Below are 60,948 nucleotides of genomic sequence, written 5' to 3' on the forward strand. Positions count from 1 at the left end.
GGGCGTCAACTCATGGACGGAATCGATCCGCACTCTCACCACACAGGCATCGAGCTGCACATGTGGACATCTTTTATTTGCAATTGTACACAAACGATATTCCGCTAGCGGTGCAAAGACAACGAGCGACAAAACTAGAGTAAAACGTTTGACTCTTTATGTTGTATCTAGCATCGAATCGCGACCCCCTTGAAAGCGTGAGAATTCATGAAAGGGCGAGCGGGGTCTGGTCGAACTCTTACAATGCCGAATACGCACAGTACTCAAATCCCATGACACTCGGTGTGCATGTTAACCGTGTCTGCCAGGTCTCCGCTTGACAAGGGGAAGGCCCATTGAGACGACGTTTCTTGTACGGGGGAAAAACGAAGGAAAACAATATTTAGCAAAAAAATGTGTGGTCTACCAATATGAAGATTCAAACACCAAGTGTGTGTACATATATATAACCACAAAGCAATTTGGACATATGTTGAACCTCTTTCGCATAGTACGGAGCCAACCGTGGCTAATCGGAGGTGCGGGGAAGGACACCATATTAAATACAAAAAGCAGTTCTAAAGAAATTAGTTTTCAACATCACATTGGATGTCGCGTCATCATCGTGATCATCATCGTCCATGGTTAATCCACTGCTGGATGAAGGCCGCTGCCACCTCTCACAACCCTGCCATGTCTTTATGTATGCAGTATAAATTCAACACACGCATGACACTAGTGCAACCAATATTCAGTAACGCATATATACAGTACACAATGCAGAGAGTGTGTATGTGTGTATATATACGTTTGGAAAACATCCAACACACTTGTTTACTATAATAATAATAAAAAAAATCCTGTATTTAACTGTGGCACATGCACGCATGTACAGGGTAAGCACACCCATGTGAAATCCAAGTGTGTATGCATGAATACTCGTCTGTCATGGCAATCATAATTGACTTTATAACAATATATTTGAATAATTCACCGATGTTAAGGCATGAGCCATGTGTTGAAGCATGATCTATGAAATCTCATTTCGGTCCGTGGATGGGAGCAAGGTTGGGGGTGGGGAGGGAGGGAAAAAAACAGACGGCAGCGAAAGATTGACCTTTCAAGAAAGGGCCTATAAATTGTGAGGCCAGCCAATCCAGCCGGCAGGAGTGAATTGCTGTGGGCCACTGCCGCATCACGCACACAATCACGGCGCGCGCGGACAGCAGCAGCAGCCAGGAAAATAAGGGGAAAAGAGGAGCGGTTCGCGGAAGGGAAAGGGAAAAAAAATATCTAAAGCAGCCATTCTTGACAAGACGCCTCTACCCTTGATTTGCTGTGGCCCTAAAACTGTTTAATAATGTTGACTTTTTAGATCGGCTCGTCACGAGAAAATATCAACGGTGTCGTTTTTGACGCCTAAAAAAAGTTTTCAAGGAAAGGCACGTGGTTAAAATTGCGACCGCAGATTATTTGAGTGGGATTTTTTTTTTATTCAGAGGTGGCTGCATGGGAAGCAGCAGAGCCATTCACCAACACCGTTGTTTGTGTCGCGCCGTTCGTGACAAGTCGTCGCGAGGTGTCTTACAATCCACGCGACCACAGAAACCAAATTTATAAAATCTAAAATATTAAAATGACAAGGTTTCATAAATGATGAAAGCCAATTTAATTCGCACAGGATCCCCTATGCAATTACGGGAGGGAGTTATAAAATTGAGGATCAGAGAAACACAGAGTTCTTCATCGGAGCAAGAGTTCAGATAAATTCACGGGAAAAAAATTACGACGAGGGACAAAATAATCAGCTCTCATTAAGGCGTTAAAAGCTCAAATAAAAAAAATATTTAAATTGACGGCGTGTTTATCGGAGCACTTTCGCAGCACTGTTGAGTGCCCGGTTTAATACAGATACATTAAAGTCCTTCTTTTACCCGTAAAAGCTTCCATAAGTCTCAAGAGGGTCCTCCTATGGAATGTTTGGCCCAGTCTCGCCAAACTGGAATAGTTAGAGAAGAAACTGCAATAGTTAGAGAAGAAATTTAATTATTCAGAGAAAACCACCAGAAACAAGGGTGCAACAGTTAAATCTGTCCACAGACATATCTAAAGATCCATTTATTATACCATCAAGGCTTAACCACCTCACAGCCAATGTCTATAACATGTTGTATTTTCAGAGAGTCATCCAAACGAGTAATGACCAGGCTCAACGCTGCTTAGCTTCTAAGATCTGAATGAGTGCAGCAGATTCGGGGTGATTTATCCACAGGTGATGAATTAGAGTCGGCATTTATCTTAAGTCAACAATGACGAGTCATCAATGAGTCCAATCAGCAGACTTGCAGACCACACTAAACCCTCGTCATATATAACTAAAACTTAATGGACTGCATTGGCAGCAGCGTATACAACACGGATCGAAAATACTGACGCCTGCATAGAAGGTACAAAAAGATAGAGGCGCAGGCCTGCAATCGCTCACGCACGCCACAAAGGATCTCCACTACAGGGGGCTTTCGAGGGCCCCTCTAGAAGGTGTTTGGCTTGTTCTACCACACTCGCCATCTTGGAACAGGCGAGAGTACCCACACTTTACTCCATCACACACGACGTGCCAATTGAATAAATGTGGTCTACCCACAGCATTGCAAATACGGTTGTGCTGGCCATTACACTAACGGTAGGAGCATCGTCACATAGAAGGGGATGAGTTTTTGTTTATCTTCATTCTGATCTGAGTGAGAACCCAATTTTTCCAAGCCCGGCCCCGTGAGCTGAATGTATTTGATGCAGCTAATGAAGCAGAAGTGCTGTGGTGGCGAGATGTTAAGTACCTCACCTGGTATAGAGGAGGTCTTGGGTTCGATCCCGACCCTGACTCCTGCTGCTGTATATTTAGAGTTTGTATGTTCTCTCTCCCTGCAGTCGCGTGGTTTTTCTCTGGGTCCTCTGATTTTTCCCTCCACATTTATAAACATGCGTTTACATTTTATTTTATTTTATACCTACGTGACTTTACCGAAAGAACCAAAGAATATGCATTTACAGTTTAACGCGTAGGCTTTCACGACCAATATCATCCATAATAGATTTTTTTTGGGTTAGATCGCGTTCTAACTAAAATATCTATTATGGATGCGTTTAGAGTGTTTGGCTGCTCTAAATTTCCACACGATCGGCTTTCATTTGTGAAAGCCAGGTCGTTTCCGGCCTTACCTGGCTGATGGGAAGCCAAGGGGCTGGGGATTGTTGTGTAACGCCAAACTCTGAAGGATACGGGGCGAAGGGCCGTGAGGTGGCTTCTGGATCACCCACCAGTGTAACATGTGTGTGCCTCTGCTATCCTGTCGAGTCTTTGAAAAAAAGAAAGGGGGTGGGCAAGTAATAAAGTAAAAGTGTGTCACTCTCGATGTGTTTAAATTGGTAAAAAGGTAATGCAAGGGAAATTACTTTGTACTCGTGCAGTGCGCTAACCACAGCGCAGCAGTGGCTCCGTGTCTCGCGTACCGAAAACACTGCGAGTTTAATACCCAGCCACTGTTAGCATCAGTGGTGAGTGACATCTCAACCATCAGTGGTGAGTGACATCTCAACCATCAGTGGTGAGTGACATCTCAACCATCAGTGGTGAATGACATCTCAACCATCAGTAGTGAGTGGCATCTCAACCATCAGTGGTGAGTGGCATCCCAACTATCAGTGGTAAGTGACATCTCAACCATCAGTGGTAAGTGGCATCTCAAACATCAGTGGTGAGTGACATCTCAAACATCAGTGGTGAGTGACATCTCAAACATCAGTGGTGAGTGACATCTCAAACATCAGTGGGTAGTGGCATCTCAACCATCAGTGGTGAGTGGCATCTCAACCATCAGTGGTGAGTGGCATCTCAACCATCAGTGGTGAGTGACATCTCGACCGTCAGTGGTGAGTGATATCTCAACCATCAGTGGTGAGTGGCATCTCAACCATCAGTGGTGAGTGACATCTCAACCATCAGTGGTGAGTGACATCTCAACCATCAGTGGTGAGTGGCATCTCAACCATCAGTGGTGAGTGACATCCCAACCATCAGTGGTGAGTGGCATCTCAACCATCAGTGGTGAGTGGCATCTCAACCATCAGTGGTGAGTGGCATCTCAACCATCAGTGGTGAGTGGCATCTCAACCATCAGTGGTGAGTGGCATCTCAACCATCAGTGGTGAGTGGAATCTCAACCATCAGTGGTGAGTGGCATCTCAACCATCAGTAGTGAGTGACATCTCAACCATCAGTAGTGAGTGACATCTCAACCATCAGTGATGAGTGACATCTCAACCATCAGTGGTGAGTGGCATCTCAAACATCAGTGGTGAGTGGCATCTCAAACATCAGTGGTGAGTGACATCTCAACCATCAGTGGTGAGTGGCATCTCACCCATCAGTGGTGATTGACATCTCAGCCATCAGTGGTGAGTGGCATCTCAACCATCAGTAGTGAGTGACATCTCAATCATCAGTGGTTAGTGGCATCTCAACCATCAGTGGTGAGTGGCATCTCAACCATCAGTGGTGAGTGACATCCCAACCATCAGTGGTGAGTGGCATCCCAACTATCAGTGGTAAGTGACATCTCAACCATCAGTGGTGAGTGGCATCTCAACCATCAGTGGTGAGTGGCATCTCAACCATCAGTGGTGAGTGGCATCTCAACCATCAGTGGTGAGTGGCATCTCAACCATCAGTAGTGAGTGGCATCTCAACCATCAGTGGTGAGTGGCATCCCAACTATCAGTGGTAAATGACATCTCAACCATCAGTGGTAAGTGGCATCTCAAACATCAGTGGTGAGTGACATCTCAAACATCAGTGGTGAGTGACATCTCAAACATCAGTGGTGAGTGACATCTAAAACATCAGTGGTGAGTGGCATCTCAAACATCAGTGGTGAGTGGCATCTCAACCATCAGTGGTGAGTGGCATCTCAACCATCAGTGGTGAGTGACATCTCGACCGTCAGTGGTGAGTGATATCTCAACCATCAGTGGTGAGTGGCATCTCAACCATCAGTGGTGAGTGACATCTCAACCATCAGTGGTGAGTGACATCTCAAACATCAGTGGTGAGTGGCATCTCAAACATCAGTGGTGAGTGGCATCTCAACCATCAGTGGTGAGTGGCATCTCAACCATCAGTGGTGAGTGGCATCTCAACCATCAGTGGTGAGTGACATCTCGACCGTCAGTGGTGAGTGATATCTCAACCATCAGTGGTGAGTGGCATCTCAACCATCAGTGGTGAGTGACATCTCAACCATCAGTGGTGAGTGACATCTCAACTATCAGTGGTGAGTGGCATCCCAACCATCAGTAGTGAGTGGCATCTCAACCATCAGTGGTGAGTGGCATCTCAACCATCAGTGGTGAGTGGCATCTCAACCATCAGTGGTGAGTGGCATCTCAACCATCAGTGGTGAGTGGCATCTCAACCATCAGTGGTGAGTGGCATCTCAACCATCAGTGGTGAGTGGCATCTCAACCATCAGTGGTGAGTGGCATCTCAACCATCAGTAGTGAGTGGCATCTCAACCATCAGTGGTGAGTGGCATCCCAACTATCAGTGGTAAATGACATCTCAACCATCAGTGGTAAATGGCATCTCAAACATCAGTGGTGAGTGACATCTCAAACATCAGTGGTGAGTGACATCTCAAACATCAGTGGTGAGTGACATCTCAAACATCAGTGGTGAGTGGCATCTCAAACATCAGTGGTGAGTGGCATCTCAACCATCAGTGGTGAGTGGCATCTCAACCATCAGTGGTGAGTGGCATCTCAACCATCAGTGGTGAGTGACATCTCGACCGTCAGTGGTGAGTGATATCTCAACCATCAGTAGTGAGTGGCATCTCAACCATCAGTGGTGAGTGACATCTCAACCATCAGTGGTGAATGACATCTCAACCATCAGTAGTGAGTGGCATCTCAACCATCAGTGGTGAGTGGCATCCCAACTATCAGTGGTAAGTGACATCTCAACCATCAGTGGTAAGTGGCATCTCAAACATCAGTGGTGAGTGACATCTCAAACATCAGTGGTGAGTGACATCTCAAACATCAGTGGTGAGTGACATCTCAACCATCAGTGGTGAGTGGCATCCCAACCATCAGTAGTGAGTGGCATCTCAACCATCAGTGGTGAGTGGCATCTCAACCATCAGTGGTGAGTGGCATCTCAACCATCAGTGGTGAGTGGCATCTCAACCATCAGTGGTGAGTGGCATCTCAACCATCAGTGGTGAGTGGCATCTCAACCATCAGTGGTGAGTGGCATCTCAACCATCAGTGGTGAGTGGCATCTCAACCATCAGTAGTGAGTGGCATCTCAACCATCAGTGGTGAGTGGCATCCCAACTATCAGTGGTAAATGACATCTCAACCATCAGTGGTAAATGGCATCTCAAACATCAGTGGTGAGTGACATCTCAAACATCAGTGGTGAGTGACATCTCAAACATCAGTGGTGAGTGACATCTCAAACATCAGTGGTGAGTGGCATCTCAAACATCAGTGGTGAGTGGCATCTCAACCATCAGTGGTGAGTGGCATCTCAACCATCAGTGGTGAGTGGCATCTCAACCATCAGTGGTGAGTGACATCTCGACCGTCAGTGGTGAGTGATATCTCAACCATCAGTAGTGAGTGGCATCTCAACCATCAGTGGTGAGTGACATCTCAACCATCAGTGGTGAATGACATCTCAACCATCAGTAGTGAGTGGCATCTCAACCATCAGTGGTGAGTGGCATCCCAACTATCAGTGGTAAGTGACATCTCAACCATCAGTGGTAAGTGGCATCTCAAACATCAGTGGTGAGTGACATCTCAAACATCAGTGGTGAGTGACATCTCAAACATCAGTGGTGAGTGACATCTCAAACATCAGTGGGTAGTGGCATCTCAACCATCAGTGGTGAGTGGCATCTCAACCATCAGTGGTGAGTGGTATCTCAACCATCAGTGGTGAGTGACATCTCGACCGTCAGTGGTGAGTGATATCTCAACCATCAGTGGTGAGTGGCATCTCAACCATCAGTGGTGAGTGACATCTCAACCATCAGTGGTGAGTGACATCTCAACCATCAGTGGTGAGTGGCATCTCAACCATCAGTGGTGAGTGGCATCTCAACCATCAGTGGTGAGTGGCATCTCAACCATCAGTGGTGAGTGGCATCTCAACCATCAGTGGTGAGTGGCATCTCAACCATCAGTAGTGAGTGGCATCTCAACCATCAGTGGTGAGTGGCATCCCAACTATCAGTGGTAAATGACATCTCAACCATCAGTGGTAAATGGCATCTCAAACATCAGTGGTGAGTGACATCTCAAACATCAGTGGTGAGTGACATCTCAAACATCAGTGGTGAGTGACATCTCAAACATCAGTGGTGAGTGGCATCTCAAACATCAGTGGTGAGTGGCATCTCAACCATCAGTGGTGAGTGGCATCTCAACCATCAGTGGTGAGTGGCATCTCAACCATCAGTGGTGAGTGACATCTCGACCGTCAGTGGTGAGTGATATCTCAACCATCAGTATTGAGTGGCATCTCAACCATCAGTGGTGAGTGACATCTCAACCATCAGTGGTGAATGACATCTCAACCATCAGTAGTGAGTGGCATCTCAACCATCAGTGGTGAGTGGCATCCCAACTATCAGTGGTAAGTGACATCTCAACCATCAGTGGTAAGTGGCATCTCAAACATCAGTGGTGAGTGACATCTCAAACATCAGTGGTGAGTGACATCTCAAACATCAGTGGTGAGTGACATCTCAACCATCAGTGGTGAGTGGCATCCCAACCATCAGTAGTGAGTGGCATCTCAACCATCAGTGGTGAGTGGCATCTCAACCATCAGTGGTGAGTGGCATCTCAACCATCAGTGGTGAGTGGCATCTCAACCATCAGTGGTGAGTGGCATCTCAACCATCAGTGGTGAGTGGCATCTCAACCATCAGTGGTGAGTGGCATCTCAACCATCAGTGGTGAGTGGCATCTCAACCATCAGTAGTGAGTGGCATCTCAACCATCAGTGGTGAGTGGCATCCCAACTATCAGTGGTAAATGACATCTCAACCATCAGTGGTAAATGGCATCTCAAACATCAGTGGTGAGTGACATCTCAAACATCAGTGGTGAGTGACATCTCAAACATCAGTGGTGAGTGACATCTCAAACATCAGTGGTGAGTGGCATCTCAAACATCAGTGGTGAGTGGCATCTCAACCATCAGTGGTGAGTGGCATCTCAACCATCAGTGGTGAGTGGCATCTCAACCATCAGTGGTGAGTGACATCTCGACCGTCAGTGGTGAGTGATATCTCAACCATCAGTAGTGAGTGGCATCTCAACCATCAGTGGTGAGTGACATCTCAACCATCAGTGGTGAATGACATCTCAACCATCAGTAGTGAGTGGCATCTCAACCATCAGTGGTGAGTGGCATCCCAACTATCAGTGGTAAGTGACATCTCAACCATCAGTGGTAAGTGGCATCTCAAACATCAGTGGTGAGTGACATCTCAAACATCAGTGGTGAGTGACATCTCAAACATCAGTGGTGAGTGACATCTCAAACATCAGTGGGTAGTGGCATCTCAACCATCAGTGGTGAGTGGCATCTCAACCATCAGTGGTGAGTGGTATCTCAACCATCAGTGGTGAGTGACATCTCGACCGTCAGTGGTGAGTGATATCTCAACCATCAGTGGTGAGTGGCATCTCAACCATCAGTGGTGAGTGACATCTCAACCATCAGTGGTGAGTGACATCTCAACCATCAGTGGTGAGTGGCATCTCAACCATCAGTGGTGAGTGGCATCTCAACCATCAGTGGTGAGTGGCATCTCAACCATCATTGGTGAGTGGCATCTCATCCATCAGTGGTGAGTGGCATCTCAACCATCAGTGGTGAGTTGCATCTCAACCATCAGTGGTGAGTGGAATCTCAACCATCAGTGGTGAGTGGCATCTCAACCATCAGTAGTGAGTGACATCTCAACCATCAGTAGTGAGTGACATCTCAACCATCAGTGGTGAGTGACATCTCAACCATCAGTGGTGAGTGGCATCTCAAACATCAGTGGTGAGTGGCATCTCAAACATCAGTGGTGAGTGACATCTCAACCATCAGTGGTGAGTGGCATCTCACCCATCAGTGGTGATTGACATCTCAGCCATCAGTGGTGAGTGGCATCTCAACCATCAGTAGTGAGTGACATCTCAATCATCAGTGGTTAGTGGCATCTCAACCATCAGTGGTGAGTGGCATCTCAACCATCAGTGGTGAGTGACATCCCAACCATCAGTGGTGAGTGGCATCCCAACTATCAGTGGTAAGTGACATCTCAACCATCAGTGGTGAGTGGCATCTCAACCATCAGTGGTGAGTGGCATCTCAACCATCAGTGGTGAGTGGCATCTCAACCATCAGTGGTGAGTGGCATCTCAACCATCAGTAGTGAGTGGCATCTCAACCATCAGTGGTGAGTGGCATCCCAACTATCAGTGGTAAATGACATCTCAACCATCAGTGGTAAGTGGCATCTCAAACATCAGTGGTGAGTGACATCTCAAACATCAGTGGTGAGTGACATCTCAAACATCAGTGGTGAGTGACATCTCAAACATCAGTGGTGAGTGGCATCTCAAACATCAGTGGTGAGTGGAATCTCAACCATCAGTGGTGAGTGGCATCTCAACCATCAGTGGTGAGTGACATCTCGACCGTCAGTGGTGAGTGATATCTCAACCATCAGTGGTGAGTGGCATCTCAACCATCAGTGGTGAGTGACATCTCAACCATCAGTGGTGAGTGACATCTCAAACATCAGTGGTGAGTGGCATCTCAAACATCAGTGGTGAGTGGCATCTCAACCATCAGTGGTGAGTGGCATCTCAACCATCAGTGGTGAGTGGCATCTCAACCATCAGTGGCGAGTGACATCTCGACTGTCAGTGGTGAGTGATATCTCAACCATCAGTAGTGAGTGGCATCTCAACCATCAGTGGTGAGTGACATCTCAACCATCAGTGGTGAATGACATCTCAACCATCAGTAGTGAGTGGCATCTCAACCATCAGTGGTGAGTGGCATCCCAACTATCAGTGGTAAGTGACATCTCAACCATCAGTGGTAAGTGGCATCTCAAACATCAGTGGTGAGTGACATCTCAAACATCAGTGGTGAGTGACATCTCAAACATCAGTGGTGAGTGACATCTCAAACATCAGTGGGTAGTGGCATCTCAACCATCAGTGGTGAGTGGCATCTCAACCATCAGTGGTGAGTGGTATCTCAACCATCAGTGGTGAGTGACATCTCGACCGTCAGTGGTGAGTGATATCTCAACCATCAGTGGTGAGTGGCATCTCAACCATCAGTGGTGAGTGACATCTCAACCATCAGTGGTGAGTGACATCTCAACCATCAGTGGTGAGTGGCATCTCAACCATCAGTGGTGAGTGGCATCTCAACCATCAGTGGTGAGTGGCATCTCAACCATCATTGGTGAGTGGCATCTCATCCATCAGTGGTGAGTGGCATCTCAACCATCAGTGGTGAGTGGCATCTCAACCATCAGTGGTGAGTGGAATCTCAACCATCAGTGGTGAGTGGCATCTCAACCATCAGTAGTGAGTGACATCTCAACCATCAGTAGTGAGTGACATCTCAACCATCAGTGGTGAGTGACATCTCAACCATCAGTGGTGAGTGGCATCTCAAACATCAGTGGTGAGTGGCATCTCAAACATCAGTGGTGAGTGACATCTCAACCATCAGTGGTGAGTGGCATCTCACCCATCAGTGGTGATTGACATCTCAGCCATCAGTGGTGAGTGGCATCTCAACCATCAGTAGTGAGTGACATCTCAATCATCAGTGGTTAGTGGCATCTCAACCATCAGTGGTGAGTGGCATCTCAACCATCAGTGGTGAGTGACATCCCAACCATCAGTGGTGAGTGGCATCCCAACTATCAGTGGTAAGTGACATCTCAACCATCAGTGGTGAGTGGCATCTCAACCATCAGTGGTGAGTGGCATCTCAACCATCAGTGGTGAGTGGCATCTCAACCATCAGTGGTGAGTGGCATCTCAACCATCAGTAGTGAGTGGCATCTCAACCATCAGTGGTGAGTGGCATCCCAACTATCAGTGGTAAATGACATCTCAACCATCAGTGGTAAGTGGCATCTCAAACATCAGTGGTGAGTGACATCTCAAACATCAGTGGTGAGTGACATCTCAAACATCAGTGGTGAGTGACATCTCAAACATCAGTGGTGAGTGGCATCTCAAACATCAGTGGTGAGTGGAATCTCAACCATCAGTGGTGAGTGGCATCTCAACCATCAGTGGTGAGTGACATCTCGACCGTCAGTGGTGAGTGATATCTCAACCATCAGTGGTGAGTGGCATCTCAACCATCAGTGGTGAGTGACATCTCAACCATCAGTGGTGAGTGACATCTCAAACATCAGTGGTGAGTGGCATCTCAAACATCAGTGGTGAGTGGCATCTCAACCATCAGTGGTGAGTGGCATCTCAACCATCAGTGGTGAGTGGCATCTCAACCATCAGTGGCGAGTGACATCTCGACTGTCAGTGGTGAGTGATATCTCAACCATCAGTGGTGAGTGGCATCTCAACCATCAGTGGTGAGTGACATCTCAACCATCAGTGGTGAGTGACATCTCAACCATCAGTGGTGAGTGGCATCCCAACCATCAGTAGTGAGTGGCATCTCAACCATCAGTGGTGAATGACATCCCAACCATCAGTGGTGAGTGGCATCTCAACCATCAGTGGTGAGTGGCATCTCAACCATCAGTGGTGAGTGACATCTCAACCATCAGTGGTGAGTGGCATCTCAACCATCAGTGGTGAGTGACATCCCAACCATCAGTGGTGAGTGGCATCTCAACCATCAGTGGTGAGTGGCATCTCAACCATCAGTGGTGAGTGGCATCTCAACCATCAGTGGTGAGTGGCATCTCAACCATCAGTGGTGAGTGGCATCTCAACCATCAGTGGTGAGTGGAATCTCAACCATCAGTGGTGAGTGGCATCTCAACTATTAGTAGTGAGTGACATCTCAACCATCAGTAGTGAGTGACATCTCAACCATCAGTGGTGAGTGGCATCTCAACCATAAGTGGTGAGTGGCATCTCAACCATCAGTGGTGAGTGGCATCTCAACCATCAGTGGTGAGTGGCATCTCAACCATCAGTGGTGAGTGGCATCTCAACCATCAGTAGTGAGTGGCATCTCAACCATCAGTGGTGAGTGGCATCCCAACTATCAGTGGTAAATGACATCTCAACCATCAGTGGTAAATGGCATCTCAAACATCAGTGGTGAGTGACATCTCAAACATCAGTGGTGAGTGACATCTCAAACATCAGTGGTGAGTGACATCTCAAACATCAGTGGTGAGTGGCATCTCAAACATCAGTGGTGAGTGGCATCTCAACCATCAGTGGTGAGTGGCATCTCAACCATCAGTGGTGAGTGGCATCTCAACCATCAGTGGTGAGTGACATCTCGACCGTCAGTGGTGAGTGATATCTCAACCATCAGTAGTGAGTGGCATCTCAACCATCAGTGGTGAGTGACATCTCAACCATCAGTGGTGAATGACATCTCAACCATCAGTGGTGAGTGGCATCTCAACCATCAGTGGTGAGTGGCATCCCAACTATCAGTGGTAAGTGACATCTCAACCATCAGTGGTAAGTGGCATCTCAAACATCAGTGGTGAGTGACATCTCAAACATCAGTGGTGAGTGACATCTCAAACATCAGTGGTGAGTGACATCTCAAACATCAGTGGGTAGTGGCATCTCAACCATCAGTAGTGAGTGGCATCTCAACCATCAGTGGTGAGTGGCATCGCAACCATCAGTGGTGAGTGACATCTCGACCGTCAGTGGTGAGTGATATCTCAACCATCAGTGGTGAGTGGCATCTCAACCATCAGTGGTGAGTGACATCTCAACCATCAGTGGTGAGTGACATCTCAACCATCAGTGGTGAGTGGCATCTCAACCATCAGTGGTGAGTGACATCCCAACCATCAGTGGTGAGTGGCATCTCAACCATCAGTGGTGAGTGGCATCTCAACCATCAGTGGTGAGTGGCATCTCAACCATCAGTGGTGAGTGGCATCTCAACCATCAGTGGTGAGTGGCATCTCAACCATCAGTGGTGAGTGGAATCTCAACCATCAGTGGTGAGTGGCATCTCAACCATCAGTAGTGAGTGACATCTCAACCATCAGTAGTGAGTGACATCTCAACCATCAGTGGTGAGTGACATCTCAACCATCAGTGGTAAGTGGCATCTCAAACATCAGTGGTGAGTGGCATCTCAAACATCAGTGGTGAGTGACATCTCAACCATCAGTGGTGAGTGGCATCTCAACCATCAGTGGTGAGTGGCATCTCAACCATCAGTAGTGAGTGTCATCTCAATCATCAGTGGTTAGTGGCATCTCAACCATCAGTGGTGAGTGGCATCTCAACCATCAGTGGTGAGTGACATCCCAACCATCAGTGGTGAGTGGCATCCCAACTATCAGTGGTAAGTGACATCTCAACCATCAGTGGTGAGTGGCATCTCAACCATCAGTGGTGAGTGGCATCTCAACCATCAGTGGTGAGTGGCATCTCAACCATCAGTGGTGAGTGGCATCTCAACCATCAGTAGTGAGTGGCATCTCAACCATCAGTGGTGAGTGGCATCCCAACTATCAGTGGTAAATGACATCTCAACCATCAGTGGTAAGTGGCATCTCAAACATCAGTGGTGAGTGACATCTCAAACATCAGTGGTGAGTGACATCTCAAACATCAGTGGTGAGTGACATCTCAAACATCAGTGGTGAGTGGCATCTCAAACATCAGTGGTGAGTGGCATCTCAACCATCAGTGGTGAGTGGCATCTCAACCATCAGTGGGGAGTGACATCTCGACCGTCAGTGGTGTGTGATATCTCGACCATCAGTGGTGAGTGGCATCTCAACCATCAGTGGTGAGTGGCATCTCAACCATCAGTGGGGAGTGACATCTCAACCATCAGTGGTGAGTGACATCCCAACCATCAGTGGTGAGTGGCATCTCAACCATCAGTGGTGAGTGGCATCTCAACCATCAGTGGTGAGTGGCATCTCAACCATCAGTGGTGAGTGGCATCTCAACCAACAGTGGTGAGTGGCATCTCAACCATCAGTGGTGAGTGGAATCTCAACCATCAGTGGTGAGTGGCATCTCAACCATCAGTAGTGAGTGACATCTCAACCATCAGTAGTGAGTGACATCTCAACCATCAGTGGTGAGTGACATCTCAACCATCAGTGGTGAGTGGCATCTCAAACATCAGTGGTGAGTGGCATCTCAAACATCAGTGGTGAGTGACATCTCAACCATCAGTGGTGAGTGGCATCTCAACCATCAGTGGTGAGTGGCATCTCAACCATCAGTAGTGAGTGTCATCTCAATCATCAGTGGTTAGTGGCATCTCAACCATCAGTGGTGAGTGGCATCTCAACCATCAGTGGTGAGTGACATCCCAACCATCAGTGGTGAGTGGCATCCCAACTATCAGTGGTAAGTGACATCTCAACCATCAGTGGTGAGTGGCATCTCAACCATCAGTGGTGAGTGGCATCTCAACCATCAGTGGTGAGTGGCATCTCAACCATCAGTGGTGAGTGGCATCTCAACCATCAGTAGTGAGTGGCATCTCAACCATCAGTGGTGAGTGGCATCCCAACTATCAGTGGTAAATGATATCTCAACCATCAGTGGTAAGTGGCATCTCAAACATCAGTGGTGAGTGACATCTCAAACATCAGTGGTGAGTGACATCTCAAACATCAGTGGTGAGTGACATCTCAAACATCAGTGGTGAGTGGCATCTCAAACATCAGTGGTGAGTGGCATCTCAACCATCAGTGGTGAGTGGCATCTCAACCATCAGTGGGGAGTGACATCTCGACCGTCAGTGGTGTGTGATATCTCGACCATCAGTGGTGAGTGGCATCTCAACCATCAGTGGTGAGTGACATCTCAACCATCAGTGGTGAGTGACATCTCAAACATCAGTGGTGAGTGGCATCTCAAACATCAGTGGTGAGTGGCATCTCAACCATCAGTGGTGAGTGGCATCTCAACCATAAGTGGTGAGTGGCATCTCAACCATCAGTGGTGAGTGACATCTCGACCGTCAGTGGTGAGTGATATCTCAACCATCAGTGGTGAGTGGCATCTCAACCATCAGTGGTGAGTGACATCTCAACCATCAGTGGTGAGTGACATCTCAACCATCAGTGGTGAGTGGCATCCCAACCATCAGTAGTGAGTGGCATCTCAACCATCAGTGGTGAGTGGCATCTCAACCATCAGTGGTGAGTGGCATCTCAACCATCAGTGGTGAGTGGCATCTCAACCATCAGTGGTGAGTGGCATCTCAACCATCAGTGGTGAGTGGCATCTCAACCATCAGTGGTGAGTGGCATCTCAACCATCAGTAGTGAGTGGCATCTCAACCATCAGTGGTGAGTGGCATCCCAACTATCAGTGGTAAATGACATCTCAACCATCAGTGGTAAATGGCATCTCAAACATCAGTGGTGAGTGACATCTCAAACATCAGTGGTGAGTGACATCTCAAACATCAGTGGTGAGTGACATCTCAAACATCAGTGGTGAGTGGCATCTCAAACATCAGTGGTGAGTGGCATCTCAACCATCAGTGGTGAGTGGCATCTCAACCATCAGTGGTGAGTGGCATCTCAACCATCAGTGGTGAGTGACATCTCGACCGTCAGTGGTGAGTGATATCTCAACCATCAGTAGTGAGTGGCATCTCAACCATCAGTGGTGAGTGACATCTCAACCATCAGTGGTGAGTGGCATCTCAACCATCAGTGGTGAGTGGCATCTCAACCATCAGTGGTGAGTGGCATCTCAACCATCAGTGGTGAGTGACATCTCGACCGTCAGTGGTGAGTGATATCTCAACCATCAGTGGTGAGTGGCATCTCAACCATCAGTGGTGAGTGACATCTCAACCATCAGTGGTGAGTGACATCTCAACCATCAGTGGTGAGTGGCATCTCCACCATCAGTGGTGAGTGACATCCCAACCATCAGTGGTGAGTGGCATCTCAACCATCAGTGGTGAGTGGCATCTCAACCATCAGTGGTGAGTGGCATCTCAACCATCAGTGGTGAGTGGCATCTCAACCATCAGTGGTGAGTGGCATCTCAACCATCAGTGGTGAGTGGAATCTCAACCATCAGTGGTGAGTGGCATCTCAACTATTAGTAGTGAGTGACATCTCAACCATCAGTAGTGAGTGACATCTCAACCATCAGTGGTGAGTGACATCTCAACCATCAGTGGTGAGTGGCATCTCAAACATCAGTGGTGAGTGGCATCTCAAACATCAGTGGTGAGTGACATCTCAACCATCAGTGGTGAGTGGCATCTCACCCATCAGTGGTGATTGACATCTCAGCCATCAGTGGTGAGTGGCATCTCAACCATCAGTAGTGAGTGACATCTCAATCATCAGTGGTTAGTGGCATCTCAACCATCAGTGGTGAGTGGCATCTCAACCATCAGTGGTGAGTGACATCCCAACCATCAGTGGTGAGTGGCATCCCAACTATCAGTGGTAAGTGACATCTCAACCATCAGTGGTGAGTGGCATCTCAACCATCAGTGGTGAGTGGCATCTCAACCATCAGTGGTGAGTGTCATCTCAACCATCAGTGGTGAGTGGCATCTCAACCATCAGTAGTGAGTGGCATCTCAACCATCAGTGGTGAGTGGCATCCCAACTAATCGTGGTAAATGACATCTCAACCATCAGTGGTAAGTGGCATCTCAAACATCAGTGGTGAGTGACATCTCAAACATCAGTGGTGAGTGACATCTCAAACATCAGTGGTGAGTGACATCTCAAACATCAGTGGTGAGTGGCATCTCAAACATCAGTGGTGAGTGGCATCTCAACCATCAGTGGTGAGTGGCATCTCAACCATCAGTGGTGAGTGGCATCTCAACCATCAGTGGTGAGTGACATCTCGACCGTCAGTGGTGAGTGATATCTCAACCATCAGTGGTGAGTGGCATCTCAACCATCAGTGGTGAGTGACATCTCAACCATCAGTGGTGAGTGACATCTCAACCATCAGTGGTGAGTGGCATCTCAACCATCAGTGGTGAGTGACATCCCAACCATCAGTGGTGAGTGGCATCTCAACCATCAGTGGTGAGTGGCATCTCAACCATCAGTGGTGAGTGGCATCTCAACCATCAGTGGTGAGTGGCATGTCAACCATCAGTGGTGAGTGGCATCTCAACCATCAGTGGTGAGTGGCATCTCAACCATCAGTGGTGAGTGGCATCTCAACCATCAGTAGTGAGTGGCATCTCAACCATCAGTGGTGAGTGGCATCCCAACTATCAGTGGTAAATGAGATCTCAACCATCAGTGGTAAGTGGCATCTCAAACATCAGTGGTGAGTGACATCTCAAACATCAGTGGTGAGTGACATCTCAAACATCAGTGGTGAGTGACATCTCAAACATCAGTGGTGAGTGGTATCTCAAACATCAGTGGTGAGTGGCATCTCAACCATCAGTGGTGAGTGGCATCTCAACCATCAGTGGTGAGTGGCATCTCAACCATCAGTGGTGAGTGACATCTCGACCATCAGTGGTGAGTGATATCTCAACCATCAGTAGTGAGTGGCATCTCAACCATCAGTGGTGAGTGACATCTCAACCATCAGTGGTGAGTGACATCTCAACCATCAGTGGTGAGTGGCATCTCAACCATCAGTGGTGAGTGACATCCCAACCATCAGTGGTGAGTGGCATCTCAACCATCAGTGGTGAGTGGCATCTCAACCATCAGTGGTGAGTGGCATCTCAACCATCAGTGGTGAGTGGCATCTCAACCATCAGTGGTGAGTGGCATCTCAACCATCAGTGGTGAGTCGAATCTCAACCATCAGTGGTGAGTGGCATCTCAACCATCAGTAGTGAGTGACATCTCAACCATCAGTGGTGAGTGACATCTCAACCATCAGTGGTGAGTGGCATCTCAAACATCAGTGGTGAGTGGCATCTCAAACATCAGTGGTGAGTGACATCTCAACCATCAGTGGTGAGTGGCATCTCACCCATCAGTGGTGATTGACATCTCAGCCATCAGTGGTGAGTGGCATCTCAACCATCAGTAGTGAGTGACATCTCAATCATCAGTGGTGAGTGGCATCTCAACCATCAGTGGTGAGTGGCATCTCAACCATCAGTGGTGAGTGACATCCCAACCATCAGTGGTGAGTGGCATCCCAACTATCAGTGGTAAGTGACATCTCAACCATCAGTGGTGAGTGGCATCTCAACCATCAGTGGTGAGTGGGATCTCAACCATCAGTGGTGAGTGGCATCTCAACCATCAGTGGTGAGTGGCATCTCAACCATCAGTAGTGAGTGGCATCTCAACCATCAGTGGTGAGTGGCATCTCAACCATCAGTGGTGAGTGGCATCTCAACCATCAGTGGTGAGTGGCATCTCAACCATCAGTGGTGAGTGGCATCTCAACCATCAGTGGTGAGTGGCATCTCAACCATCAGTGGTGAGTGGCATCTCAACCATCAGTGGTGAGTGGCATCTCAACCATCAGTGGTGAGTGGCATCTCAACCATCAGTGGTGAGTGGCATCTCAACCATCAGTGGTGAGTGGCATCTCAGCCATTGCAAGGCTGCGCCTATACTTTGCATGCAAACGATTTAGAAAATTTTACATTGACGATGGAAAAATAAAACATACCAACAAGGCAGAAGAAGTGGCGAAGCGAGACAGGAAGAGGTTGAGACAAATGCAATGGTGAATAACTGCTGACTGAATGAAATCACGATTCGATATTTGTGCCAATGCATCGCATTGCAGGGGGCGGAGAGGTCTCGGTGAAAGGATTTGGGTTGAGGCAGAACAGTGAGCTCCACCACGCTGACACCGCTTTCCGGCGCTGAAAATCCTAGTGATTTAATGTCTCACGCAACGAAGCAAAGCAAACACATCACTTGTATACAGCCTGAGCGTTCAGAATTCAGAACGTATAATTAACACACACGCAAAAAAAAACAACAGCAGAGCCAACGGAATAAAAAACAATATGTTTAGTTCGGGGCGTTGAGGAGTTAAAACGGGCAAATATTTATCATACTAACAACTCAAATGAATTTTCCGATGTTTTGCTTTTTATTATCCACATCTATATCCACTTGTGGGCGCCATGCTTGGATGGAAATGAAAAGAAGAAAAATGAAATTTAAAATTGGAGTTAGAGTGCTCACACTTGAAGTTATTGGCCAACGTGAGGCTTTGATTAATTTGTTCTGCCGCTGCTGCCGACGCTATACTCGATGTCTCCGAATGGAAAACATCGCAGACGACCTCACCGCAACGAGGCACCGATGGGATTAGCGCATTGTTGCTCACTGTCATCCCGCGATGACAATCAAGGTTCAGGGTCGCTCGTGCATGAACACTCGTCGACGGAGTTCGCCGGACACACACCAATGTAGGGCCTGCAGTGACTTGGGACTAAGCTGTTGGTGCTGCGAGTCTCTCTCACGTCTCTGTGCGACAAGCGTAATTGTTTACAGTTGCCGTGAACTTCGCTCCATGATTCCTCCACCCATGTTGGGGACTCGGGTCTGTTGTGTCGTCTCATTCACACCGTGTCCGACCACCACACGGCAGGCCACAACAACGCCCACTCATTCCCTAACTCACTCACCCACTCATTCGTTCACACACTCACGCAAACGCTCACCCACCTTGAATCACTGCACCTGAAATGAGTTAAATGATGACGTCACCCTGCTGCTCTATTTAAGACCGGGAGCAAGTGAGGGCTTTACCATTCTGGCGAATTGCCCGATGATGCTGGATGTAATTACCAGCGAAACGTCGTACTCAAACTGTAAATGTTGTGGATTCACTCTTCAACACACCGGTGGGCTAAAGTAGTGAATTATTTGTCTTTTGTCAACGTGACACTTTTTTTTGCTGATTGGCTGTGTCGGGTGGTGGAGGGTTACGACACATTTATAAATAACGCGATCTAACCCAAAAACCTTTATTATGAATAATATTTGTCGCGAAAGCCTACGTGTTAAACTGCTCACCCACGACACCGCAGATCACAACACTTTGCTTTCTGCTGATCTTCGAACCTAATTGTAATAATGCAGTGATTATGCTCTCAATAGTGCCGTTTGTTTAGGTCTTTGGGTACTGTGCTGATCAACTCTAATTAAACAGAATAATCAGCCTTCATCAATCCACGGATGGATGAAAGCCCCCCCCCACCCCCCCCCCCCATGCCGTCGCAATCCCTCAAAGTCAACGGAATTTCGCAACCAAATTTTACGGGACAGAATACAAATTACAATTCACCTCCAAAAACATTATGGAGGCAGTCAAATTGTGTGTACACTGCAGTGCATTAAAAACTCTTCGGAGACATTTATTTTCCAGCTATGCCAGTTTAAAAGGGGTGAAATGTACAGATGGTTTTGGATTTCCAATGCATATAACCCGAACGAATCTATTTTCATCAGAAAATGATTTCCACGAAGGTCTTGCATAGGAAGTCACAGATTGTGCCTTGATGCACACGTATAATGGATGGAATTGAAATTGATTCTCAGAAGCGGGCCTGTTTAAAGTTGGCTTAATGTAAAGCTCCCCCATTTCACGTGCTTCACTGACTCTCAATCAATCTATTTCTTGGCTCTGCTCTTTCTGATTCTTTCCGTGCATCTTTGAAGGCAGCTAGAGGCGTTATTTATTTATTTATATGTTACATTCATGCCATGCACTTTGTACCGACTGGCTTCATGCGGCTTTTTATTACTTATCTCTCTCTTCTCTCTCCCTCTTTCTCCCCATTTGGAGAATAAAGAAAAGCGAATGTGATTGTCGCCCCATCATAAACGAGAGCATACAATTACGTAATGTAATCGTCATATAATGAACAAGTTGTAGCAAAGTGTGCGTGAGGGACACACGGATAACCGGAGCAATTCATGCGATATTTGCGGGTACGACGATTAATTGTGTGTTTTTGAATGCACCTGAGCCCATTCAGCATTCCGACGTGTGCTGTTGGTTATGATTCTTGATTCCGCGTTTGTATTTGTTACCGTGGATACCTGTTCTGCTGTGTGCGATGTTTTTTTGTTCTCTTTAGCCAGGTCAGTCCCCAGCTGATTGTGCACTTTGGAGCTTCCACACCGCACAATCCTGGATGAGGGACGCCGTGGTGGTGGTGGCGTCATGGATAAGCGCGCTGGACTTGCAATCCGCAGGTCGCTGGGTCAATGTCCATGCGTGGCAGTCCAAGTAATGAGATCGCGTCTTGTTCGTCACCCCAAATTCTGTCCACCCAGCAGCATGAATGGGGGTCTCCGCACTCTGCCGCAACCTGCGATGCACACGGTTGGCTACGTACGGTGCAAAAGAAGTTCAACATGCATACACACACACTTCAATATTACCTTATGTCTTTCCCAGACATAATTCCACATCACCTTCCATATCACCTTGTAAAACTAGAGAAAAAATAATTTATTTAGAACTGCATTTTGTGTTTAGTTTGTCGTCCATTCCCCAAACATCCGATTAGCACGGTTGGCTACGTAGGGTGTGGAAAAAGTTCAGCATAACATACATCCACATCACCTTCTGTCTCCTCTACTCCCTCTGCCCTGCTAGTTGAACCTACTTCGTCTCTGCTCACACACACGCCTAAACCATTGAAGTCCAGCCTCCCTGGCCTTCTTCAGAGTACCCCTGTTAAGGGGTGACGAATTAAGATCTGATTTAATTGGATCTTGCCGGCTTAGCAAAGTTGAGCCTGGTTAGTACTTTGATATTAAATTTTCTGAATATGCAGCACACGGTGTTGGAGGCTTGGGCCGTATGATGGCCAGTACATTGCAGTAGATTCTTGATTCTTGAATCTATCTGTGGAGATCTCTATGTCTTACCACTTAAAATGTTTGGTTTTATTTTTATCTATTTTTTTTGCTAACCTTTCCTATTATATTCTTGGTTCTTTCGGTAAAGTCACGTAGAAGGGAAACAATAAAATAATAAAAATATAAAAAAATCATTTATTTTATTGTTTCCCTTATACGTGACTTTACCGAAAGAACCAAGAATATGAATCCCTGCAGTCACAAAAGCTTTAAATAAAAATGTAACCTTTCCTATTCTTTGCACCCCTAACCTGTTGTAGTGTTTATTGCTGTAGCGTTCTGACCCGCCCCGAATGGATATCTGTGGAGAAAGAGCTTTATAGGTCATTGTATTCCTCCTACAGTAGAACTAAAGATTATGATTCTGATTCTTCCAAAGCGTGGCGTGTTTTCACGAGGTACCGCGGTTTCTACCCTGCGAGTCCAATCGAATTACCAAGCATACCAGTACAGGTCCCGACTGAAATGTCGACTTCAGATTCGGTGACGCTTTCCTGAACGGTATAGAGAGCATTATTATAGTGCAATTAATAAAATATGTGACGATGCCTGATGCAAAATAAAAAGTGTGTTTTTTTACATTTTCTTGTTTCTATTAAATTCTATTTCAAATTGATTCTGTAGCAAATGAAATGCATTTGATGTTTTAATTAAAACGTGTGATTTTAGCTGAACATTTAATTAAAATGTGTTGTGTTACGAGAATTAGTTGTCATTTTTAAAAACACACACACAATTGAACCAAGTTGGGGTTTATCTTGGTTTGGGGTGAAAGTAGACCCAGTTTAAAATTCAGCGGAGTCAAATTTCGAGCACTAGAATGAGATACATAGCCATTGCATCAACATTCTTGACTGAAATTTCCCCATAATTGACACTGATTTACATTGCAAACTAATCGGCAATATCACTGCAGCCCAGCGGTTCTCGGGACCACCAGGGGTCCGTGACACTCCTGCAGGTGGTCCACGGGGGCTGTGAAGCAAACGCAGGTTGCGTCAGGACAATAATGACAATGTTTATATAAAGATTTGTTTCGGATATTAATTAACATTTGACTTCATTTGAAAATGAAGTTAGGTAAAATACCCTGATTAAACTACCCTAACCCGAAGATCTAAATGCCCACACTCCTAAAGAAAAAATAAAATAACAGCTGCGTTTAATAAAAAAAATTGTTTGTATGTTCCGATAATACGAATCATGTTGTATTGCTGGCATTTAGAGAGATAAGCGATTGCGTTTTGTCACCAGGGCTAGGGGGGGGGGGGTGCTGGGTGGTGGTCCACAGAAATGTTTGCATCGACTGAGCATCCCGTGGGCCAAAACAATTTTGAGAAACACAAAATCGCTTTAAATATTTTAACGAAGCTTGGGCACGGAGTTGCGGTAGCGTCACCAACCCCCCCTCCCCCCACCTCTTGCGGCCTTGGCGCTCGCTGTGACCACGAGACGCTAGGAGAGTCGCGAGCCGGGCGACCGCGGTGTGCGTGTGCATTTGTGAATATTTGCATGCACTCGAGTGTGCAGCGGTTGGGTGTCCCCGCTACCCCCCCCCCCCCCCCCACGTGTGAGTATGCCGGTGCGTGCAAACAGTGGGGTGCATTTTGGTATTTACGGAGCGTACAAGACGAGACCGCGTCTGAAAAATAAACGCTGTACAAAATGAGAGGACATGCAAATTGGGGCAATTTGATGGGGGTATTATTTTTTTTTTATTTTCGGGGTAGGGGTTGGTGGGAGGGGAGGCGTGTGAATGAAAAGTATAAGGCGACTGGGGCAGGCGAGGGAAGAAGGCACGGTAGAGATGCAAATGAAGTCAATTTAAGAGACAGAGAGAGAGAGGCATAGGCAGAGAAGAAGGGAATGGTGTTGTGCCTGGAAGGGTCTGGGCAGTGTGGACTGCACGTGTGTGTGTGTGATCATCTATGCACATATATAGGTGGGGGGTGGTAGTGTAACGGTTAGCGCGCTGAACTACGAACCCGGCGACCCGCTTACGGCCACCAACACCAATGACGATTATCTAAACCGGTCCTGGGCCTCCCCTAGGTCGACTCAGCCTCAAATTAATACCTGGTGCGGTGTAGTAAACACCGCTACCGATGAGAGAAAGGTCGCCGGGCGTGGTGTTGGCCACCCACTCCCTCGTGCACCGTTCCGCCCATCATAGGTGCTCGCTAACAATGCTTGCCACAACAGTCTGTGAAGGCTTTACGGGGAATGTTTGGCCTTGTTTGTGTATACACAGGACCGTAGTGCAATACGATTGTATTAATCGTGCACAAGCTTGCATGAGCTCAGGCTTTGCGAAGCCAAGCTGGTACTGGCTACAGCGATACTGTGTACACCATGTACATATGTTTGTTGAACTTCTTCTGCACCGCACGTCACTCACCGTCCTCATCGGAGGTGCAGAAGGCTGTAACACTGATATAATGCAAGTAACACTTAACTAATGCCATTCCATGTAAACCATTGTTTCTATGACTCCTCCACCATGAGGTGATCTGCAGTCCGTCCTATTTCTATTGGAATATCCGGACATAGTCCAACTGGAATTAGATGCAGTGTGGAAACAGAAGTAATCCACCAGTGGCAAGACAAGAGCTGATGCTGATGATTTGTCTCACAATCCTGTGTTTGTGAAACTGTTCAAAGGAAATCCACGCAACCTGCTACCAGGATGCTACCTAAGGCAGCGCTGGTGATGCCGTGTTGGTAAACTGAAGGGCATGATATTCTTGGTTCTTTCGGTAAAGTCACGTAGAAGGGAAACAATAAAATAATAAAAATATAAAACAATAAAATTCTCACGACGTTTCGACTGCAACACAAGAAATCATCATCAGGTGTGAAAACCACAACGAGAAATTATGAAAAAAAGTGGCGGTTATTTTTAACGTTAGCACCACGGAGAGAGATTTGACAGTTTGTTCAGTTGGACGAGTCCATCTATGTTCGGAAAAGAGGAGGGGAGAGACGAAAAATAATGGATGAATTGTGAAGGACAACAACAACTCTCAAGCACGATGAGGTTTTCTGTCAGTACTCATATTGTAGATGTTGTGGGTGTATTCTCCAACACACCGGTGTGCTGTACTAGTAACGAATTGGCAAGTTTAGTTTACGTGACAAACCTTACTCATTGGCTGTGTCGGGGGGGCGGCGGGTTTAGCGACACATTTATATTTATGCGATCTAACCCAAAAACCTCTATTAAGCACACTTATTAAAACTTCTATTCGAGAAATCCCAGAACCATTGCTACCAACCCCCAACCAAATCAGCAGTGTGAACAGGCGTCACGCACTTTACAAACTTGCTTTTTCTCCACTCTCTTAGCTGATTATAATTGAATTGTAATTGGTTGTGTTAGTTCGCAAAAACAAGGGGATGCTTTGGCTCACACTGCTGTGCCTCTTGGCTCTGCGAGATGCCACCAACTGCCAACTTCCAAGTTACTGAACCTTGTCTTTTAATTTTCGAAGCCAACATGTTACACCAGTATTCGTGCTCGTGCAGATGCCAATGCATTTCTGTTTTGCCAAGTGTATAAATGTAGTATTATTATTTTTACTTGCCATGCTTTCCGTGTCGGCCAAAAAAATGGTAATGGCAAAGAGGACCTAAGCTTGATGTCAATACGCAAATAAAGGGAGAAACTCCACGCTGTGTCTCTCCGTGTAGATAACAATATTACCCAGCAGCAATTGTTTAAGCAAGCGAATTCTGGAATGCTTTCTACCTTCTGGGTCTCATCAGCAGTCGGGTTTGTTAAACGGATGTTGCTGGGTTACCAGATGTTTATGTTGGCTAGATCCCTCCGTATAAAATACGGGAGCCCGTTCAATGCAAAGAGCAATGCAAAGGGCGATTCCGTACACAAACTCAGCTCGACGTTAGATCATTTGAATGCCCCAACTACCGTATCGCTTGACTGCTTGTCCGCTACAGATTGTTACAGATTACACCGACACAAACACCTCCCCGCCCCCCTCCGCCACCACTGCGATAAGACGCTAGGCATAGAGGAGCTCCCAAGTACGCTGTGACATTGCCAAAATGCCGTGCGCGCCGCGCGTGCCGCACAATTCCTGGCCTCAATCGCAAAGGGGGTCAGGTCACCTTGGCCACAATCCATGCGCGGAAGTATTATACGGCAGATCAATGGGCCAGGCAAAACCCACTTACAAATATGAACCGTGAAGGCTAAACCCGGGGGTTAACGAAAAAAAGTTAGGGTTTTCACAAAATTATTGCTATATTAAACCAGACATCCATTGTGATGAAACAGAAGATTTAATATTTATAATTTACAACGCGCACGGCATTACATTGTCTGGATCGGTTTTTAAGGCTTCATTGATTTGGCAGAAAGCTGTTACAACTGCTTCGTCAGGCAGGTGGCACGGCCAATTACAGCTGCCGTGCAGTGATTGTCTCGCACTTTTGCCCAACGCTGGCAAGGGCTTCGGCTGTGCAATGTGCGGAGCGGCTGATAATGCAGCGGGCGCTTTGCGTTGCAGGTCTATAATTAAAAAAGGAACTTTGGTTAAAAAAAAAATCCTCTCCAGAGTTTCGGTTCAACAAGTATTTGTCGGTCGTTAGTTTAGTCCACAAGGTCCGAGTGCACAACATGAGCACAGGGAATTGAATTTAAAGGCACAGTAATTGAAAATTATACTTTACGGTTAGCACACTGCATTTTCAATCCGGAGGTTGCCGGTCCCATCTCCCGGCACGGCAGGTTAAACAATGGGGCTGGTTTATTGAATTCCTTCCTTCCCTATACCTCTGTCCAACCAGCAGCACAGTCGCTTGTAATGTCGCATTAAGTGGAGTAAATTGTGGCCACCTCCCAGCTCTCCCAAGACCTCTGGTTAGCATGGGATGGTAGGGGTTACATAATACCCTTAAGAGGGCCCTCTAGAGCTCATTGCCGTAGAGGTTCTTCTGCCAGCAGTGGTGTGGAGCAAGCAATTTTAGAGCTGCGCATTCGACCCATCTATCAAGGTCCAAACACAAAATGAGCCGAGGGAATTGAATGTAAATGTACAGCAATTGAAAGTGATTACTTTTTACGAAAAAAATAATAATAATGCACAATTAAAGTAACTCTAGGCTTTTACGACAAATATTATGATTCGTAATGAGTGTTTTTTTCTTTCATTCAGTTTCAGCGTACGTGTGGGTTTAATGTAAATTACAACTTGGCACCTCCATCACTCGACAGCCAAGCAATTCAAGTTGTTACGTGGGAAAATGATGCCAATTGATTGGGGTTTTCAGCACGAGGAGGACTTGAGAAACGTCCCTTTTGTGGGTCCTAACAAATATGAATATATAAAACACCATGTATGTGATTTGAAAATGTATACAAATACCAAAAATATCGGTGATAATATTTAAAAATGGGAAATTATGGATTATTTGAAGCTGACACTCGTACATAAACGGTGGTACAGATGTCTTGTGACGCACATGTAATTCTCTAAATCTTCATATTTTTTTCAAGTAAGATTTCTTTATTTTATTCTATTTTAGATTCGTAAAGCGCCTTTAGCCAAGGAGCTCGACAGTGCTTACCGACTATGATACAAAATGTCAAGATAAGGGATGTGGATGGGGTCGTGACCAGGGCGGAGGGAGCGAGGTGGCGGCTGGCTGGGGTGGCGTTTTGGGGGCTGCAGGCGGTGCCGGTCGGGGTGGCGGAAGAGGAAGGGAAACGGCAGCAGAGAAAAGAGATGGGGACCTGAGGGCAGTGCGAAAAGAGAAGAGCGAAGGGGGAGAGTCGGATGTGGAGAGAGCGGTTTCTTCCAGTGTAAGGGGGCAAGCAGAGAGGAGGAGCGAAAGCGAGATTGGGAGAAGGGTGGATGAGAAACAGCAAGAAGATAGGCAGCTTTGGGATCAGAATATGCAAAAAAAAACATTCTAGATTTGAAGCTTTCGTGACTGCAAGGATTACTCTTTGTTTTTTTTTCGGTACAGCCACGTGACTTTACCGAAAAAAACAAAGAGTAATCTTTGCAGTCACGAAAGCTTCAAATCTAGAATCAATGCCCTCTACGGGGAGGAATTTCACTTACCCGAAGACGGCAGCTTGTGTTGCCTCCGAAACGTCGTGATTTAATTTTACCTACGTGACTTTACCGAAAAAACCAAAGAGTAAAAAAAAAACATGTTAGGAGTCAATTAATTGGGGGTCACAAGATATCTGGCCCACCACCTAGTACACTGCAGTATGCTCCTCCCACGTCCCGTGCCATTCAGAATCATAATCGTGATATGTGTTGATACTGGAGGCATCCAATGACCTAAAAGGATATTTTTCACAGATGTTCAGTATTTGAAAGATACCCAATATCCATTTGGAGATGGCGCGGTGGGCCTTCCTCCACCACGTGTGGCGGTGATTGTTGTTGTGACGCGGTTTAGAGCAGTCCAAACAATCGTCGGGGCTGCAGAAAGAGGCCAGGGGCAGCAGAGAGAGGCCAGGGCAGCAGAGAGAGGCCAGGGCAGCAGAGAGAGGCCAGGGCAGCAGAGAGAGGCCAGGGCAGCAGAGAGAGGCCAGGGCAGCAGAGAGAGGCAGCCAGGAGCAGCAGAGAGAGGCAGCCAGGGGCAGGAGAGAGAGGCCAGGGCAGCAGAGGGAGGCAGCCAGGAGCAGCAGAGAGAGGCCAGGGCAGGAGAGAGAAGCCAGGGCAGGAGAGAGAGGCCAGGGCAGCAGAAAGAGGCCAGGAGCAGCAGAGAGAGGCCAGGGCAGCAGAGAGAGGCAGCCAGGGGCAGGAGAGAGAGGCCAGGGCAGGAGAGAGAGGCCAGGGCAGCAGAGAGAGGCCAGGGGCAGCAGAGAGAGGCCAGGGCAGGAGAGAGAGGCCAGGGCAGGAGAGAGAGGCCAGGGCAGCACAGAGAGGCCAGGGCAGCAGAGAGAGGCCAGAGCAGGAGAGAGAGGCCAGGGCAGGAGAGAGAGGCCAGGGCAGCACAGAGAGGCCAGGGCAGCAGAGAGAGGCAGCCAGGAGCAGCAGAGAGAGGCCAGGGCAGGAGAGAGAGGCCAGGGCAGCACAGAGAGGCCAGGGCAGCACAGAGAGGCAGCCAGGAGCAGCAGAGAGAGGCCAGGGCAGGAGAGAGAGGCCAGGGCAGCAGAGAGAGGCCAGGGCAGGAGAGAGAGGCCAGGGCAGGAGAGAGAGGCCAGGGCAGGAGAGAGAGGCCAGGGCAGCAGAGAGAGGCCAGGGCAGCAGAGAGAGGCCAGGGCAGGAGAGAGAGGCCAGGGCAGCAGAGAGAGGCCAGGGCAGGAGAGAGAGGCCAGGGCAGGTGTCCAAAATGGGCGTCTCCATTTCAGATGGAAGGACGGAGGGGATGTGGAATTTCAAAGATCGTCCCAAACTCCCTGAAGTGTTGCAGCATCGGCGTCGGGAGATGCCTACGCGTATTATTGACAAGACAGCAACGGATCGACAAGAGCTGTAAATCATCGTTAGTCTCACAATACGTTCTTTACATCGTCCGCAGCTGTTGTATGCTGTGGAATTGTTGTACTGTTAATTCTGCATCTGGTCTGCGTGTCTTTGCTTCTGTGCCTGAGGAAGCCCTGGAGAGAGAGAGAGAGTCTTGTAGTCTCTGCGGGCTTTCACCTTGCCATAAATAACGCTTTCTGACCGTCTCTGTCTGTGGCTTTGACTTGGGATAAATACGGCATTATACTGTGCATCCATACCCACGTGGGGGTTAGACTGTCACAGACTACCGAGTTTTTGCCGGGCGTAATAGAGAAATGAAATCGCAAGATGCAACTGGCAGTCGTGCACAGCCACAGATGCAAGAGTTTTCTTTTTCTTCCTGCACTAAGATCACTCTTCATTAATACGTGTGAAGAATATGTGGATGAGAAGATGAAAGTAATGTCCAACGCTTCCCAGGAATTAAAACAGAGAACAGGATTGCATTGCTGGCTATTGTTCTACCCCTGTGCCACGTTGACTGTGGCAGAGAAAAGACAGAGAATGCCTCATCGACATAACCAGTCAGTTGGCTCAGCGGGGTTGATAGAATGACTGCCACTTTGTGAGGAAGCGAACAGTGGTTGTCCTTCGGAGAGGCTCGCCGCTGACACAGGAATGTGGAATTTCCACCACTGGCTGAGGCCTTTAAACACAAGATGAGCTCAAATGCATCAATACTCATTTGAGCAGGAAATAACTTTAACTCTTAACTTATTATCCTCTGCTCTGATCATCTGGGCCCCCGATTAAAATCTGTATATATTCCTGTGATCCATGCAGTGCTTGTTCATCCATTTGTATGTGTATAAGAGGAGTAACCTAGACTTGGCAGTAAATTAATCCTGTTATCTGCATTTTCTTCCTAAGATTAGTCTCTTATATGTTAGTCTCTCAGAAGCGGAAAATTCACCCCCTTAGCCGCTTCCTTGCTGTAGAAGTGGTGGAAAATGCACCCTATTAACCGCATTAATCAGCAGTCTAACTGCACTTGGAACAGCGTGGCAAATGCCACGCGAACACGAGTTGCTCTACTTCACCACAGACTGCAGTTTTTCTGGACGATAAAATACATATACCCACCCGCTCCCATACATCACCACCAACAGTTTATAAACTAAAAAAATGAGCCCAACGCTGTAAAATTCCAATAACAGACTCGTTTGTTGTATAATTCCAGTAAAATATGTGACGATTGCTCGTGTTGCGATCGAAACGTCGTGATTTATTATTTATTTTTCTACCTACGTGACGTTACCAAAAGAACCAAAGAGTATAAAATATGTATTGTTAGAAATGTACCACGGGCCGAATAGGGAAACAGAAGAAGACATTAAAAAAAAAACCTTGGTGTGCATTGTTGACATCGATTGTAACCCAACACGCGAAGCACGTGCGCTGATTTGCCCGCTGAACCGCACGCGGTCCGCATCGCTGCTTCTCAGCAGTGTCCATCACTCTGCAACACCCTACGCTCTCTCGAGCCCGGGTGGGTGGGTAGGTGGATGGGTAGGTGGATGGGTAGGTGGATGGGTAGGTGGATGGGTAGGTGGATGGGTAGGTGGATGGGTAGGTGGATGGGTAGGTGGATGGGTAGGTGGATGGGTAGGTGGATAGGTAGGTGGGTGGGTAGGTGGGTGGATGGGTAGGCGGATGGGTAGTCGGATGGGTAGACGGATGGGTAGGCGGATGGGTAGGTGGATGGGTAGGTGAATGGGTAGGTGGATGGGTAGGTGGATGGGTAGGTGGATGGGTAGGTGGACCTGGGTGGGAATGCGTCGTAGCTGAGAATATAATTCACCAACCCTTTTGCTTTCGCCTGGGACTTGGCTGCAGCACACTAGGTTTCAAAGCTTTATAGCTCATCGGATTCCTCCAGTATAGGTAAATAGTCTGATTTGACCTTCCAGTGCAGTGTTCTCTCGTTAGTCGCAACGAGGTGATACGTTTCGGAGTTGCTCCTGAATATCACATTTCACGGATAATGATATTGGCCTACGAAAACCTATCTTTGTAATGAATTACCTTAAATACGTAAATAACCTATTAAATACACGAACATAATCATAACACAAACAATTTTAATTGGTTATAATAAACACAAAGCTAATAAATCAACAGGAGAGTATTAAATAACAGTTTATAAATGAACTTACCTTAATGAATGATGATGCTGCGCGTCATCACTTTCTCTCCTTGTCGATGCAGCCGTGTCGAGTTGCAGATCTGCAAACAGCCAAAACGGGAGGTAGCAAGGTCGCGAATAACGAGGAGCACTGCATTTGAAAATATTCACACTCTCTCGGTGTAATATCCCACAATGAAAGAAATAATTAACACCAACCCCCTCCACCCCCCCATCGTTTAATATAAACGTTGCATGTAATAGGATTTGTGTTATTATATTAGCGTATTACTTGTAGTCCATTGAAAGAAAAAGATTACCAATTGTAAGAGCAAACTTATTTGTGATTGGGAACAAGGTGCATCGGAGGTAGAGACATCTCGCGCAGTGGTTAGCACGCTGCGCCACCAAACTGGCAGACGAGTTCGATTCCCAGCTAATGGCTCACATCAGTGACGAGCGATATCAGATCCGGTTCTGACCTCTCCACCTCCATCGCCAACCTCACCGAGCCAGTGTGATGAAGTATGGTAACAAATATAAAACTGAATAACATAGCATACAGAGGTCTTCGCCCATTGGTGGATAGGGAATGGTTGAAATCTCTTGTTATGTTTCAATGCATTTTAACAGCATGCAGCAGCACTCACTGTGATACATTAAAGATGAACTGTCTCTACTTTTTGGTTCTTTCGGTAAAGTCACGTAGGTAGAAAAATAAGCTTTAAATCAAGAATGAGCTGTCTCTCTCTCTTTGTACCACGTCCTTCCTCAAAGATCTAGGCGATCACGGCCTTCTGTTTAGCTCTGCCCATGATATTCACTTGTGAACTTTGCATTCGATACTCTCATTTTTATCCAATTTATCGAATTGCCAATGTAACTTCATTCGCCGTATTTCGTGGAGTCTTATTGTACCCATACTTTCCCCAGTAAAACAATGAAATGCGTCTGCATTGGAGGTATTTAACAAACGCACCGTGCCCAAATAATATCCTTTAATATCCCTTATCAGTGATACATGTCGCATATCCAATCCACACAGATCAGCTCTGCTCACAGTCCCATGAAGAGGCAATCTGACACCCGCTGTTTCACATTCCCGTCGGCTGTCGCTCATCATACTATTTTCCCTCCTCGCAACCACCTGTCAGTAGTTTCAGCCACTTATTATTCGAAGCATATGTGACGGTGACACCACACCTGGCAAGCTAGGCAGGCTAATGCAGTCTCAAGTTTTGTCTGAGCCGAGACGCCTTGCTATTTGTGCTGCCCCACCAAAGCTTTAAGCAAACTGTGCAAAAACACTCAATGGCCAAGCATCACCAAAAGGGTAGCGATTCGTAATTCAATGTTGGGTCAAATAGACCTTGTGAGTACAATGCCAACATGTATCGTATATCCTCCGCCATCCGACACAGGAAAATACGTAACAAAGTTGTAACGTTGGCACACGCGCCAATGTATTATTGCTTCAGCACCACCCGTGTCTTGGAGAGCGATCCACACGCAATTAACAATTTGGTGCAATCTTTCGCTGGAAGCGGCAACCAGCCATCATCAGGCGAAAGCAAAAAGAAAGAATAAATAAGTAACAAAAATAGTCGGGAAATACAATGTGGCTTTCCTGGATAAAATACATATTTGAATTTCTAAAAGAGTAATTTCCCAAGCCTAAAATTGCAGGAGACACTTTTATTTAAAACACATCATGTGTTTGGTGATATTAACAAATCACGAATGTCAGCCCTAACCTGTCCAGTAGCAGAACGGTTTAAACACTGAACAAGAAAGAATGTTGCACAACCTTGGTGTTGAAACGCGCTTGTGATGTATGCGCTTGGATTGTTTTCGATGTTGTGGTTCAAAACTGCCAGACAGAAAAGTCTTGTTCGCAAAAAATGTGTTTGAAGTGTGGAAAACAGTGTATTGTGTTGACACAGGAGGAAGACATTGAGCTCCTTTCATGTGTCCCACACAAGGCCTTTGTTTATAATGACAGAGAATGCATTGTACATGGACACAACAAAGCCTGTTTCTAATTCTCAAAAAAGGGTCAGACACTGTTCAGCCAGCGAAGGAAAGACGACATCACTGTAGGGGTCAGAAAGGCGATCTTTAAACAAGACACCCACTACGGCATCATCTCTCTAGGAGGCATCAACCGGGTGGCATCGTCACACAATGAGGATGAACGATGGTCCGGGGTGGCACATGCCAGGACGTGAACTCACAATGGTGAGTGTTCCGTCACTTCTGGCTTGACGACTCCTCTTGTCCACGTGAACAAGAGGAGTGACGTGCATTGATGCATGCGAATCATATAGGAGGCTTTTACCACCATGTCTGGGTCACTCTCCTTATCCGTGAAAAAAAACCGAGACAATGAGATGAACTTATCCCTCTCGATGAGACAATCCCATGGTGCTCCCCTTATCTGGAGGTAATTGTACACGAGGGTGATTTTGTCTCCACTTGTGCCACCTTCTCTTGTCTGCTGATGAATGCAGATAACGGGATGAGTTTGTCAACACTTCAGCATGTGAATCGTTACATCGCGGGTTCATGAGAGATTGTGGTGGCTTGGAGAGGCCTTCATCCAGCGGTGGATTGACCATGGCTGCTGATGATTGTGAAAATGAAAAGATGAGAAATGTGTACATCGATCCAAAGATGCTTGCATGATAGGCGTTAAGAGACTAAAGCCCGCAAGAAACACACATGTTCTCAGGAATCGTGGGCCCCACTGGCTCAAGCCTGTTGTGCAATCAATATAGAAGTTCAACAACCCATACAGTAGTGGTGACTAATTAAAAAGGCATGTTAACTGAGAGCTTATGCTCTTTATTCTGACTACATTGGCTCATTGTGTTCAAGTTTAATTCCTGTCCACAGCTAACATCAGTGGTAAGTGATATCTGAACTGGTCTTGAGCATCTTTCATTAACCAACCAAAATCAGGATCTTTATTTAGGCAACCCACGCTGACCAGCTTGGCAAAGTATGGTAAAACAACCTCCATGGTTAACAAAGCATGGGGAGGCCATTATCTAGCAGTGGATTGACAAAGGGCTGCAAACTATGACGTACAAATTATGCAGGATCTAAAAGTGCAGGTACATACACGTGCCCACGTTATCACTTTTCGCGTTTTTGATGATTTTAGATATGTAAAAATATTCACTTCTGCATTATTGATTTGGTGTATTCATATGTTTGCACTGTGTAGCACCATTGAGTTTTATAGAGAGGGATTTTGAAGGACATTTTCTGTCTCGTAGGCAAATTACTACAACAATAGCCTCTCTGTTTGGGCCCTTTTAACTTAACAAATGAATGGCCTCTAACCACAGAGGATCCTTGACATCACACAAGGCCGACATCTCAGAACGCTTTCCAGCATATTTTTATAACAATACTGTTTAACATTTAAAAGAATTGTCGCAGGCTTAGTGCACTGAATAATGACATTTTAGCTGCATGTCCACTTAACGAAGCATTTCATTATGATTTTTTGGAGAGTTATGTAAATATATTCAGCCCTGTGAAGTGAAGATTCCTCCTCAGCAGACCGTGGTTTCAGCGAGTTTGGCAACTGCCTGCCACCATGAGGAAAATGTACAGTGAGGGAAAAGCGTATTTGATCCTCTGCTGATTATGTACGTTTGCCCACTGACAAATAAATGATCAGTCTATAAATTTAATGGTAGGTTTATTTGAACAGTGAGAGACAGAAAGACAACAACAAAATCCAGAAAACGCATGCAAAAATGTTATAAATTGATTTGCATTTTAATGAGAGAAATAAGTATTTGACCCCCTCTCAATCAGAAAGATTTCTGGCTCCCAGGTGTCTTTTATACAGGTAACGAGCTGAGATTAGGAGCACACTCTTAAAGGCAGTGCTCCTAATCTCAGCTTGTTACCTGTATAAAAGATACCTGTCCACAGAAGCAATCAATCAATCAGATTCCAAACTCTCCACCATGGCCAAGACCAAAGAGCTCTCCAAGGATGTCAGGGACAAGATTGTAGACCTACACAAGGCTGGAATGGTCTACAAGACCATTGCCAAGTAGCTTGGTGAGAAGGTGACAACAGTTGGTGCGATTATTCGCAGATGGAAGAAACACAAAAGAACTGTCAATCTCCCTCGGCCTGGGGCTCCATGCAAGATCTCACCTCGTGGCGTTGCAATGATCATGAGACTGGTGAGGAATCAGCCCAGAACTACACGGGAGGATCTTGTCAATGATCTCAAGGCAGCTGGGACCATAGTCACCAATAAAACAATTGGTAACACACTACGCCGTGAAGAACTGAAATCCTGAAGCGCCCGCAAGGTCCCCCTGCTCAAGAAAGCGCATATACATGCCCGTCTGAAGTTTGCCAATGAACATCTGAATGATTCAGAGGACAACTGGGTGAAATTTTTGTGGTCAGATGAGACCAAAATGGAGCTCTTTGGCATCAATTCAACTCGCCGTGTTTGGAGGAGGAGGAATGCTGCCTATGACCCCAAGAACACCATCCCCACCGTCAAACATGGAGGTGGAAACATTAGGTTCTGGGGGTGTTTTTCTGCTAAGGGGACAGGACAACTTCACCACATCAAAGGGACGATGGACGGGGCCATGTACCGTCAAATCTTGGGTGAGAACCTCCTTCCCTCAGCCAGGGCATTTAAAATGGGTCGTGGATGGGTATTCCAGCATGACAATGACCCAAAACACACGGCCAAGGCAACAAAGGAGTGGCTCAAGAAGAAGCACATTAAGGTCCTGGAGTGGCCTAGCCAGTCTCCATACCTTAATCCCATAGAAAATATGTGGAGGGAGCTGAATGTTCAAGTTGGCAAACGTCAGCCTCGAAACCTTAATGATTTGGAGAAGATCTGCAAAGAGGAGTGGGACAAAATCCCTCCTGAGATGTGTGCAAACCTGGTGGCCAACTACAAGAAACGGCTGACCTCTGTGATTGCCAACAAGGGTTTTGCCACCAAGTACTAAGTCATGTTTTGCAGAGGGGTCAAATACTTATTTCCCTCATTAAAATGTAAATCAATTTATAACATTTTTGACATGCGTTTTTCTGGATTTTGTTGTTATTCTGTCTCTCACTGTTCAAATAAACCTACCATTAAAACTATAGACTGATCATTTCTTCATCGGGCAAACGAACAAAATCAGCAGGGGATCAAATACTTTTTTTTTCCTTCACTGTACCCTTGCTGAGCCTCATTTAACATTCTTGCAAGGATAGAAAAGCCAAGCAAAGGGATAGCCGACGTGATGGAAAAGTGTTTACTGACCTCTCGCTGAAAGCTGACTTAAGTTGCTCATCAATACTGAGACCCCGAAAGCCATGCCTGCATCTGGGGCTAGCGGAGAGAGATGGCTCTAAGAATTGAAATGTTTTGCATCGTCTAGCAGCGTCGTGCTTTTAAAGAGCAAGAGCCAATCTTCACGCTTCAAATGACTTCGTTTTTTTTTTTTACCCTGGGAGAATTCTGGCTAAATCATCATCGCCGCGTACGATTCGAACTCATTTTGATTCTATACACTTCCAAACACCCACCCATACCCCACAGCACCCCACAGCACACCCACCCCCGCAGCTGTCTCCTCCTCATCCTCCTCCGTATTCCACTGCCACCATCGCGGGGCCCGCCTAACCACCACCCCCCCCCCCTCCCCCTCCTCTTCCCATCGTGCACTGATAACCCTGAGCACGACTCCTCACGGTTCCATTCGAAAGAGAGGAGAGAGAGAGAGAGAAAAAAAAAATGTTGGTTGCCAAGGAGATGGTCAAAAAAACGGCCAATGAGCAGACAGATGGAGGGAGCTCGCGCCTTGAGGAGGAAAAGCCCGCGGGATCTTTCTGTGCGCGCGTCAGTTAAACGCTCGCGCCGCGGCTCCGGCGCCCTTGTTCACACCTCGAGAACGGAGGCATGTTGTGTGTAGGGGGGGGCTTTGTTTAATGCAATTAAAATCCAGAAATTGTTGGCGCCGCAGCACCGACGTGACGGTTCGCTGCGTCGCACGTTGATCTTGCAATGATTCTCAGTCGTGGGCTGCTCCGCACTGCAGTCGCAGTGCGCTTTGTTTAACTATTCACGTGTTAATGAGAAGGTGCGTATCGTGTGTGTGTGTATATATAAGGTGTGTGGTGGTGGTGGGGGGGGAGAGTCACAAATAACGTTGTCGTCAAATGAGAATTGAGGCCGTATTCATCTTGCGCTTACAGCCCTGAGCCAGTGGTGGAAACTCCACAATGGCGTGGCAATGGGCGAGGCCATCCAGAGGACGAGGCTCTCTGTTGACGTGACCACGAAGTTGGTGTTCGACTCATTGAGGCCGGAGGGACGACGAGAAGGATGTTGAGCTCGCAAGACATTTGTGACCGCGAGCCGATCGCTCGACCGCAAAGCCGGCTGGCCGGTTATGCATATACACACGGTTCTGATATAGGCAACACTCGCTTGCATTACGCTGATGGAGGTGGAGGCAGAGGGAAATGTCTAGATTTAAAGCTTTCGTGACCGCAAGGATCCATACTCTTCGGTTCTATTAGCTAAAGTCATGATTTTTTTATTTTTTACCTACGTGACTTTACCGAATAGAACCAAAGAGTATAGAGGGAAATGTCTCATACAAGCGCACTACTGTGGATATAAGCACAGTTGGCCTTGCTCTCAAGGGGTGTGCGTAAATACAGCTTCGGCTGTATACAGTATATTAAAATTGTGTCTTCTTAATGGTGAAAGATAATATCGTAATGATGATACCTGTTTAGACAGAACATTAAGTGATACAAAATTTGTTACATTGGCACGTAAATACATTACGCCAAGTTAGAAAGCAATCCTATCCATATCCGCATTCTTATAAAAATGTCATACTCAATCAATCAATCACCAGTCATCAATCACGGTTACCCACTTAGCACCTTAATGAAAAAAGTAATGCACGTAATTAGTGGTTTTCTCCCTCGTCAATTAGAATATTTTCGCTTAGGATACATTATTCAATAACATTGCCCACGAGCAGATCGCTCGGCACGTGCCGGATTCCGACAGCTCCCGGGTGCTCAGCAGGTTTGAGTCCGGTTAGCAATCGAGTGGGCAGGCTGTCAGGCATACCGGGTGATGTTGGGCTTGGGATGCGAGGTGGCCGGAAGATCGCAATGGAGCAGTGGATTCTTGAATCTATATTTGAGCGATACAATGGGTGCTCCGGCTTCCTCCCGCCAAAAAAAAAAAACACCTCTCATTCATGGCATTGGCCAACACACACCATTGCGGGACCCTCCTGCAAAAGATAGAGAGAGATTTGAGACTCGGCCAGTCTTTGTTGGGTATATAAAGGGTGTTGATATTCGTGTTAATGAAGGACCTTGTGGGATTTTATTGACATATTTCATGGAGTGGCAGCCATCGAATGGAACGCATCCCGTAAGCATGTTCACGGAGGAGATCGAGCGATGAAATCTGATGTCATTGTGGTTGCTAGGTGGATTATTGCGGGTGCTAGGTGGATTATTGCGGATGCTAGGTGGATTATTACGGGTGCTAGGTGGATTATTGCGGGTGCTAGGTGGATTATTGCGGGTGCTAGGTGGATTATTGCGGGTGCTAGGTGGATTATTAAGGGTGCTAGGTGGATTATTGTGGGTGCTAGGTGGATTGTTGCCTCGCAGGATTGTGAAAGAGAGTGACAACCTGAGGAGGCCTTCATCCAGAAGTGGAATGTCCATGGCTGATGATGATTATGACAGTGCCTGCCATAGAACAAAGACGGTCACTGCATTGCACGCTTTCAGATGCGCTTCTGCGGCCGTCTGGAACGCTCTCCATTCTAATATTAGGAAGTCACTGGAGCTATGCACTTTTCGATCATCATCTAGATTGACAAACTCATTTCTTTAAAACTGCTTTTTGATTTTAATTTGTTGTCCTTCTCCCGTACTGCTGATTATCATGGTTGGATACGTACGGTGCGAAAGCAGTTCAACACACAAACATGTCACTATTTCAGTTTGTGCTACTTGTAATACGGTGCCCAGACACTTTGAAACAAATGAAACAAATTTTGCTTCGCAAAAGCTGCTGAGTGCTCATGCAGCTGTTTTTTTTTATTAATAGTTTCAAAATATGCCCATTCCGTTCACATGTGGGAATAAAATATGAACGCAAACTGCTCCCCACAAACATTGTTTATCAGAAAACCATACAGCTCTTCAACAACAATTTTAATAAAATTATGAACAGAGGGACGAATATTGCTTCATATCAATTTGCCTTACAGTGTAATTGCATGATTACCCGTTGCTCAACGGAAAACTCAGATTGGTTGATTCAGCCGAGCTGACTCGTTGACGTTTTTATATATATCTAGTGATTTGACAAATTATAATTTAGCTCGGCGATGTATTTATCTTTCTGTCTGATCCAATATGCTGTACACAACCATGGCTCAGCTTCTGCCACAGTCATTGGTTCAGGCAACGGGGGCCAGCTGTGAAATAATCGGTCAATCCTCTCGAGCTGCGAGCAATTACTCACGAAACTCTTCATGGCAAAACATGCAACCACATTTGTTTTGTGTGATACCGTATTATACCGTATTGGCAGAGGTGCACAAACAACAGCAACAACAACAACAACCTCAACGACGTTTTGGCACAATGACCCTTCTTTTATAGCAGGGCAATGAAGAGTCCTTGCCCGAACCGTCCCCTACGAGTGCATTATTGAGATTATACGATGGGCTTATTTCGCCTGAATTTGTATTCAAAAGTTGGGGTACGGTACGTCTTATAAACTGTGCGTGTGTGGGTCTGACCGGCTTCGTGTAGCGAGCGGTTAGCGCAAACGCTGTGCTACGAACCCGACCACCAGAGTTGGATTCCTGCTCATGGCCATCGCCAGTGACGATTATCTGAAACGGTACTGGGCCTCCCCTACATCGACTCAGCCTCAAATAAGTACTTGGTGCGTTGTGTAAATATCGCCACTCGGGAGACAAAGGCGGCCGCGAATGGTGCTGGCCATCCACCCCTCGTGTGCCGTGCCGGCCCTCATATGTGCCGCTCGCTAACAGCACTTGCCCCAACAGTCTGTTTCGGCTATAGGGGGGATCTTTGTCTTTGTGACCGGCTTTGTGTAACTTGACACCAGACACAAATTTGAGGCGCCTCTTACTTTCCAGAGTGTCTTGTAACCCGGTGAATGTGGTGCGTGTATATATATATCCTTCTTCTTTGTCGAGCGGCTTTAGTGACGAATGTGTTGTGATTTTGCTATTTTTCTTTACGGCAATGATGGGAGGCTTATGCTGAAATCTTGGCACTGGGCCATAATCGATTTAAAAACTGAATCCCGCCTTTGCTTGAATTCACCTTTTGATGCCGCAGTAACATCTAAATGTGATTTTCGCGAGTTTGAACTTACATTTGGTCGCAGAAAATGTGATATGATGTGATATGATAAAATGTGATATGTTCAGCATGCCATCCACGACAAAGCACATGGAATTTGGCTGGGATGGTGCTGTCCTGAGCGCTTCGTTGATGTTGACACTACGGAACGTGAGAACAACAACATCTGCAGCGGTCAAATCTTACCCTTGAATGGTGAATCAGTAGACACACCCTGTATCAGAATCATATGTATTCATACTGGAGGAATCCGATCAGCTATAAAGATCTTTTTCACAGATGTTCAGTCGGGGCGGGTGATAAAGTTACAACAACAAACGATGCAAAAATACGACAGGAGTGCAAAAGTTTAGGACAGGTGAGCAAATCACGAGTAACTTTTTTTTTACTTTACCAGGTAAAGCCCATTGAGTTATTAGCTTATTTTTCAGAAGCGACCTGGCCACAAATGATAGCTCAACGAAGTGGCTTATCATCATGTGGAAATGTATGACAGCCAACTGTACCATAGAATTCCTCTTATCCGTGACAATATTTCCCACAACTCTTGTGACCTATTATGCATACGAACTGTAGTGTCTGCAGAAATTCCTATTACGTGCAGCCCTAGTCTTCCTCTATTCCACAATTATCTGCGGACTTTCCCAACCCACTTTGCGGATCAGCTTCCTATTATCTGCAAATTGTTTGAGGATAAGCGAAGCTGGCATATAAAATTCGTTATATTATGAATACTCCTGTTATCTACACTTTTCTCGCGGATAAGAGGAGCTAATTGTCAAAATTAATTCTATCTCCACGATTATCTGAGTGGGGCAAATTTTCCAGATAATCCTACACACAATCGGATCGATGATATGGGTCTGCACATCACCGTGAATACCAAGAAGTTGTCCTCTCCACAACGAGCTCTGTAGTCCTCCTCAGATGTACCCCTGTCATCAAGCACGAGACCGCTGGCGAGGTGGCAAGTTAATCTGGCTCTGGGCATCGCTAAGGTCCCCCAATGTTAAGTTCCCCAGATCTGGCAACTCTGCCTCTTTCTTTTTTATGCGAACGCCAGCAACAAGCGAAAGACGAGGAATGTTCGGAGTGGCAGATCTTGCAGATGTGCATCGTTATTGGAGCCCCTTTAATATCGTGCACAGTGCTTTTTCACTGCAGTTGTAATCAAAAGGAATGGTTTGATATATATTCTACATTTCAAAAGCAGATTTTTGGGGGTTTGTATCAGTGGGAGAAAATCTGCTGTTTTTGAATGGTATTGCTTGTTTGGGACAACTAAATTTGATAGCCTAAGTCAACTGATCATATTTACTTTTCAAACTACCCCGTGTTTGTCATTAAAAATTAAAATAAATGTCTCCAGAGACACGGCAAGAGGACCAAACAACAAGAGTTACGTCGTGTTGCTGAAAGGGTTGTACAACGTACAAACGTTAGCGCATCGTTTTCAGTATTTCTTGGAAGTGAACAAAAAACGCTTCGTAAATACCATTTCACTTTTAGCAGTGGCCACGCTTTGATTTTGCTTTGGTATGCTAGCATTTAGCATGTTGTGTAAAATTCAATGCCGTATAAGTAAATGTCAACATTTGCATACGTTAAATGAAAAGATGGTAAATAATTGGGTTTTCATGCGCGAGCAATTTCACTCGCATTTAGCTCCATTTAAAAAGAAAAAAAACACATCCGTACTTTTTTTTGATTTAAAGCTTTCGTGACTGCAGTAATTCATATTCTTAGTTTTTTCGGTAAAGTCACGTTGAAGAGAAACAACAAAATAACAAAATATATATAAAACAATAAAAAATTCTCACGACGTTTCGACCATAACTCAAACGGTCATCATCAGGTGTGTCGGTTTGCATAAATTTATTTTGAAAACGGCATATTTAATGATATAATTGCCCAAGTAGACGTTGCTCTCAGGGGCCTGGGTCACATCGCTGCAGACGTAGCAAGATCTGAAATCGCTGCAACCCTCAAAAACGCTAAGATGCCAGCTAGCAACCTCAGCAAAGATGAGCGTTTTGAATTATATAAATTAAAAAAGAGGAATGATATTGTAGTTCTCTCAGCTGACAAAGGCAATGCTACTGTTATCATGGATAAAATAGAATACAACAACAAAATTAAAGAATTACTCGACGATGGTAGTTATACAAAAATAAAAAGAGATCCCACCAACAGCCTCGTCACACAAACCAACAAAATAATTTCTGATTCAACCGCATTAATTGATCAATCTAAACAGTTTTCGTTGAAACCTTCTGCTGCCAGGCCACCAAGATTATACGGCTTACCAAAAATACATAAAGTTGATACACCTCTTCGTCCCATAGTCTCTACTATCAGCTCCCCCACCTACAAACTAGCTCGTTTTTTGTCTGAAATCCTGCGTCCTTTCACTGGAAAGACCACCTCTGCGGTACAAAATTCTACTCACCTGGTATCAACAATCAAGGGTATTTCCCTGTCCCCAGACGACCTGCTTGTCAGTTTTGATGTAGTTTCCTTATTCACCAAGGTTCCTGTACCTGACACCATTGCAATCATTGAAGACTTGGTTCATCAAGGACTAAACACTGAGGTACCCCCCCTGGTGAGACACTGTTTAACCAATACATACTTCACTTGGAATGGAACTTTCTACAAACAAACTGAGGGCACCCCAATGGGCTCCCCCCTTTCTCCAGTTATAGCTAACATTTTCATGGAGAAATTTGAGACTGACGCCATCCAGACTGCCACTCTGCGCCCAACCTTATGGAAGAGGTACGTGGATGACACTTTTGTCATCTGGCCACATGGCCGGCCTGCTCTAGACAAATTCTTCGACCACATCAATTCCATACACCCAGCCATCAGATTTACCATGGAAGTCGAAATAGATGGCAAGATACCTTTTTTTGGATGTCCTAATTAAAAAAAAAAGAGACCTGATGGTTCAATGAGCCACTCTGTCTACAGGAAAGCTACCCATACGGATGCTTATCTGAAACCGGATTCCCACCACCATCCATCACAGAAGAATTCTCTCATCAAGACTCTGTATCATAGAGCCCAATGCATATCCGACCAGGAACACATAAGCAGTGAACTCAAGCACGTACACCAAGCTCTTAGGGCTAATGGTTACTCCGACTATACAATCCGCAAAGCTATCACTCAAACCATGAAGAAGAACCCTCTTGAGGAGCCTTTCAAAACCATCACTTTACCCTACATTGCTGGGATCACAAAAAAGATCTCCAAAATCTTGAATAAACACAAGATCCAGGTCCGTTTCAACACATTACATAAAATCCGTGATCTGGTTCCGTCTGTAAAAGATGTGATTCCGGACATACAATACCCTGGTGTCTACAAACTAAGTTGCCTCTGTGGTAGTAGTTACATTGGAGAAACCAAACGCCATATCTCGGACCGCATTCGTGAACATAAAGCAGACCTTAAACACGGTAGGACCAACACCTCGGCCGTAGCAGATCATTGTTCTAATTCAGTAGGCTCACATGCCATTGACTTTTCCAAGACGGAGGTTCTTTGTAAGCCATCTGGCTTCCATGAGAGATTCGTTCATGAGGCTATCCACATATACAAACACAGAGACAATTTCAACCGAGAAGATGGATTCTATCTTAGCAATCATTGGAAAGATTTGATAAATCATTTCAGTTCTTGATTGATTGTTCACGCTTACAGTGCCTTTCAGACAGCATACATAAAAACAAATTTCGTCTCCCCCCTCCTCTTTTAAAAAAATAGATGGACTAGTCCTGGCAAACTGCCATCGTTGCGCGTGACGCAAACGTTATTTTTATATATATAAATAAATATGCCGTTTTCAAAATAAATTTATGCAAACCGACACACCTGATGATGACCGTTTGAGTTATGGTCGAAACGTCGTGAGAATTTTTTATTGTTTTATATATATTTTGTTATTTTGTTGTTTCTCTTCAACGTGACTTTACCGAAAAAACTAAGAATATACATCCGTACTTGGTAATATTTCATAAACTCTCGCAAACGTTCGCGTGTGTGTGCTCGCTTGCGCCGGTTTATTAACAAAGAAAGTAGTTAACCAGCAGGGGTTGGTGTCCTACACTCGGTTCTTCCTTTGGACCCTTGGCTCTCTCTACTAGTAGCCGACTGGCTGTCTCTTCGCCTTCCGTCAACCGCTATCTATCCCAGACTCCACCCAACGACCCCAGGTTACATGACGTCATCGCACCTGACAGCGCGTATGACGTCACGTCCCCATATTACCCCTCTACAAAGGTGTTGCACGTCACTCATCCGTCCTCGGTGTGCAGGCTAATTGCCTTTCGCTAAAATGTGTCGTGCGTTTCCCCCCCCCCCCCTCTCTTTCAAAATGCACTTTATTCCAACGAAGATAAATCACGAATCCATAAAAACTATTCTTCTCTGACCTTGCAGGAATTTTTGCTTTCGTGGGGAGGAGGGGGGGGTGCAGGAGGTGGGGAACTATGCCTAATTTAATATGCAAATAATTGAGAGTTAACCAAGTTACATTTAAAAACCATTCCATATGAAGCACTGGAATACACAAGACACAGCAGAGGTGACACCATTCACTGCCCTCCCCACCAACGCACCCACCAGATGACTAGAGGGGCCTACTAAAGATGAGAGGGGCTTACTGAAGCATCCTCTAGTCATCTAGAAGGGGCTTACTAAGTGGGGGCTTACTAAAGCACCTTCTATTGGAGGCCCTTCCGCCAGCAGTGGCGTGAGCAAGACATTGCAGGTCTGCGCCTTTAACTCTAAGAGCCCCATTCATCCTCTCCTTAAAAAAAAACATTTCCCCTTTCCAACTCTGCTCCCTCCCTTTTGCACAACCACGACTCCTCCTCGCGGGCCAAGCAGTCTTGCTCCCGGTAGGTTTGATGCCTGTCAAATGCCATGGATTAGGCGTCGGATTAAATGAGCTTGAAAGATACAAATTAACGAAGTTTTATGGGGACTTTTAGTATGGTAATGCGACCACGATTCTCGTGCATGGGGAAATACGGACCTATACTTTTTTTTAAAACTCTGTAATGGAAAACCGATTCCTATAATTTAGAAAAGTGGTTCTTAACCTGGGGTGCAGGATGGTGCGAGATGGCCTTTCTGTGGGTGCAAGACATGACCAGATTTATTTTTGAAGGTAAATCATCGAAACACAAATGAAGCAAAGGCACGTTAGTACAACCGCTTTTTCATCAAGCCGTATGTATTTATTATTAACGTTGTGAATTTTTTTTACGGTTGAGAACCAACGGGGGGCAAAGCTGCAGTTCAGGTTAAGAACCACTCGTACAGGCTGATACGAGCATTGGAGATAAAGCAATCATAAAACAGCCAGAGCATGTGCATTCTATCATGATTTAAAAAAAATCACGCTTGTGAATAGAGGCTGCCTGATACATCAATTAATTGATTTATATTGATTCTCAAGCTCTTAATACACACATCGAACCGCATATGAAAAAAACAATGTTTGTGTAAAGTGTAAATGCTGTATGTGTGGGTTCGTATGACCCATGTAGCCATTGGCGGCCACTGCATTCATCAAAACATATATACAGTGCAAGTAGAATTCAACACGATTATATTTAATCAAATTGTGAATTTGAATCGCGATAATTCGGAGAAAAGTGCAGCCCTGAAAATCCTCGCTCTCGCCCCTGCTGGCAGACGGGCATCCACTAGTGGGCGTTCTAGAGCCCCCCTCTAGAGCAGTGCATAGCCACCGGTGTGCCGGGATAGTCCCAGGTGTACCGGGATAGTCCCAGGTGTGCCGGGATAGTCCCAGGTGTGCCGGGGTGTCCCAGGTGTGCCGGGCTAGTCCCAGGTGTGCCGGGGTGTCCCAGGTGTGCCGGGATGGTCCCAGGTGTGCCAGGAAAGGAAAGGGGCTCACTGCTCGCGAGCTGGGACATACGAACTCTCCATGCCGTTCCGTGGCCGATCCGTGTCCCCCACCACACACCTCACGCCCACCCCTCTCCATTTGTCGCGGCTCAGTACGGCAGCAGGAGACAGCCGTCAGCCCCCACCCCCAGTCCACCCACCTACCCGGGCCTACGGTAATTTATTTGGTTCAGTGTGCCACGAAGATCGAGCGAGCGTGTGCCGTGGAGAAGTAGTGTTGATAGGCACTGGTCTAGACGATATGTTGGCCTCTTCAACGCTGGCTAGACGTCTTTGAAGAGGTGAGACTACCCACACTTTAACCATCCACGCGTTACTTACCAATGGACACAAACTGCGTTGCACCCATTTATACTGCTGAGTGGACAAAGGCGTGGAGCATTTTAGGAACTGTTCCCTTAATTTCAGCTTCCATTGCAGGAGATAAAGACGACAAAATGTAACCTTTTTTCCCAGTATCAAAGTATGAACGAACAAGATTAGGGGTTTACTCTTTCTGGCAATAAAACAGTTGTGTCAAAATGTTCAAACACCAAAGATAAACCTTTTGCAAGGAATCATGTCTGCATTAACCACACGTAATTGTGGTGAACATGCAAACAAAAGCATGCTTTGGTAACATATTGCATTTTCTTTGAAACTGATTGGTCTACACAATGATAGTCTTCTTTAGGGCCTAGTCTCACTCGTGTCAGACCAGAGAACGCCAAAAAGGCAAACTTGATTCCTTTCAAAAGGTTTATAATTGGTGTTTGAACATCTTAACACAACTGTTTATTGCGAGAAAAAGTCAAACCTATTCTTAGATAAGACGAATTGGCGACCTCTGTAATTCAAGTCCAGTGTGCTACCTATTGCTCCACTGCAGCACATCCTATTGAATGAAATGATACATCAATTAAGTTATAATTAACTTCTAGAAAAAAATACTTTTAACGGTATTTTCTGGCATTGAAAATGCCATGGTTTGTTCCCTGATCCCCACATGCTGTGCTGCTCTGCGGGGATGGCTTTGTGAGCCAATATAAGACCCCAATGTTGACAGCCACAATGAGCGCCAGCTCTTCCTCTTTTGTTCCTTAACGACATCAATATATCTGAAACATTAAAATAATTATTCTATTTCCAAGGGGAGAACGTGCAATTTATGCGAATATAAATCAAATGTTAACCAAACTCATTAATGTTCACAAAACCAAAGTAGATTACCATTTTGTCATGAAAAGTAGCAGACACTTAGCCAAGTGAAATAATACTGCTGCGCAGATATTTGCTTGTGCTTACAATTCAATTAACCGATGTGTTTCAGGTTGTACTGCGTGGTTGCTTGGTATCATGTCCGACTTTTCGCTCCAGATTCTTGGAGCTTCAGCATGGCTTGAATGGAGCAGCTTACCCACTGATGCGTTGATCTTCCAGCGGTGCCGGCTGCTTCTCGTGTTTGATGTTTTATGAAGGCTGTCGCCCGATAGCTTATTGCTTCGTTACTTGTGCACTGACGTTCATCACACGTGATATACGTGGGGAAAACCGTCCGCGCCAGGAAGTCTGATGAACAGCCAGGTTCACGATCCCACGTGCTGTACTTCCATATGTGTGAGAGTATGGGCCTGTGTGTGCTGGGGATCTGGTGCTCTACGGACCCGGCGACCCAAGATCGATTCCGGCTCACGGCCGATAACAGTGGTGAATATGTGAACCGGTCTGATGCCTCCCCTAGGTCAACTCAGCCTTAAATAAGTGGATGCGCCTGTGTGTACTGGGAGCCTCGGAGTTGTTATTTTTCTTCGAGAGTGAGCAAAAACTCTGCACACTGCAAACCTAAATTGTTATTATTATTTTAAAATAACGTAGTTTTTTTACCATCAAATATAACCGTCCGATGATTACGATCGAAATTCGTGAAAGAGGCAAAACATTGCACTTAGGGAAAGTTAAAAACATTTGCCAAAACCACACTTTTTCAAATTGAGGAAAGGCGTGTGTGTGTCATTCTGCTGTGCCAGAGTCTACGTTGCTCCACAGGTGCCGCCCCCTCCCCCCCAAAAAAAAAGAAAAGTCGAGCCTGGGGCCTGAAATTGGAAAATCAAGCAACTGAAAATGACCAATGTACCCACAGGGTTTACACCACTAGAGTAAAAATCAAATAAAAAGGCACACAGGTCCTAGGATTTTGCCATCGAGTTAAAAAGAGAACATATTGAGTCTGAGTCAACACAGGTAGCTGCAACTCCTGAGCAGTTGGGCGAGGAGCTGTACCGGTGTTGTATTTAAAAAAAAAATGCGCTGAGATGGCCGATTAGTGTCCCCAGCCACCACATACTGTGATAAAAGACCGTGACCTTCACATAGTTTCTGGGCATCAGCCAATTATATGTATTTTTTGCACAAGCCAAGGAAGGCTTTGTAGCGTCAAAGGAAATTGCTTGCAGAGACTGTTACTGCTGCTGATATATATAGAACAAAATGAAGTTTAAGGTGATGGTGAGGATGGTTGTATTTTCTCCATCACCAACATACATTGTTGGTGGGTTGAGTCGTCTATTCGGAATGCCCATCTCTCAAAACACATCCGAAAGATCAAGAGGTCATCAGAAAATGCTGCTAACACCACTCACACCTCCCCCCATAGCTTCCTGCCGTTCGCTCGTTGTAAGGTTTTCAGAGGACCTACCAAGGTCCACTCGGACGGTCTCTCCCCATCTGCCTTGAGCTCTTCTTCCACTCTGTCGTCAACCTCTGGATGCCACTCCAATGCCCGTCTCGGGTCTCGTGCCCTCCTCCACCCTGCACCGGTACCCCACTCATCGCAACCTCCACTTCCTGGTTACATCTGCAATGATTTGTTGCACTTGCTCAATCTGAACTTCCAAATTGCTGACCCTATGTTTTTTTCCCCCCCATGATTTTCGAAGCGTATTCCGCATGCACCCATTTTATGAAGCAATACTGGCAGCACTCAAACACCAATTCAGAAAGACAAAAATAAAAAAGCGTCAGTCTCCAGTGCCAAAATGTCAACGAGAGATGGACTGACATGTGTCAACAGTGGCCTTCCTTGGCCTCCACATTGGTCAATGGAAATATTCAGCCGTCAGCGATTTGCAAACCAAATACTGCATGGGCAATGAAGCACTTGCACACTCCTGTGGCTGGAGCTTACGCGCGTGTGAATAGAGCTCTCAAGGGGATGCTGCTGTGTTGTAATGGTTAGCACAATGGATTGGCAATCCGGAGGTCACCGGTTCGATCTCCTGGTACAGTCGTTGAACCAATGGCGTGAATTTCTTAAGTCTTCGCCTCCCCCCACCAACCCACTTTCTGCTCTGTCAACCCACAGTGCAATCACCTGGTCACATGTGGTGGGGTAAAATGTGGATAACTCCCAGCTCTTCCAAGACGTCTGGCCAGCCATCGAGAGGGCTTTGTATAGCTCTTCCACTAAAAAGAGCATGAGCAAGATATTTCAGGGCTGCGCCTACATCACCTTTGCTGTCTATAGCTGATTGGTTTACCAGAGTTATTAAAGTGGGAAAAGCCGGTTCGGTCTTGCCGGTAAACAGAAAATGACCTTAACATGAAAGTAGGCTATTGCCTCTCTTCACCGATATAGCAATTTATTTCAAAATACAGGCTTGCATTATTAATGCACAGTGCAAGGAATGTCTTTAACAAAATGTTACTCCGGATTCTCCCACCAAGCCACTCGTTACTGGAAGTGGCCAAGTGTTCCAATGCAGGACCCACCTGAAACGTTGTAGAGACTCAGCGAGGCTTTCCTCGATAAATAAAGGCCATTCATTATCGTTATTGCTTTGTAATTTCCCCCAAATGTTACCCCAATTTTGGATGGCTCGCAGTACAGTGCAACCCTCGTGGTAAGAGAATGGCCCGTAGAAGCATATCTCACAGAGCTACCGTCGATTGTTTTTTTTATTTAAAGACAATGAAACAGTTGTACAATCTGGTGTTTAGCAACTCTCTTTTCTTTGTTATTCTGAGCAACGTATTTGTTGCGTGTCTAAATGGTGTGGCAAGGTAATATTTAACTTAAAAACAAAATCACATCCCACACAGTGACTGTGCCTGGTTTTGTAATATCCACAACATTCTCACCTTCACAAAAACACCCCTCCCCTCCGCCCACTCCCAGAGAAAATGTAACTTTGTCTGCACACCAGGTGGTGGAAGAGGAGCAACATTTGAATTCCAATGCGCTGCTTAGCGTTCTCCCCCACACGCGCCGCCATCCGCGATGCGCAACATAACAAGGCTGAGGCATGGCAAAACAAAGAAAGTCGCTGTTTAATATTTGCAAAGGTGCATGCAGCTCATGCACTATGTATTGCCTGTGTGCCTCTCCTGCCAGTGTGTCAAGGTAAGGCATTAAGGCACCCTTTCCGTGAAAATCTCTCCTTTTAACATAGAGGTTATAAATGACCAAAAATACCGTGTGAAAAACAGCAGTAGTTTTTTTTTTACATCACAAGAATGGCCATGCTTATGAGGCCCAGAAGGGTGAAACCGGTACAGAATTATAAAGGATATGCATTTTTCTTTACCTCTCCTTTAACATCAAGATCAAGATGTCATCATGGCCTAAAGTGTCGATGACACGACACCTCCAATTACCACGGTCGGCTACGTACGGTGCAAAGGAAGTTCAACGTAGAGTAAATGCATTCGTGTAGACAATCTAGCCACACCACCGCCACCTTCAAGATCTCCCCCGGTCGCTTCCTTCCATTTGCTCCTTTCTTCTGAGAAAGAAGCGAAGAGCTCAGTGGGCTTTAAAATAAACAAATATATATATATTTGCTATCGCGGCCAATATCATCCATAATAGAGGTTCATCTTCTTTGGTTCTTTCGGTAAAGTCACGTAGAATGAGAATAAAATAATAAATTGATAAAATAAAATAACACAATCATATTCTCACGACGTTTCGGCCACAACACAAGCGGCCTTCATCAGGTGAAGGGACGAGACTGTCTGGTAGGACAGCGCTGGAGTGAAAGAGCCACGTTCAGATCACGACTTTTAAGCTTCAACTTCAGCACCACGGATAGCTACGGGCCCCGTTCAGACGGACGAGTTAATCCATGGTCGGAACAGAGGAGGGGGAGAGAGACAGCTGCGAGGCGCTATTATACTCCATGTTGTAAACCATACCATTAACCGTGGTGTGAGAGGCTTAAAAGTCGTGATCTGAACGTGGCTCTTTCACTCCAGCGCTGTCCTACCAGACAGTCTCGTCCCTTCACCTGATGAAGGCCGCTTGTGTTGTGGCCGAAACGTCGTGAGAATATTATTGTGTTATTTTATTTTATCAATGTATTATTTTATTCTCATTCTAAGTGACTTTACCGAAAGAACCAAAGAATATGAATCATTGCAGTCACGAAAGCTTTAAATCGAAACATAATAGAGGTTTTGATTTAAAGCTTTCGTGACTGCAGTAATTCATATTCTTAGTTTTTTCGGTAAAGTCACGTTGAAGAGAAACAACAAAATAACAAAATATATATAAAACAATAAAAATTCTCACGACGTTTCGACCATAACTCAAACGGTCATCATCAGGTGTGTCGGTTTGCATAATTGTGTCGGTTTGCATAATTTATGCAAACCGACACACCTGATGATGACCGTTTGAGTTATGGTCGAAACGTCGTGAGAATTTTTATTGTTTTATATATATTTTGTTATTTTGTTGTTTCTCTTCAACGTGACTTTACCGAAAAAACTAAGAATATAATAGAGGTTGTTTTGGGTTAGATCGCGATCGAACCCAAAACACATCTAATATAGATATATATTTGTTATTCTAGATTTGAAGTTTTCGTGACTGCAAGGATCCATACTCTTTGGTTCTTTCGGTAAAGTCACGTAGGTGTAAAAATAAGTAATTTAATTAACGATTTTTAATTAATTAATATTTTTTTCCACTTACGTGACATTACCGAAAGAACCAAAGAGTACATATTTGTTATTTTGTGATTTTCTTACCTTGCCTATACTTTGCACTCATGTCGTTTTTTCGCTTTGTTTGCCGTTGTAACTTTCTGACCCGCCCCCGACGGGACATCTGTGAAGAAGAGCTTTGTAGGTAATCGGATTTATCGAGTACAAATAAATATTCCGATTCATTCCCAACTGGTGGAGACCATTGCGATGTCTGTCTTGGTGACCGGATTCTCCTCCTCCTACTCAAGTCCCACCCATCTCAATCGTTTAGTTCCTATTCTCATCCCAGAACACTTACCAGCCACGTTCTCTGCATTTAACCGCAGCTCATCAAATGTACACGTTCTTGTTTAACGGCTGTGCTCATATTTGCCAAAGAGGCTGGAATAATGTGAAGGAATATATTATTTCATTAAATCATGAACCCTCATGCATCAAATCACGCGAGGGTTGGGGGGGGGGGGAGATGCGGTATCGTTATGTGCCCAATTGTTGTCAGTTCACCTGTAACATCATCATCATCACGTGCTACACATTGTAATGCCGCGGTGCACGTGACGGCGTTGTTCAATGTGCCGAGCACGATTGCCTTATCCTTTTCTCAGCGATGCAGTCGAGTGCCGCTTCACAGAGCGTGACGAAATGTGTCGCCATCACCTCTGCGAGTGAGCAATGATCACGCGACACGCGTAAAACACGCGTGTCCTCTCTCTCGCTGTGTGTGTGCGCTCTTTCCAATAATAATCTCGAACGTTTTTTGAGTGGATTGGACGCAGTTTTTGTTTTGCGATGATTAAAAAAAACCTCTCTGTGGAGGGTGACCCCCTCCTGTTGTGGCCCGGCCATCACTTGAAGTGCCCATTGAAAATATTGGCGATTTTGGGTTGTTTCAATCTCATCTGTTATTATTGTTGTTGTTGTTGCTGCTGCTGCATGTTCAATGGTAGCTACGATAGGTAACCATCGCACCGACCAATCGTGCGTCAGGCCTCCATTAGCCAATGTGGCTGCACTCAAGGTCACTTCAGCCCACCTACTGGCCGGGATCGGTATTGACCGCCCGTGGACATTGCAATGACTTTTTTTTATTTTACCAAGTCAGGGTCACTGAGCTCTTTTTCAGAAGCGAACCCGGCTATCACAAATAATAGCTCATCGAAAGTGGCTTATCATCGTGTGGAAATTTATAGTAACAGCCAAATAGTCTAAACGCGTGACGTTGATACTAAATGTGGAGGGGAAAAACCGGAGGACCCGGAGAAAAATCCACGCGTTCACAGGGAGAGACACACGCAGATTGAAAATATACAGCAGGCATCAGGGTCAGGATCGAACCCACGACCTCCTTATACCAGGCGTTTTGTTGCTGTTGTCATAATTGTTGAGGCTGATGTTATCTATATTATTCACGTTATTATAACGCTACTTTTCTGTCATTGTTATTCTTTTAACGTTTACGTGCATCTTGTATTACAATATTATTCATACCAACACCAGTGAATATTACCATGAGTTACGAAGCTCTACGTGGAATTGGAGGGGATTAGCTAATACTAAAAATCATAGTCATCATCGTGTGCAAATATTCTTGTGCACAGTTTGTTGTTGTGCACCAAAGAGATGAATAGGACAGACCTCTCCCAACTGGTTGGTCATAAAGCAGTGCGGTTTCCACTTCCCCAGCGATCCGTCCGCCTGTATATATATTAATGTATATTAATATATACATTAATATATATGCATCAATTCTGAACGGAATCCTTTCAATTCTATAAGCCATGCCAAAGAGGCTGTCTCTCCTAATGGACTCTCATCTGATGTAAAGCAAATTAACTGTGCAGTGTGCGGGATGCCGAGTGGCACCACATTGCGTTTGTTCTCCGCAGAGCCTGAAATGACGGGCGGGTGTGTCATGTGTGCGCGTGTTACAAATGCTTCCCTGGATTTCCCCCCCCCCCAAAAAAAGTTCTCCACTGCCGGCGACTGGCTGGCAATCGTTCCGTGAAAATGTAAAGAGTGGGAATTGTGTCTCTCCGAGTTGTGCCGCGTGCTGTCCGTGACGGCGCTCGCTCGCTCTGAGCGATGGCCGCGGCCCATTTCAAAACCGAAATTTCGTCGAATTCTGCGGAGCGCTGAAAATCCGTGAAAAACCACTCCAAAACGGGCCATCGGTGGTGGCAAATCTAGAGTTTAGATTAAAACAAAAAAAACCTGGAGTTTTCTCAATCCCCACGGTAGGCACGATCAATGGTGGTAATTTAAGGGTTTATTCTTTATCTACGTGGCTTTACCGAAAGACCCAAATAATATGAATATGAATTACTGCAGTCACGAAAGCTTTAAGAAGATTTATACTCACCGTTGCTTTTAAATGGACAAATTCAATTATGAGACAATAGTAAACATTTACGCATCTCCCCGATGTGGCTGTATTCCGCCCAGAACGGCCACTGGAGGGCCGTTCTGATTGACTGTGATGTCGGATGGGAGGATGAAGCCAATGTCAGCTCCATCAACATCAGTGGTGTGGATTTTTTCCCAGGAATCATCATCGTCGTGAAAATGCATTGCTCACTTCTCACCGATTCTCATCCACACACAACGATCTCCCGTGTAGCCTTCACAGATTGTTGGGGCAAGTGCTGTTAGCGAGCACCTATGAAGGCGGGCACGGCAAACGAGGGAGTGGGTGGCCAGCACCACACACGGCTGCCTTTGTCTCTCCAGTGGCAATTTTTACACATCGCACCAGTTACTCATTTGAGGCTAATTTCACCTAGGAGAGGCCCAGGACAGATTCAGAAAATCGTCACTGGTGTTGGCCGTGAGCGGGAATTGAACTCGGGGCCGGGTTCGTAGCACAGTGCGCTAACCGCTAAACTACGACAGCGTGCAAACACGAGCTGGCGTTCCATCGGCGCAAAGGACATGCTGTATTTTTGGAAAACGGAACTCTACCTCCAAACAATAATTGGGCTTCACTCGCAGTTGCGATGACAACAGCACTACACAGGTTTGGCCATGCAGCCTTTTGATTTCGTGAGTGCTGGGATCTTGTCTTTTGCACATTGCTGCCAATGTTGTAATGGTGTTGTTTATGTCACCCAGGGGACTTGTTGCACAGAACCTCACGCCAATGCAGCTCGGCTTTAGGACTGCAAGCACCAGAGGGCTTAGGGAATTGCCATTGCTTCCGCAGACTGATTTAACACTGCCGTGCAAGAGAGGTATGAAGTTCTGCCAGTAAATGACAATGGCCAGAATTGGTGAAGGGAAATTGATGTCAGAGCCATTGGCTATGGTATGTGTAGAGGGAATTGGAGCTCAGTAGTGTTCTTACCCTTTTACGGAAGGCTTGGTAAGCATGTAAAATGACATTAGGACCCTAAACAATGCAATTCTTTTGTATTTTTCCACCATCCATTCTGGATCCATTCTGTATGGGAGCAAAACATAAAACGCAATCAATTATAAATGCAACTATGAAGGGCCTAAACGGCACATAGTATATACTTTTGCTGTTAGGGCAGTGTTAGTCATAGATGTGTTGATAAAAACAAAGGTGCAGCCCTGAAATTGCCTGCTCACAGCACTGCCGGTGTAAGTGCCTCCACCAGGGGGAGCCCTAGAGAGCCCCTCGATGCCCCCCCACTCTTTCACGCTGGCCAGCCTCTCTCGGAAGAGAGGTGGGAGTACCGACATTTTACTCCACCACGTGCGACCGGACGATCCACCAACTGGGTGGACAGAATCAGTCTGGTGGAGTGAGGGCGAGAGATGGGGGGGGGGGGGGATTTAAGAATCTTGGTCGGTGACTCAAATTTGGCAGCCGGGAGGAAGAATAGGCAGCCTCCACTTGAAAAAAAAATCATTATCACCAACATATAATTTATGTGTTGAACAACGCAGCTGTTACCTTGCACATTTTTTGAAATGGGGGCATCTGTTTTTTGCCGACTTCACATGATTATCCGGTAAGAATGTTTAATCTCCGCGTCGACTTTAAATTGGAATTACAGCGATGGCTCGAATAAGTACCTGGAATAAAAAAAACACAAAATCACTTGAAAATTTGAAACCGAGTGTTATGTCGGAGCCACTTAACCAGAGGCGGATTAACATGAGTACTCGTATTACAGCTGTTTGGGCTCATTGATGCAAGTATGGTTGTTTAAAAAGTCATCGGAAAACCCTGGTAACCGTTTCCAAAGGCAATCATCGGTTTCGAGAGTTCGGAACCGGTAGCCGTTTGCGGCGCAGTTGACAAAAGGACCGTACTTATAATATTGGACCGCCATGAATATGTATATACAGAAGAGGATGTTGGAATGTGCATCCTCTAGTAGGAAAATTAATATGATATCATTAAAATTGTAAGACGCCGTGCAGTATTCACTCACGCTCAAAGAGAAAACGACTCAGGGGTGAAGGGAACCATAGATCGGGGAGATGGCATACAGGCACTGATTGCCCAAGTTCTGTAGTCGCCTATGGATCAAGATGTTTCGTATGAATGTATGTTGAATTTCTTTTGCACCGTATGCAGTCAACCGTGCTAATCGGAGGCGCGGGGGAAGAACAAACTGAACATAAAAAAGGAGTTCTAGAGAAACGAGTTTTCAGTCTGAATTTTAAAGTGCACTGCTCCAGTGGCTTTCTCATATCGGAAGAAAGAGCGTTCCAGACGGCCGCAGAAGCACACCCGAAAACGCGCGATGCAGTGGCCATCTGTTAGCCAAAAGCCGCTGTGAGGATAACCGGAGTTTGTGTGGTGATTTATGTTGCTTTACGAGATCAGCAAGGTATTGTGGTTGATTTGTGGCACGCACGTTGTGTATAATGAGTGCGACCTAATAATGTACTCGTTCGGCAAACGGAAGCCAAACACCTCAGTTTTCAACCAATAAATGAGGGCTTATATGCAAGAGGAAACCGGAGCACCTGCAGAAAACCCACGTGTGTGCGAGGGACCTAAACTCTACCCAAAACAGATGGAACAGATGAGGTCCACATTTTCTGTACTGCCTTCTCCTGACAAGCCTCCGCAGTGCTGGATTAGGGGTGTGCGCTTCCCCTGCCACCACGGAAGTTCCTGAACACCGCCTCCTGTGGGTTATTCTGTAACACGCAGGTGATGCTGTGCTCTGCAAGATTTCTCCGATGGATAATTCATATCGTAATACATGACGCCAATAGCACAGGCAGAACACAATGATAACACTACATAAGTGTTAACAAACACATGGTGTGGGAGCGAGGTGGCAGGGAGATCAGGGAAGAGCAATGGGAAGGAGGCCTCAGTGAAAAGGGCCCCCCACAATTAAAGGGGCCCCCCGAAATTAAAGAGGCCCCCGCAATGCAAGGTGGCGCCCCGCAATTAAAGGGGCCCCTCGCAATTGAAGGGGCCACCACAATTAAAGGGGCCCCGCAATTAAAGGGGCCCCGCAATTAAAGGGGCCCCCACAGTTAAAGGGCCCCCTCGCAATTAAAGCCCCCCCCCCGCAACTAAAGGGGCGCCGCAATTGAAGGGGCCCCCACAGTTAAAGGGGCCCCCGCAATTAAAGGGCCCCCTCGCAATTAAAGGCCCCCCCGCAATTAAAGGGGCGCCGCAATTAAAACGTCTCGAGCCTGGGTAAATAATAATAATGATTATACAATGTTCTGTACACATGCCCTACTATGCGGGTCTTAAGACACACTCCTTTCCCCTGTGCTGCAACGAAAGAGCTGGACATATCTCCTGTAACCTGTTAGGCGTGTGCCTCTGTGTAACGAGATAACAATGTCCTTAACCCACAAAGGCCTCACTGATATTCAGGAGCGTCCTTCATTGACCGGTGTCCATTCTCGAGTGTGCTTCGCGAGTCGTCAGAAACCCGAGTGGCTGGAGAAAGCCCACGCGTACGAGGGTCCAATACTCAACGTGCCACACAGGTTGGCTAAAGCACCCCTCGCGCCTTCTCCACGGCAATAGGCATCGTCGACTCACTGCCCCTTGTTCTAGGCTCGTGGAGACGCGCTTTCAGACACACTTCTTCTGGGGCCGTCTGGAACGCTCTTCCTTCCCAACCTTTGGAAGTAACTGGAGCTATGCACTTCTAAATCTAGATGGAAAACTAATTTCCCAAGAACTGATTTTTGGATTTAGTTGGTTGTCCTGCCCCCGCACCTCCGATTAACATGGTTGGCTACGTACGGTGCGAAAGAAGTTCAACATACATCCATCATCTCAGTCAGTCAACCCATGGCACCTGCTTCGTTTGTTCCGTCACCTCCTGCCAGCGGGCTTTCGACACTTCACGTGGCCTCGAAATGTACCTAGCCTGGCACCAGCGCACTGGTGACGTCACTGCCACTTAGTGATGAACGGCGTTTGTCGTTGTTGTCTGAAATCTTGTGCTGCGATTCCATATCGATGCAATATAAGTAAAAACAGAAATTCTGCACTCTCACCTTCTGACGAACTTGCAGCCCCAGGTCACTAAGACCTGGCATTCCCTGGCATTCTCCCATCCAAAGATGAGCCAGGCTGAGCCGAGATTAGCCAGGCAGAACTCTGCTTAGCCTCCCAGAGATGGGTACAGCGCACCTTGAATCGGAGTTTCTCGCAATCAAGATCAGCAAGTTCACCCCCCCCCCCCCCCCGATAAAAAATATATATCCTGATAATCATCACCATCATCATCAGTCTTGGTTAATCAACTATTGGATGGAAGGCTTTTTTGTTTCACAGGCTGCCATCCCATCTCTCACAATCATGCTCCCTGCACACAAATAGATTTCACAGCTCCACTTCCGCATCTGAGGTCCTCTCAACGACATTCTGTTCCTTGGGCCGCCACTCAACGTCGACGAAGCGCTGCCTGCCGGGAAAGTAGTGCGGCTTACCGGGCCACCAGATAGCTTTAATCTGGCATTGCGTGTGACAACTGCGCCTGCCGAGAAGCGGAATGATAAGTGGGGAGCTGATAGCAAATGTATAGAGGGGGGGGGGCGTTTGTCTCATGTCAGGTGATGGACATTGTGGATGCTCCATAAACCCTGATCATGCCTTTGAAGAAAGTGGGCAGGGATTTCTTTAACAGGCAGCGACAGAGATTCATTGCATCGAACACTGTGGCTGATGTCAAGCAGACGCGTTCAGCCACGGCACTCTGCTCTGAATGAATCCGCGAGCGGAAAAGAGAACGTGCACGCTCACAAAGACAAATGTCCCCGGCATAGACTGTTACAGACTGTTGGGGCAAGTGCTGTCCGTGAGCGCATATGAAGGCCGAGACGGCACACGAGCGGTTGGGTGATCAGCACTACGCCCGCCGCCGTTGCCGCACCAGGCACTCATCTGAGTCGAATAACGCAGGGGTCTAGGACCGCTTCCGATATTCGTCACTGGAGTTGGCCGAGAGCTGGAATCGAACTCGGGTCACCGCACAGTGCTGTACTCCCGCAACGAGTCCGCATCACTCCGCTCCGTCCTATCTCACCGAGCACTGCGTGCCAGCCTCGGCCGTCCGAGGAGCCACTTTTGCAACACTGACTTAAGACGGCGTTGACTGTGCGCGATCAGCGCGGCGCATTCGTGGTGGACTCACGACGTCGGGCGCAATAACAAATGTGCGGACTTTACCAATGGTCAACGACAACATGCGAATGAACACGGGGGCACGAGCCGAATTTTTGTTTTGGTTTCTGTCCTTTTTTTTGGGTCCGATTTTTTGTTCTCGCGACAGCGGCGCGCGGGACGCCACCTCCATCGCCACCCAAGTGGGCAAATCGCCTCGCTGGTGGTCCCAGCCGCCGGGGTCGCGGTGGGAATCCGGTGGGCAGATTTACACGCAGAGAATGCGCCCCGTGCTCACGTGGGTAAAGGGGCGTTGTCATT

At 46.3% G+C, this 60,948-nt stretch overlaps 1 long non-coding RNA gene across 1 annotated transcript; it reads right to left on the reverse strand.

The window, feature by feature from the left end:
• Positions 1-20,445: 20,445 nt before the first annotated feature.
• LOC116956268 (uncharacterized) lies at positions 20,446-39,499 on the reverse strand. The gene is made up of 4 exons (XR_004404976.2): positions 39,439-39,499; positions 38,860-39,028; positions 31,750-31,819; positions 20,446-21,563 (listed from the first exon to the last, which is right to left on the reverse strand). It is a non-coding gene; the product is annotated as an uncharacterized LOC116956268 (long non-coding RNA).
• Positions 39,500-60,948: the final 21,449 nt, after the last annotated feature.

Source organism: Petromyzon marinus, chromosome 64 (genome assembly GCF_048934315.1).
Source record: "Petromyzon marinus isolate PM22_M1 ecotype Great Lakes invasive population chromosome 64, UKy_Petmar_22M1.pri1.0, whole genome shotgun sequence".
Taxonomy (NCBI): domain Eukaryota; kingdom Metazoa; phylum Chordata; class Hyperoartia; order Petromyzontiformes; family Petromyzontidae; genus Petromyzon; species Petromyzon marinus.